The sequence below is a fragment of the Nerophis ophidion genome, linkage group LG20 (genome assembly GCF_033978795.1).
Source record: "Nerophis ophidion isolate RoL-2023_Sa linkage group LG20, RoL_Noph_v1.0, whole genome shotgun sequence".
Taxonomy (NCBI): domain Eukaryota; kingdom Metazoa; phylum Chordata; class Actinopteri; order Syngnathiformes; family Syngnathidae; genus Nerophis; species Nerophis ophidion.
In genome coordinates this window covers 46,411,364-46,483,452 of record NC_084630.1, presented here as the reverse complement: position 1 = coordinate 46,483,452, position 72,089 = coordinate 46,411,364, and the positions used below count along the sequence as shown (strand labels likewise).

The window sequence follows — 72,089 nt, the reverse complement described above, 5'->3', positions numbered from 1 at the left end:
AACACCACCATAACAGATTGACAACCAATTACACAAAGCTACTAGATAAAAGAATCTGGATATTATCTTCAACACAACTCTTTCGTTTCAGTCACATTAGGAGTGTAAAACACCCTTCTTTCATCTCCGTAATCTCGCTGAAATATGTCCCTATTTTGTCCACTAGAGACGCTGAGATCATTATTCATGCGTTATTTACATCTCTCTACATTACTGTTATCTATTTTTTTCAGGCCTCCTTTTGTCTAGCATTAAAATATTAGTTGGTACAAAATGCAGCTGCTATACTTTTAACAAGAAAGTTTGATCATATTACACCTATACTATAGTGTTGTTGCGGTGCATGGTGTAAGAATGATAACGTGGATGAACAAATGAATGACAAAATAAGTAAGATTGTGTGACAGAACAGCGGGAAAAGAAGACTGCAGAGAGACGATGATGTTAGCTGCCAGCGTGTTTATTGACAACTCAGTATGTGAGTGCAGTGTGTGATTACCTTAAAGAGATGGAGTGTGACTATGTGTAAGTATTATCTGAGCGTGGTCACCAGAGGGTGTTGAGTGTGCGTGTTGAGATAGAGGTGGAAGTCCAAAAGGAGAAAAAGGCTTGGACGTCAGAGGGCAGGAGCGAGGTCTTGGTCCAGGGAGGCAAGAGGGAATCCAAAGTGGGTCCAGGTAGACGAAGAGGAAGCTGGAGGACGACACAACACAAAAGACCGTAAACGCGACAGGAAGGGAACAAAGGGAGCGAGAAGGCTGGAGATGTGTTGGCTTACTGTACTGGTAGGAGAAACTACGTTCTGGCACCGGATCTTAAGACGCGCTGGATTATGAAGGCTGGTTGCTCATCACGGGCAGGTGTGTTGATTGCAGATCTCTTGCAGAGGCACACACGCAGCGGAGAGAGAACACCTGTTGATGTGCTCCGCCATGCACTCAGTCCGCACAGCAGGAGGAGAAGCAGGAACGTGACCCATAACACATTGTGTAAGACTTGTGTACTGTTGTAGCGCTGCAGGGTGTAAGAATGAGAAATGAGTCACATGAATGAATACATGGATAACATTAGGTAAGAGTTTTGCATTGCATAGCGGAATAATCCAATTTTGACCTAATCGATATCAAAAACTGAGGAAACAAACACCATGAGGACACAAATTAAATACATATTGACTTTGTATTGTAGATAACCAGACCCCAAAATTGACCTTGTAGATATCAAAAACCATGACACAAATTAAATACATATTTACCATGTATTGTCAATGACAAGACCCCTAAAATTGACCTTGTAGATATCAAAAACCATGGTGACACAAATTAAATACATATTTACCATGTATTGTCGATGACAAGACCCCTAAAATTGACCTTGTAGATATCAAAAACCATGATGACACAAATTAAATACATATTTACCACGTATTGTCAATGACAAGACCCCTAAAATTGACCTTGTAGATATCAAAAACCATGACAAATTAAATACATATTTACCATGTATTGTCGATAAGACCCCTAAAATTGATCTTGTAGATATCAAAAACCATGATGACACAAATACATATTTACCATGTATTCGATGACAAGACCCCTAAAATTGACCTTGTAGATAAAAACCATGACACAAATTAAATACATATTTACCATGTATTGTCGATGACAAGACCCCCAAAATTGACCTTGTAGATATCAAAAACCACGAGGACACAAATTAAATACATATTTACCACGTATTGTCAATGACAAGACCCCTAAAATTGACCTTGTAGGTATCAAAAACCATGACAAATTAAATACATATTTACCATGTATTGTCGATAAGACCCCTAAAATTGATCTTGTAGATAAAAACCATGACACAAATTAAATACATATTTACCATGTATTGTCGATGACAAGACCCCCAAAATTGATCTTGTAGATATCAAAAACCACGAGGACACAAATTAAATACATATTTACCATGTATTGTCAATGACAAGACCCCTAAAATTGACCTTGTAGGTATCAAAAACCACGAGGACACAAATACATATTTACCAGGTATTGTCGATGACGAAACCCTTAAAATTGACCTTGTAGATATCAAAAACCATAAAACAAATTAAATACATATTTACCATGCATTGTTGATGACAAGACCCTTAAAATTGACCTTGTAGATATCAAAAACCATGATGGCACAAATTAAATACATATTTACAATGTATTGTCGATGACGAGACCCATAAAATTGACCTTGTTGGTATCAAAAAACCATGAGGACACAAATACATATTTACCAGGTATTGATGACGAAACCCTTATAATTGACCTTGTAGATATCAAAAACCATGATGGCACAAAATACATATTTACCATGTATTGTTGATGAAGAAACCCTTATAATTGACCTTGTAGATATCAAAAACCATGACACAAATTAAATACATATTTACCATACATTGTTGATGACAAGACCCTTTAAATTGACCTTGTAGATATCAAAAACCATGATGGCACAAAATACATATTTACCATGTATTGTCGATGACGAGACTCCTAAAATTGACCTTGTAGATAACAAAAACCATGACACAAAATACATACTGACCTTGTATTGTAGATAACAAAAACCATTAACAAAAACAATGAAGACACAAATTACATACTAACCTGTATTGTAGATAACCAAACCCCCCAAAATTTCCCCTGTAGTTATTAAAAACCAGGACACAAATATACATATTTACCTTGTATTGTAGAAGACCAGAGTCCTTCAAATTGACCTTGTAGATAACAAAAACCATGACAAAAAGGAAATACATATTGACCTTGTATTGTAGATGATCAAACCCCCAAAATTAAATTGACCTTGAAGATTAAAAACAAATTAAAATACATATTGACCTTGTATTGTAGATGACCAGACCCGCAAAAGTGATCTTTAAGATAAAAAAAGGACACTATTTAAATACAAATCGAACTTTGATTGTAGATGATCAGACCCCCAAAATTGACCTTGTAGTTAATAGAAACCATGACGACACAAAATACATAGACGTAGATATCAAAAACATGAGGAAACAAAAACAAATTAAATACATACTGACCTTTTATTGTATATGACCAAAACCCCCCAAATTGACCTTGTAGACAAAATCAATGGACACTAATACAAATTTACCTTGTATTGTAGACGACCTGACTTCTTAAAATTGACCTAATAAATAACAAAAACCATGACAAATAAAATACATATTAACCTTGTATTGTAGATATCAAAAACCATGAGGAAACAAAACAAAAAAAAGGCCCAAAATACATACCGACCTTGTAGTAACAAAAACCATGAGGACAAATAAAATACACATTTTTACCTTGTATTGTAGATGACCTGACTTTTTTAAACTTGATCTAATAGATAAAAACCATGACAAATGAAATACATATTAACCTTGGATTGTAGATATCAAAAACCATGAGGAAACAAAAAAAAGGCCCAAAATACATACCAACTTTGTAGTAACAAAAACCATGAGAACAAAAAATACAAATTTACCTTGTATTGTAGATGATCAGACTCTTTAAAATTGACCTTGTAGATAACAAAAAACATGACAAATTACATATTGACCTTGTATTGCAGATGACCAAACCCCACATAATTGACCTTGAAGTTAAAAACCATGACAAAAAAAAAAAATACATATTGACCTTGTATTATAGATGACCAGACACCCCCCAAAATTGACGTTGTTAATAGAAACCATGACACAAATAAAATATACATTGACCTTGTATTGTAGATATCAAAAACCATGAGGAAACAAAAACAATGACACAATATACAGACTGACCGTGTAGTTAAAATACAAATTTACCTTGTATTGTTGATGAGACTCCTTAAAATTGACCTTGTAGATAACAATAACCTTGACAAATGAAATACATATTGACCTTGTATTGTAGATATCACAAACCATGAGGAAACAAAAACAGTGACACAGGTTAAATACATACCGACCCTGTATTGTAGATGACTAGACCCCACAAATTCACTTTGAAGATAAAAACCATTACAAAAAAAATACATTTACCTTGTATTGTAGATATCAAAAACCATGAGGAAACAAAAACAATGACATAAAACCCCCACAAATTGACCTTGTAGTTAAAAACTTTGGTCATCTACAATACGAGGTAAATATGTATTTTATTCGTCAAAGTTTTTGTTGACAAGGTTAATTTGTGGGGGGTTTTGTGTCATTGTTTTTGATATCTACAATACAAGGTCAATATGTATTTTATTTGTGTCCCCACGGTTTTTGTTAACTACAAGGTCAATTTTGGGGGGGAAGGGGAGTCTGGTCATCTACAATACAAGGTAAATATGTATTTTATTCGTCAGACTCCCCTTCCCCCCCAAAATTGACCTTGTAGTTGACAAAAACCATGGACACAAAATACATATCGACCTTGTATTGTAGATATCAAAAACCATGAGGAAACAAAAACAGTGACACAAGTTAAATACATACTGACCTTGTAGTTAAAAACCATGACAAATAAAATACAAATTTACCTTGTATTGTAGATGAACAGACTCCTTAAAATTGACCTTGTAGATAACAAAAACCATGACAAATGAAATACATATTGACCTTGTATTGTAGATATCAAAAACCATGAGGAAACAAAAACAGTGACACAAGTTAATTACATACTGACCTTGTAGTTAAAAACCATGACAAAATACAAATTTACCTTGCACTGTAGATGAACAGACTCCTTAAAATTGACCTTGTAGATAACAAAAACCATGACAAATGAAATACATTTTGACGTTGTATTGTAGATGACTGGACCCCCAAAATTGACCTTGAAGATAAAAAAAAAAGATTAAAAAAAAAGAAAATATACATAGACTTTGTATTGTAGACCAGACTCCACAAAATTGACCTTGAAGAAACAAAAAAAAGTTTAGTTATTTTCAATTATTGCACCCACACAAGGAACCATTACATCAGCCTGGGGTGCAGCCTGAGTGGAGAAACAAAAAAAAAAAAACAGGGACACAAAAGGAATTTAGAACAAACATTTAAGACACATGAACACAAATCAAGTCATTTGCGGCAAAGAGGTGAGTTTTAAGCTGTGCTCTAAAAGTGTCCAGAGTGGTGGCGGACTTGACTTTCAGGGGGAGCTTATTCCATAGGCCAGGTACCATCATTGAAAATGCACAGTCTCTCTTTGTCACTAGGTTTGACTGTGGGACCTTCAAGGTCATCTGGTTGTCAGATCTGAGGCAACGACCAAGCCTGGAGCTGATAGGTTGGTCCAGGAGATGTTTGATGTAAGCTGGGGTAAGACCACGGAGCGCTTTGAAGACATACGTAAGGATCTTAAATTTCACTCTGTGCTTCACCAGGAGCCAGTGAAGGGAGGAGAGGATGGGAGAAATGTGTTCCCTCATTTTTGTGCCTGTCACCAGCATTTTGTACCAACTGCATGCTATATATGGTCTTGTTAGTGACCCCAGCATAGAGGGCATTCCATTAGTCCAGTCTGCAGAAGATGAGCATGAACACGACCCTCTAAGTCACTGGGGGAGAGGACATACTTGATCTTGGCTATTGTGCACGGTTGGGAGGTTGGAGTTCCCGAACAGAAGAATTTCACTCTGTCATTGAGCTGCAGGAAATTTTGACATCCACTCTTTTATGTCCTGCAAGCAGTCCTTCAAATGGTCCAGTCCAGAGGGATCGTCTGTCTTGAGTGGAAGATAGATTTAGTATCATCAGTGTAGAAATGAAAGGAAATTTTAAGGCGATGAATGACTTGGCTGAGGGAGAGCATGTAGATGGAGAACAGGATGGAACCCAGTATTGAGCCCTAGGGACCCCACAGGTGAGGTTGGCACAGCGGGAGGAATGTTTGGCTCTGTTCACAGAGAAGGTTCCGTTGTTGAGGGAGGACGTAAACCAGCACAGGGCTATGTTAGTGATGCCAACCTCTTATTTCCCCAGATACACAATACATCTAACATTGGCCGGCCACACACACACACACACACACACAAGCAGCAACTATCACCCCCCCCCCCCGCCTCGGGTGAAGGTAATGTAACTATTGTAAACCAGACTTTCAAACCAAGGATGGCACAACATTTATTTAAACCCCAAAATGTCAAAAGATGAACAAGAAGAAAGCCAGCACCAACATCTCTGCAGATGTTTGGTGATGCATGGAGAGCTAAGAACCTTTTGTAAATACATCTTACATAAAGCATCACAAGTGCAAAAATATTCACAGCGTACTTTTCAGCTTGGAGATCACAACTTTGAAATGTCCCAACACCCAGCTTTTGACAACCATAGTAGGGCCAAATCAGTGAGGGCAGGTGTGTTCACCTGTAGCAAACACTCAGCCCCACCTTCATTCATCCATCCATTTCCTACCACTTATTTCCTTTGGGGTCACGGATACCTATCTCAGCTACAATCAGGCCGGAAGGCGGTGTACACCCTGGACAAGTCACCACCTCATCACAGGACCAACTTAACATCACAAAATGAGAATGCTACGCCCACCCTTCTTTCTTTCTCTAACCCTACTTTGGTCATGTGCATTACGTTTTCATAACATGGTCACTACTGCCTACTTTGTCTTGTTATATTCTTATTTTACTGTTATCTATATATATTTTTTTCCCCCCATTGTTGCTTTTTATTTTCTATTCTTATTTTAATATTTCTCTATTGTGTTTCCATTTAAACCCCCATTATTTACTTTTATTTAAATTGATCTCAACTCTGTACACTGCTGCTGGAATTTTAATTTTCCTGAAGGAATCAATAAAGTACTATCTATCTATGTTGACATTCACAAGATGCCTTCATGAAATGTATCTTTATCTCAGCCTATGTATTGTTAATACTCATTGACATGCTCCACATGTATGTATTGTTAATACTCATTGACAGGCTCCACACGTATGTATTATAAATGCTCATTGACATGCTCCACACATATGTATTATAAATGCTCATTGACAAGCCCCACACGTATGCATGTATGTATCGTTAATGCTCATTGACAGACTCCACATGCATGTATGTGTTGTTAATGCTTATTGACATGCTTGACATGACATACAAACATGTCAAGCCTGTCAATGAGCATCAACAATACATGTCAAGCATGTAAATGAGCATAAACAATACACACATTCATACATGCCGGGGCCTGTAAATGACCATAAACAATACATACATGTCGGGCCTGTAAATGACCATGAATAATACATACATGCCGCGCCTGTAAACGACCATGAATAATACATACATGCCGGGCCTGTATACGAGCATAAATACATACATGTCAGGCCTGTAAAAGAGCATAAAACGCAACATACATAAACATTGGCGTCGCACACGACCAACGCCAAACAGATTAGTCCGCCCTGAGATGGGTAGGTTTGGAGTTCAAACCCCGCCTGAGTCATACCAAAGACTATAAAAATAGGAGCCATTACCTCCCTGCTTGGCACTCAGAATCAAGGCTTGTAATTGGGGGTTTAATCACCCAAATTTATTCCCGAGCTCAGCCACCACTGCTGCTCACTGCTCCCCTCACCTCCCAGGAAGTGATCCAGGGTGATGAGTCAAATGCAGATCATTTTGCCACACCTAGTGTGTGACAATTATTGGTACTTGAACATTGGCCTCACACTACCAACGCCAAACCAACATTAGCCTTGTCGACGACCGTCAGGAACAAGAGTGAAGCGTCTTGCTCAGGACACAACGTACATGACGAGGTCAATAGAAGGTGGGAATTGAACAAGGAATTAAAACTAGGGGAGACAGGACCTTCTCTGTGGTCGGCCCTAAGCTGTGGAACATTGTGGCCCTCCATACTCAAACTGCTCCCGATGTGGAGTGTTTTAAGTCTCGTCTTAAGACCCATTTTTATTCTTTGGCTTTTAACACTACGTGAGTTGTGTGGTCAAAAAATATAATCCTTTAAGTTTACAATTCAGAAAGTTTTATGAAGCATAATTGTAAGCACACTACCACAAAACACAAATTGCTAGCCTCCGATGTTATGAACATTTTTTACAGTTGCATTGTATTGAAAATGAGGACATAGCAAAACATTTATTCCTTTAGTGGGAAAATATATACATAGAATATATATATATATATATATATATATATATATATATATATATATATATATATATATATATATATATATATATATCTCATTGTGAGCGAACTGTGGTGTTGAATTTCCCCCAAGGATCAATAAAGTACATTCTATTCTATGTATATATTTATTATTATTCATTTTTATTTAGTCATTGGTGGAGCTTAAGATAGTATTCGAATGTTTGTAATATTGTTGTGCCGCACTTTGGAAACATTTTGTTTAAATGTGCTATATACGGTAAATAAAGTGGATTGGAAGAATCCACAGGTTGCTGGCACGGTCACTCTACCAACCACGCAGTCCACAAAATAAACCAAAAAAACATTGACTTTGTATAGGACATATACTAATAAATAGGGCTGCGAATCTTTGGGTGTCCCACGATTCGATATCGATTCTTAGGGTCGCAATTCGATTATAATTCGATTCTCAATTCACAACAATATTTTTCCAATTCAGAAGGATTGAGTATTCATTCAACACAGATTTCAGCAGGATCTACCCCAGTCTGCTGACATGCTGGCAGAGTAGTAGATTTTTAAAAAAAGCTGTTATAATTGTAAAGGACAATGTTTTATCAACTGATTGCAATAATGTAAATTTGTTTGAACTGTTAAACGTACCAAAAATATGACTTATTTTATCTTTGTGCAAACATTGGACACAGTGTGTTGTCCAGCTTATGAGATGCCATGTAAGTGTAAGCCACTGTGACACTATTGTTCTTTTTTATTATTTTTATAAATGTCTAATGATAATGTCAATGAGGGATTTTTAATCACTGCTTTGCTGAAATCATAATATTGATACTGTTAATCATTTTTGTTTCACTACTTTTGTTTTGTTCTGTGTGGTGTTTGTGTCTCCTCTCAATTGTTCTGTTTATTGCAGTTCTGAGTGTTGCTGGCTCAGCTTTGCTTTTGGAATTGGATTGCATTGTTATGGTATTGCTGTGTAGTGGTTTGTTGGGTTGATTAATTTAAAAAAAAATGTTTCTTTTTTTAGTAGATTTTTCTTAAAATGAGAATTGATTCTGAATTGCACAATATGAAAATCGTGATTCTAATTCGAATTGATTTTTTTTCGACACCCCTACTAATAAATATCGAAATCTATAAAGCCCACACACACCAAAAAGCAGCAACTATCACACCCCGCCTTGGGTGAAGGTCATGTAAGCATTGTAAACTGGACTTTCAAACCAAGGACGGCAAAACATGCAGTTTAACACTTTAACATTTATTTAAACCCCAAAATGTCAAAGGTGAACAACAACAACAACAACAACAAGAAGAAAGCCAGCACCAACATCTCTGCAGATGTTTGGTGATGCATGGAGAGCTGACAACTTTATGTAAATACACCTTAAACAAAGCATCACAAGTGTAAAAGTATTCACAGCGGACTTTTGAGCTTGGAGATCCCAACTTTGAAATGTCATATACACCCAGCTTTTGACAACCATAGCTGGACCAAATCAGTGAGGGCAGGTGTGTTCACCTGTAGCAAACACTAATCAGTGAGGGCAGGTGTGTTCACCTGTAGCAAACACTAATCAGTGAGGGCAGGTGTGTTCACCTGTAGCAAACACTAATCAGTGAGGGCAGGTGTGTTCACCTGTAGCAAACACTCAGCCACACCTTGACTCTCTTAGCCAGCAGTTGAGAGCCATGGTGACTGACAGCTTGTCAGCAACTAAATGTGTCTTGTTTCTACATGTTGTGTTCCTAACATGTGCATGTTTGTCACTGACTAATAAATGTGTGTTTCTACATGTTGTGTTCCTAACACGTGCATGTTTGTCACTAAATGTGTGTTTCTACATGTTGTGTTCCTAACACATGTGCATGTTTGTCACTAAATGTGTGTTTCTACATGTTGTGTTCCTAACACATGTGCATGTTTGTCACTAAACGTGTGTTTCTACATGTTGTGTTCCTAACACATGTGCATGTGCAGTGCAAATCAAACAATTTAAAAGCAGCAATAAAGCACACAGTAGAAGCATCAAGACAAACAATAGAACGCCAGTGTAAAAGAGCAAACTGTCACAGCAACACAAACAACTTTAAATCAGCAATAAAGCACACGGTAGAAGCATCAAGACCAACAATAGAACGCCAGTGTAAAAGAGCAAAGTATTACTCACTGCGAATAAAACCCGTCCGATCCACATCCGTCAAAAAAGAATAATGATGAAGCAGTGAAGGAGGGACTCAGGTGGAACTAAATACAACTAATTAAACGAGGAACAGGTGTGCAGACACGGAGCCGAGAGTAAAGGTGCCATAAAAGACAGAGAGCAAACAGGAAACAGTGAGAAAATAAGAGCAGCAGGACAGGAAGTGATTTCAAAGACAGGAAAAGCAAACATGAGCAAAGTGTTAGTAGCACTTCTGACACATCTATATATATATTAGACCAGGGTCTCAGACACGTGAGATCTTATTTTGCGGCTCCCATGCTAATATGAAAGTTGAATGTTAGTGAGAGTTTGATATGAATGGTGCTTGACAGCGTTGTGGGCGGAGCTGAAGGAATCCACCAATCACGGTGTGCTATATGGCTCTCCAACAGTGACGTCACTTGTGTGACGCAGGCAGGGACAGGTTTGAAATAAAGTTAAAAACGATGATGCTGTGTTCCAAATTTAAGTTATTTGATTAATCTGAATGAGCCTATGGCTTTGTACTTTGTTTATTATGTATTCATTTCTTTGTATTCTATTTTTGTTATTTTGAATTTACAACGCCCTGGCGCTGTTTGGACTGTTTTTATAATGTTTTGTAATGTTTTATATTGTTGTTGGACTTACTGTTTGTAATTGTGGAAATTTATAAATAAACATAAAAAAAAAAGGTTTGAAATAAAGTTGAAAACGATGACACTGTGTTCCAAATTTAAGTTATTTAATGAATCTGAATGAGCCTATGGCTTAATTAATTTGCACTTGGTTATTATATATATATATATATATTTTTGTATTCTAATTTTGTTACTTTGAATTTACAATCTCCTGGCGCTGTTTGGACTGTTTTTATAATTTTTTGTAATGTTTTATACTGTTTTTGAACTATTTTGATTATTGTTTCTCATCTGTTTGTTATTGTTGAAATTTGTAAATAAACATTTAAAAAACAAGTTTGAAATAAAGTGGTCCTCGTGTAAAACTAGAGCCCGCGTCTTTGTTATTGTAAGCGAGAGTTTATATATGTCGCCTATACTGTATAAAAGTACAAAATAAGAAAGAGGGAGGCTGCAGTTTTACACTTTATTTAGGACCACTTTATTTACTTTCTTTCAAAAACCTCCGCTCCACTCAACCTGTCACCACTTCCGCTCCTCGGGCCTTCAAAATAAGACTCCAAGGCATATACTGTAGAAGAGCTTCTAACAGGAACTTAACATCACAAAGAGGCAAGGCCATAAAAATAGGTTACATACCTCCCCTCCTACAAAAAGAAACGTCCTCGTTTCAACACAAATAACAGGATAAGTGCAAAAACAACACAGGCAGTTAAAACAAAAACATATTAACCTGTCCCCCCCTAAATACGGAGCCTCACAACACACAAAACAACAACAAAAAAATGTAACCGATGGTTTATATATGTCGCCTATACTGTATAAAACCACAAAATAATGCAACCTATTTTATGGGCTTGCCCCTTTGTGATGTTAAGTTCCTGTTGTAAGCTGTAATACAGTATTTGCCTCGCGGTCTTATTTTGAAGTCACTGAGAGCGGAAGTGGTGAGAGGTTGAGTGGAGCGGAGGTTTTTGAAAGAAAGTAAATAAAGTGGTCCTCGTGTAAAACTGGAGCCTCCCTCGGTGTTTGTTATTTTGTACTTTTATACAGTATAGGCGACATATATAAACATCTCCGATCCACTCATCGTGTCACCACTTCCGCTCTTAGGGCCTTCAAAGTAAGAGCTCAAGGCATATAATGTATAACAGCTTTGACCAGGAACTTCAATCATCCATCCATTTCCTACCGCTTATTCCCTTTGGGGTCGCGGGGGTCGCTGGTGCCTATCTCAGCTACAATCGGGCGGAAGGCGGGATACACCCTGGACAAGTGGCCATCTCATCACAGGGCCAACTTAACATCAGAAAATGAAAGAGGCTCCGCCCCCTTCCTTCTTTCTTCCTACTTTGGTCATGTTGACATTGATAAGGTGTCTTCATGAAGTTGATCTTCATCTCAGGACAAAAGTAAAGACTTCAAGTACTGCATCATCTCTTCCTTTACTAGTACTTGACAAAGTCACTTGGAAGTAGGAGTACATCAAAGTACAACACAAGTACCTTGCTGAAAATAACACTCATTATTAAATTGCACTACATTCACCTATTTGTTACCTAATGTTAATGTACAACATGTAAATTAAACGTACATTTAGTAATAACATTCTCTTTTTACTGCATAATATCAACATTTATTCACATTCAGATATTTAATGGTCACACATTCTGTTACTTATTACTTTTATTATTTATTCTCTGAAATGAAGCATTCATTCATGTATTATTCTCAACATGCATATATAAGTATTCCTTTGTTTTTATTGTACACAAACATGTATTTAATATTCATACACTGAACATGTATTTAATATTCATACACTAAACATATATTTAATATTCATACACTGAACATGTATTTAATAATACTATACTAGACATTATTAAATTTAATAATCCTATACCAGACATGGGCTTCACGGTGGAAGAGGGGTTAGTGCGTCTGCCTCACAATACGAAGGTTCTGAGTAGTCCTGGGTTCAATCCCAGGCACGGGATATTTCTGTGTGGAGTTTGCATGTTCTCCCCGTGAATGTGTGGGTTCCCTCCTGGTACTCCGGCTTCCTCCCACCTCCAAAGACATGCACCTGGGGATAGGCCCCTCCCACCTCCAAAGACATGCACCTGGGGATAGGCCCCTCCCACCTCCAAAGACATGCACCTGGGGATAAGCCCCTCCCACCTCCAAAGACATGCACCTGGGGATAGGCCCCTCCCACCTCCAAAGACAAGCACCTGGGGATAGGCCCCTCCCACCTCCAAAGACATGCACCTGGGGATAGGCCCCTCCCACCTCCAAAGACATGCACCTGGGGATAGGTTGATTGGCAACACTAAATGGTCCCTAGTGTGTGAATGTTGTCCGTCTGTGTTGGCCCTGCGATGAGATGGAGACTTGTCCAGGGTGTACCCCACCTTCCGCCCGATTGTAGCTGAGATAGGCGCCAGCGCCCCCCACGACCCCAAAAGGGAATAAGCGGTAGAAAATGGATGGATGTACTAAACATATATTTAATTATATACTAATCTTATATTTAATATTCATACACTAAACATGCATTTAATATTTATACACTAAACATATATTTAGAATTCATACACTGCACATGTATTTAATCATATACTAAAACATATTTAATATTCATATACTAATCATATTTTTTAACATTCTTACAGTAAACATGTATTTATTATTTTCGAAATAAGGCGCTCTCGGAAATAATGTTATTGTGTGCAGTTTTGGCAGAAGTCCACTGGAGGGCGCACATTCCCTCTTCATAAATCTGGTCATTCATACACTAAACATGAATTTGATATTCATCCACCAAACATGTATTAAATAATTACACACTAAACATATATTTAATTTATATGCCAAACATGTATTTAATATTTAAACATGTATTTGATATTCATACACTAAACACAGTCTTTAATATTTATACACTAAACATATTTTTACTATTTGTACACCAAACATATATTTAATAATAATACACTAAACGTTTAATATTCATACTCTAAACATGTATTAAATAATAATACACTAAACATGTATTTAATATTCAAACAGTAAACATGTATTTAATATTAATACACTTAACATGTATTTAGTAATGATACACTAAACATGTATTTAAAATTCCTACACTAAACAAATATTTAATATTTATACACTAAACATGTCTTTCATTTTAATACACTAAACATGTATTTGTTATTTATACACTAAACATGTATTTAATATTTATACACTAAACATGTATTTAACATTTATACACTGAACATGTATCTAATATTTATACACTAAACATGCATTTCATATTTATACACTAAACATGTATTTCATATTCATACACTAAACATGTGTTTAATATTTATACACTAAACATGTATTTAATATTTATACACTAAACATGTATTTAATATTCATGCACTAAATATGTATTTAATATTAATACACTAAACATATTTAATATTTATACACTGAAATATTCGTACACTAAACATGTATTTAATATTCATACACTGAACATGTATTTAATAATCATATACTAAACACATTTAATATTCATATACTAATCATATATTTTAACATTCATACAGTAAATATGTATTTATTATTCTTTAAATAAAGCGCATTAGGAAATAATAAATTTATTTGTGTGCAATTGCGGCAGAAGTCCACTGGAAGGTGAACATTCCCTCTTCATAAATCTGGTCATTCATACACTAAACAGGAATTTGATATTCATCCACCAAACATGTATTAAATATTTATACACTAAACATTATTCTACTATTTGTACACTATACATGTATTATTCATACACTAAACATGTATTTAATATTAATACACTGAAATATTCGTACACTGAACATGTATTTAATAATCATATACTAAACACATATTAAATATTCATATACTAATCATATTGTTTAACATTCATACAGTAATCATGTATTTATTATTCTCTAAATAAGGCACACTCGGAAATAAATAATTTCTTTGTGTGCAGTTGCGGCAGAAGTCCACTGGAGGGCGCACATTCCCGCTTAATAAATCTGGTCATTCATACACTAAACAGGAATTTGATATTCATCCACCAAACATGTATTAAATAATTATACACTAAACATATATTTAATTTATATGCCAAACATATATTTAATATTTATACACCAAAAACGTATTTAATAAATATGTATACATTAACATGTATTTAATATTTATACACTAAACATGTATTTAATATTTATACACTAAAAATGTATTTAATATTCATACACTAAACATGTATTTCATATTTATACACTAAACATGTATTTCATATTCATACACTAAACATGTATTTCATATTTATACACTAAACATGTATTTCATATTTATACACTAAACATGTATTTCATATTTATACACTAAACATGTATTTCATATTTATACACTAAACATGTATTTCATATTTATACACTAAACATGTATTTCATATTCATACACTAAACATGTATTTCATATTCATACACTAAACATGTATTTCATATTCATACACTAAACATGTATTTCATATTTATACACTAAACATGTATTTCATATTCATACACTAAACGTGTTTAATATTCATACACTAAACATGTGTTTAATATTTATACACTAAACATGTATTTAATATTAATACACTAAACATGTATTTAATATTCATACACTGAACATGTATTTAATAATCATATACTAAACACATTTAATATTCATTTACTAATCATATTTTTTAACATTCATACAGTAAAAATGTATTTATTATCCTCTAAATAAGGCACACTTGGAAATAATACATTTGTTTATGTGTTCAATTGCGGCAGAAGTCCACAGGAGGGCGCACATTCCCTCTTCATAAATCTGGTCATTCATACACTAAACATGAATTGGATATTCATAAACCAAAAATGTTACAAATAATTATACATTAAACATACACTTAATTTATATGCCAAACATGTATTTAATATACATGCAGTAAACTGGTATTTAATATTTATGCACTAAACATGTATTTAATATTGATACACTGAACATATATTTAATAATAATATACTAAAAATATATTTAATAATATACTAAACATATATTTAATATTTATATACTAAACATGTATTTAATATTTATAGACTAAACAGGTATTTAATATTTATAAACTAAGCAAGTATTTATTATTATTATATTAAACAGTTGTTTAATAAATATTTATACACTAAACATGTAAAGGACCAATTGGAAGTCCGGGACACTAAATAATATTTTAATTAAGAACGGCGTGGCGCAGTGGAAGAGTGGCCGTGCGCAACCCGATGTCACTGGTTCAAATCCCACCTAATACCAACCTCGTCACGTCCATTGTGTCCTGAGCAAGACACTTCACCCTTGCTCCTGATGGGTGCTGGTTGGCGCCTTGCATGGCAGCTCCCTCCATCAGTGTGTGAATGTGGAAGTAGTGTCAAAGCGCTTTGAGTACCTTGAAGGTAGAAAAGTGCTATACAAGCACAACCCATTTATCGTTTATATATTTATTATTCTCTAAATAAGGCACACTTGGAAATAATGAATTTCTTTATGTGTGCAGTTGCAGCAGAAGTCCACTGTAAACATGTATTTAATATTCATACACTAAACATGTATTTAATATTTATACACCAAGCATGTATTTAATATTTATACACTAAACATGTATTTAATATTCATACACTAAACATGTATTTAATATTCATACACTAAACATGTATTTAATATTTATACACTAAACATTTATTTAATATTTATACACTAAACATTTATTTAATATTCATACACTAAACATGTATTTAATATTTATACACCAAACATGCATTTAATATTTATACACCAAATATGTAAACAACGTCCTCCCACCCCCCATTTATACATACATATATATATATATATATATAAATATATATATATACATATACATATACATTGACATTGACATTATCATTAGACATTTATAAAAATTATCTACCGCCCCCGAGGGCCCTATTTGGACTTTATCAGTGAGTTCTCAGAGTTTGTTGCTGATCTAGTGACGCACGCCGATAATATAATCATAATGGGGGACTTTAATACCCATATGAATACCCCATCGGACCCAGCGTGCGTGGCGCTCCAGACTATAATCGATAGCTGTGGACTTACACAAATAATAAATGGACCGACGCATCACAGCGGTAATACGATATACCTAGTGCTTGTCAGAGGTATCACCGTTTCCAAAGTTATGATACTCCACTAAAGTAATGTCCGATCATTACCTTATAAAATTCGAGGTTCAGACTCATGCTCGGCAAGCTAATAATAATAACTGCTATAGCAGCCGCAACATTAATGCTGCCACGACAACTCTTGCTGGCCCACTGCCCTCGGTAATGGCACCATTCCCAAAGTATGTGGGCTCTATTGATAACCTCCCTAACAACTTTAACCACGCCCTGCGCGAAACCATTGATAGTATAGCACCGCTGAAGTTAAAAAAAGGCTCCAAAAAGGCGTACGCCATGGTTTACAGAAGAAATTAGAGCTCAGAAATTCTTATGTAGAAAGCTGGAACGCAAGTGGCGCACGACTAAACTTGAGGTGCACCATCAAGCATGGAGTGATAGTTTAATAACTTATAAACGCATGCTTACCTTAGCTAAAACTAATTACTCCAATCTCATCCGCCTTAATAAAAACGATCCCAAATTTTTGTTTACTACAGTAGCATCGCTAACCCAACAAGGGACTCCTTCCAGTAGCTCCACCCATTCGGCAGATGACTTTATGAAGTTCTTTAATAAGAAAATTGAACTTATTAGAAAGGAGATTAAAGACAATGCGTCCCAGCTACAACTAGGTTCTATTAACACAGATACGACTATATACGGCGGATACTGCAAATATCCAAAATAGTTTCTCTCGTTTTGATGAAATAACAGAAGAATTGTTACGTGTAAATGGAATAAAACAAACATGTTTATTTGACCCACTTCCTGGGAAACTTTTTAAGGACTTCTTTGTATTATTAGGTCCATCAGTGCTAAATATTATAAACTTATCACTTTCCTCGGGCACTGTTCCCCTAGCATTCAAAAAAGCGGTTATTCATCCTCTCCTTAAAAGACCTAACCTCGATCCTGACCTCATGGTAAACTACCGACCGGTGTCTCACCTTCCCTTTATTTCGAAAATCCTCGAAAAAATTGTTGCAAAGCAGTTAAATGAACACTTAGCGTCTAAAAATCTATGTGAAACCTTTCAATCCAGTTTCAGGGCAAATCACTCTACTAAGACAGCCCTCGCAAAAATGACTAATGATTTATTGCTAACGATAGATTCTGATGCGTCATCTATGTTGCTGCTCCTCGATCTTAGCGCTGCTTTCGATAGTCGATCACAATATTTTATTAGAGCGTATCAAAACACGAATTGGTATGTCAGACTTAGCCCTGTCTTGGTTTAACTCTTATCTTACTGACAGGGTGCAGTGTGTCTCCCACAACAGTGTGACCTCGGACTATGTTAAGGTAACGTGTGGAGTTCCCCAGGGTTCGGTCCTTGGCCCTGCACTCTTCAGCATCTACATGCTGCCGCTAGGTGACGTCATACGTGTTAGCTTTCACTGTTATGATCATGACACCCAACTCTACATGCCCCCAAAGCTGACCAACACGCCGGATTGTAGTCAGCTGGAGGCGTGTTTTAATGAAATTAAACAATGGATGTCAGCTAACGTTTTGCAACTCATCGCTAAGGAAACGAAAATGCTGATTATTGGTCCTGCTGAACAAAGACACTCATTTAATAATACCACTTGTGACAACCAAACATTTATCCACGTATTTAATAAACCACCGTAACATTTGAGAACCAATCAATTACACACCCATTTAATAAACCACCGTAACATTTGAGAACCAATCAATTACACACCCATTTAATAAACCACCGTAACATTTGACAACCAAACAATTACACACCCATTTAATAAACCACCGTAACATGTGACAACCAAACAATTACACACCCATTTAATACAACCATAACATGTGACAACTAGGGGTGTAACGCTACACAAAAATGTTGGTTCGGTACATACCTCGGTTCAGAGGTCAGAGTTCGGTTCATTTTCGGTACAGTAAGAAAACAACAAAATATAAATTTTTTGATTTAACACATTTGATAAATCTTCCACCAAAAATATTTTTCTTTGTGGAATATTTGATGTGAAGTAAATCGGAAACTTGGATAGGTCAATAATTCATAATATTAATTTTTATTCAATATTATGTTTTGAGCAATGACAGTTTGAAAGAAAAAAAAACAGCTTTGTTTTATTAGTCAACATTGCAACTTTTTCTAAATTACATTTAGCCTTTAAGCTTTTTTATTTCACTTTTGTTTATGTTTATTTTAATAGTATTTTTAGAATGTGCCATGGGCCTTTAAAACATTAGCTGTGTTCCGCAAATGGCCTCCGGGGCACACTTTTGACACCCCTGCTATAGATAACAAAAAGTGATAAATGTATGGGTAAAAAGCAGAGCCTGGCGACGCATGCGCGTTTATCATAACTCTCTCACTCTCTGTCTCTGGCCCGCCCTCACCAATGTTAACGCTGCATGCACCACTTTTTTGTTTTTAGCCCCTTTAACCCTGAACGTACATTGAAAATACACGCAACCATAACTTAAAATGCCGGACATTTGAGGCATTTAAGAAACTCCACCTGGACAGCTCCGCAAAGAGGACTTATCCCGTGAAAAGAGGAGGTGTGGTCAGTCTATCTACCAGTCGTTGCTAGCATGCTGTGTGTTGTTTTTTTTTGATCGATTGAAACTTTTATTAGTAGATTGCACAATACAGTACATATTCCATTCATCACCCGAATACGTTTTTCAACTTGTTTAAGTCGGGGTCCACGTAAATGAATTAATGGGGCCTCGGTGTGCATTGTTTACACAACGTGCGATGCGCTACTTATATGTCCGTGTCGTTCAGTTCACCTCCGAACCAAACCGAAATCCCGTACCGAAACGGTTCAATACAAATAGACGTACCGTTACACCCCTAGTGACAACCAAATAATTCCACACCTATTTGATAAGACCACCGCGACATTTGACAACCAAACAATTATCCATATATTTAATACCACCGTAAAATTTGAGAACCAAACAATTCCCCACCCACTTAACACCACTGTAACTTTTGACAAACAATTCCACACCCATTTAATAACACCACCGTAACATTTTGACAACCAAACAATTACACAAAGCTACTCGATAAAGAATCTGGATATTATCTTCAACCCAACTCTCTCGTTTGAGTCACAAATTAAGAGTGTAACCAACACAACTTTCTTTTCAGTCACATTAGGAGTGTAAAACAGCCTTCTTTCATCTCTGTAATCTCGCTGAAATATGTCCTATTTTGTCCACTAGAGACGCTGAGATCATTATTCATGCGTTATTTACATCTCTCTACATTACTGTTATCTATTTTTTTCAGGCCTCCTTTTGTCTAGCATTAAAATATTAGTTGGTACAAAATGCAGCTGCTATACTTTTAACAAGAAAGTTTGATCATATTACACCTATACTATAGTGTTGTTGCGGTGCATGGTGTAAGAATGATAACGTGGATGAACAAATGAATGACAAAATAAGTAAGATTGTGTGACAGAACAGCGGGAAAAGAAGACTGCAGAGAGACGATGACGTTAGCTGCCAGCGTGTTTATTGACAACTCAGTATGTGAGTGCAGTGTGTGATTACCTTAAAGAGATGGAGTGTGACTATGTGTAAGTATTATCTGAGCGTGGTCACCAGAGGGTGTTGAGTGTGCGTGTTGAGATAGAGGTGGAAGTCCAAAAGAAGAAAAAGGCTTGGACGTCAGAAGGCAGGAGCGAGGTCTTGGTCCAGGAAGGCAAGAAGGAATCCAAAAGGGGGTCCAGGTAGACGAAGAGGAAGCTGGAGGACGACACAACACAAAAGACCGTAAACGCGACAGGAAGGGAACACAGGGAGCAAGAAGGCTGGAGATGTGTTGGCTTACTGTACTGGTAGGAGAAACTACGTTCTGGCACCGGATCTCAAGACGCGCTGGATTATGAAGGCTGGTTGCTCATCACGGGCAGGTGTGTTGATTGCAGATCTCTTGCAGAGGCACACCCGCAGCGGAGAGAGAACACCTGTTGATGTGCTCCGCCATGCACTCAACAGTGCGCACAGCAGGAGGAGAAGCAGGAACGTGACCCATAACACATTGTGTAAGACTTGTGTACTGTTGTAGCGCTGCAGGGTGTAAGAATGAGAAATTAGTCACATGAATGAATACATGGATAACATTAGGTAAGAGTGTTGCATTGCATAGTGGAATAAACCAATTTTGACCTTGTAGATATCAAAAACTGAGGAAACAAAACACCATGAGGACACAAATTATATACATATTGAGTTTGTATTGTAGATAACCAGACTCCAAAATTGACCTTGTAGATATCAAAAACCATGATGACACAAATTAAAATACATATTTAACATGTATTGTCGATGACAAGACCCCTAAAATTGACCTTGTAGAAAACAAAAACCATGAGGACACAAATTAAATACATACTGACCTTGTATTGTAGAAGACCAGACTCCTTAAAATTGACCTTGTAGATAACAAAAACCATGACAAAGGAATTACATATTGACCTTGTATTGTATATGACCAGACCCCCAAAATTGACCTTGTAGATAAAAACCACGAGACACAAATAAAATTCATATTGACCTTGTATTAGATAACCAGACCCCCAAAATTGACCTTGTAGATAAATACCATGGCAAAAAATACATATTTACTTTGTATTGTAGATAACCATAGCCCCCCAAAATTGACCTTGTAATTAATAGAAACCATGACAAATGAAATACATAGTGACCTTGTATTGTAGATGACCATACGTGCAAAAGTGACCTTGAAGATAAAAAGGACACAAATTAAATACAAATCGAACTTGGATTGTAGATGACCAGAGCCCCAAAATTGACCTTGTAGTTAATAGAAACCATGACGACAAAATACATAAACTTATTGTAGATATCAAAAACATTAAAACAAAGGCCAAACCCTAACCCTAAAAAAAAAAAGTCCCGAAATACATACCAACCTTGTAGTAACAAAAACCATGACAAATAAAATACAAATTTACCTTGTATTGTAGATTACCAGACTCTTTAAAATTGACCTTGTAGATAACAAAAAACATGACAAATTACATATTGACTTTGTAGTTAAAAACCATGACAAAAAAAATACATATTGACCTTGTATTATAGATGATCAGACACCCCCCAAAATTGACCTTGTTAATAGAAACCATGACACAAATAAAATACATTGACCTTGTATTAGAGGATATCAAAAACCATGAGGAAACAAAAACAATGACAATATACGTACTGACCGTGTAGTTAAAATACAAATTTACCTTGTATTTTTGATGCCCACACTCCTTAAAATTTACCTTGTAGATAACAAAAATCATGACAAATTAAATACATATTGACCTTGTATTGTAGATATCACAAACCATGAGGAAACACAGTGACACAGGTTAAATACATACTGACCATGTAGTTAAAAACCATGACACAAATAAAATAAATTTACCTTGTATTGTAGGTGACCAGATTCTTTAAAATTGACCTTGTAGATAACAAAAAACATGACAAATTACATATTGACTTTGTAGTTAAAAACCATGACAAAAAAAAATACATATTGACCTTGTATTATAGATGATCCCCCACCCCCCAAAATTGACCTCGTTAATAAAAACCATGACAAATGAAATACATATTAACCTTGGATTGTAGATATCAAAAACCATGAGGAAACAAAAACAGTGACACAAGTTAAATACATACTGACCTTGTAGTTAAAAACCATGACACAAATAAAATACAAATTTACCTTGTATTGTAGATGAACAGACTCCTTCAAATTGACCTTGTAGATAACAAAAACCATGACAAATGAAATACATATTAACCTTGTATTGTAGATATCAAAAACCATGAGGAAAAAAAAAAAAGGCCCAAATACATACCGACCTTGTAATAACAAAAACCATGACAAATAAAATACAAATTTAACTTGTATTGTAGAAGACAAGACTCCTTAAAATTGACCTTGTAGACAACTAAATCCATGAACACTAATTAAATACAAATTTACCTTGCATTGTACATGACCAGAGCCCCCCAAACATGTAATTAATAGAAACCATGACAAATGAAATACATATTGACCTTGTATTGTAGATGACCAGACCCGCAAAAGTGACCTTGAGGACGAAAAGGACACAAATTAAATACAAATCGAACTTGGATTGAAAATGACCAGAAGCCAAAATTGACCTTGTAGTTAATAGAAACCATGATGACACAAAATAAACGAATTGTAGATATCAAAAACATGAGGAAACAAAAAACACAAACTAAATACATACTGACCTTTTATTGTATAAGACCAAAACCCCGCAAATTGACCTTGTAGTTAACAAAAACCATGACAAATAAAATATTTACCTTGTATTGTAGATTACCAGACTTCTTAAAAATGACCTGATAACAAAAACCATGACAAATGAAATACATATTAACCTTGTATTGTAGATATCAAAAACCATGAGGAAACAAAAAAAGGCCCAAAATACATACCGACCTTGTAGTAACAAAAACCATGAGGACAAATAAAATACAAATTTACCTTGTATTGTAGAAGACAAGACTCCTTAAAATTGACCTTGTAGACAACAAAATCCATGGACACTAATTAAATACAAAATTTACCTTGTATTATAGATGACCTGACATCTTAAACTTGACCTAATAGATATTAACCTTGGATTGTAGATATCAAAAACCACGAGGAAACAAAACAAAAAAAGCCCAAAATACATACCAACCTTGTAACAAAAACCATGACAAATAAAATACAAATTTACCTTGTATTGTAGATGACCAGATTCTTTAAAATTGACCTTGTAGATAACAAAAAACCTGGCAAATTAAATATTGACTTTGTAGTTAAAAACCATGACAAAAAAAAAGACATATTGACCTTGTATTAGAGATGAGACACCCCCCAAAATAGACCTTGTTAATAGAAACCATGACACAAATAAAATATACATTGACCTTGTATTGTAGATATAAAAAAACATGAGGAAACAAAAACAATGACACAATATACAGACTGACCTTGTAGTTAAAATACAAATTTACCTTGTATTTTTGATACCCACACTCCTTAAAATTTACCTTGTAGATAACAAAAACCTTGACAAATGAAATACATATTGACCTTGTATTGTAGATATCACAAACCATGAGGAAACAAAAACAGTGACACAGGTTAAATACATACTGACCTTGTAGTTAAAAACCATGACACAAATACATACTGACCCTGTATTATAGATGACTAGACCCCACAAAATTGACCTTGAAGATAAAAAACATTAGAAAAAAAAAAACATTTACCTTGTATTGTAGATATCAAAAACCATGAGGAAACAAAAACAATGACAAAAAAAAACCCCCACAAATTGACCTTGTAGTTAACAAACTTTGGTCATCTACAATACAAGGTAAATGTGTATTTTATTTGTGTCCTCATGGTTTTTGTTAACTACAAGGTCAATTTGTGGGGGGAAGGGGAGTCTGGTCATCTACAATACAAGGTCGATATGTATTTTATTCGTCCGACTCCCCTTCCCCCCCAAAATTGACCTTGTAGTTAACAAAAACCATGAGGACACAAGTTGAATACATACTGATCTTGTAGTTAAAAACCATGACAAATAAAATACAAATTGACCTTGCACTGTAGATGAACAGACTCCTTAAAATTGACCTTGTAGATAACAAAAACCATGACAAATGAAATACATTTTGACGTTGTATTGTAGATGACTAGACCCCCAAAATTGACCTTGAAGATAAAAAAAAAAGATTAAAAAAAAAGAAAATATACATAGACTTTGTATTGTAGACCAGACTCCACAAAATTGACCTTGAAGAAACAAAAAAAGTGTAGTTATTTTCAATTATTGCACCCACACAAGCAACCATTACATCAGCCTGGGGTGCAGCCTGAGTGGAGAAACAAAAAAAAAAAAACAGGGACACAAAAGGAATTTAGAACAAACATTTAAGACACACGAACACAAATCAAGTCATTTGCGGCAAAGAGGTGAGTTTTAAGCTGTGCTCTAAAAGTGTCCAGAGTGGTGGCGGACTTGACTTTCAGGGGGAGCTTATTCCATAGGCCAGGTACCATCATTGAAAATGCACAGTCTCTCTTTGTCACTAGGTTTGACTGTGGGACCTTCAAGGTCATCTGGTTGTCAGATCTGAGGCAACGACCAAGCCTGGAGCTGATAGGTTGGTCCAGGAGATGTTTGATGTATGCTGGGGCAAGACCACGGAGCGCTTTGAAGACATAGGTAAGGATCTTAAATTTCACTCTGTGCTTCACCAGGAGCCAGTGAAGGGAGGAGAGGATGGGAGAAATGTGTTCCCTCATTTTTGTGCCTGTCACCAGCATTTTGTACCAACTGCATGCTATTTATGGTCTTGTCAGTGACCCAGCATAGAGGGCATTCCATTAGTCCAGTCTGCAGAAGATGAGCATGAACACTACCCTCTAAGTCACTGGGGAGAGGACATACTTGATCTTGGCTATTGTGCACAGTTGGGGGGTTGGAGTTCCCGAACGGAAGAATTTCACTCTGTCATTGAGCTGCAGGAAATTTTGACATCCACTCTTTTATGTCCTGCAAGCAGTCCTTCAAATGGTCCAGTCCAGAGGGATCGTCTGTCTTGAGTGGAAGATAGATTTAGTATCATCAGTGTAGAAATGAAAGGACATTTTATGGCGATGAATGACTTGGCTGAGGAGAGCATGTAGATGGAGAACAGGATGGAACCCAGTATTGAGCCCTAGGGACCCCACAGGTGAGGTTGGCACAGCGGGAGGAATGTTTGGCTCTGTTCACAGAGAAGGTTCCGTTGTTGAGGGAGGACGTAAACCAGCACAGGGCTATGTTAGTGATGCCAACCTCTTATTTCCCCAGATACACAATACATCCAACATTGGCCAGCCACACACACACACACACACACACACACACACACACACACACACACACACACACACACACAAAAGCAGCAACTATCACCCCCCCCCCCCCCCCCCCCCCCCGCCCCCGCCTCGGGTGAAGGTAATGTAACTATTGTAAACCAGACTTTCAAACCAAGGATGGCACAACATTTATTTAAACCCCAAAATGTCAAAAGGTGAACAACAACAACAAGAAAGCCAGCACCAACATCTCTGCAGATGTTTGGTGATGCATGGAGAGCTAAGAACCTTTTGTAAATACATCTTACATAAAGCATCACAAGTGCAAAAATATTCACAGCGTACTTTTCAGCTTGGAGATCACAACTTTGAAATGTCCCAACACCCAGCTTTTGACAACCATAGTTGGACCAAATCAGTAAGGGCAGGTGTGTTCACCTGTAGCAAACACTCAGACCCACCTTCATTCATCCATCCATCCATTTCCTACCACTTATTTCCTTTGGGTCACGGATACCTATCTCAGCTACAATCAGGCGGAAGGCAGTGTACACCATGGACAAGTCACCACCTCATCACAGGACCAACTTAACATCATAAAAATGAAAATGCTACGCCCACCCTTCTTTCTTTCTTTGTGGACACGCCTACTTTGGTCATGTGCAATACATTTTCATAACATGGTCACTACTGCCTACTTTGTCTTGTTATATTCTTATTTTACTGTCACATATATATATATATTTTTTTTTTCCCCATTGTTGCTTTTTATTTTTTATTCTTATTGTAATTCTCTATTGTGTTTCATTTTTAAACCCCCATTATTTACTTTTATTTAAATTGATCTCAACTCTGTACACTGCTGCTGGAATTTTAATTTTCCTGAAGGAATCAATAAAGTACTATCTATCTATGTTGACATTCACAAGATGACTTCATGTAATTTATCTTTATCTCAGGACAAAAATAAACACTCCAAAACATATACATATGGAGCCTATGTATTGTTAATGCTCATTGACAGGCTCCACACGTATGTATTATAAATGCTCATTGACAAGCCCCACACGTATGAATGTATGTATCGTTAATGCTCATTGACAGACTCCACATGCATGTATGTGTTGTTAATGCTTATTGACATGCTTGACATGACATACAAACATGTCAAGCCTGTCAATGAGCATCAACAATACATGTCAAGCATGTAAATGAGGATAAACAATACACACATTCATACATGTCGGGCCTGTAAATGAACATGAATAATACATACATGTCGGGCCTGTATACGAGCATAAACAATACATATATGTCAGGCCTGTAAAAGAGCATAAAACACTACATACATAAACATTGGCGTCGCACACGACCAACGCCAAACCAATTAGTCCGCCCTGAGATGGGTAGGTTTTGAGTTCAAACCCCGCCTGAGTCATACCAAAGACTATAAAAATAGGAGCCATTACTCCCCTGCTTGGCACTCAGAATCAAGGCTTGTAATTGGGGGTTTAATCACCCAAATTTATTCCCGAGCTCAGCCACCACTGCTGCTCACTGCTCCCCTCACCTCCCAGGAAGTGATCCAGGGTGAGGAGTCAAATGCAGATCATTTTGCCACACCTAGTGTGTGACAATTATTGGTACTTGAACATTGGCCTCAGACTACCAACACCAAACCAACATTAGCCTTGTCGACGACCGTCAGGAACAAGAGTGAAGCGTCTTGCTCAAGGACACAACGTACATGACGAGGTCAATAGAAGGTGGGAATTGAACCAGGAATTAAAACTAGGGGAGACAGGACCTTCTCTGTGGTCGGCCCTAAGCTGTGGAACACTGTGCCCCTCCATACTCAAACTGCTCCCGATGTGGAGTGTTTTAAGTCTCGTCTTAAGACCCATTTTTATTCTTTGGCTTTTAACACTACGTGAGTTGTGTGGTCAGAAAATATAATCCTTTAAGTTTACAATTCAGAAAGTTTTACGAAGCATAATTGTAAGCACACTACCACAAAACACAAATTGCTAGCCTCCGATGTTATGAACATTTTTTACAGCTGCATTGTATTGAAAATGAGGACATAGCAAAACATTTATTCCTTTAGTGGGAAAATATATACATAGAATAGAATGTACTTTATTGATCCTTGGGGGATATTCAACACCACAGTTCACTCACAAACTATGATGATAATAATATTATATATATCATTGTGAGCGAACTGTGGTGTTGAATTTCCCCCAAGGATCAATAAAGTACATTCTATTCTATGTATATATTTATTATTATTAATTTTTATTTTTTGTTTTTATTCAGTCATTGGTGGAGCTTAAGATAGTATTCGAATGTTGTTTGTAATATTGTTGTGCCGCACTTTGGAAACATTTTGTTTAAATGTGCTATATACGGTAAATAAAGTGGATTGGAAGAATCCACAGATTGCTGACACGGTCACTCTACCAACCACGCAGTCCACAAAATAAACCAAAAAAAACATTGACTTTGTATAGGACATATACTAATAAATAGGGCTGCGAATCTTTGGGTTTCCCACGATTCGATATCGATTCTTAGGGTCGCAATTCGATTATAATTCGATTTTTTCTATTCAACGCGATTCTCAATTCACAACAATATTTTCCCAAATCAAAAGGATTGTGTATTCATTCAATACACAGATTTCAGCAGGATCTACCCCAGTCTGCTGACATGCTAGCAGAGTAGTACATTTAAAAAAAAAAAAAAAGCTTTTATAATTGTAAAGGACAATGTTTTATCAACTGATTGCAATAATGTAAATTTGTTTGAACTGTTAAACGTACCAAAAATATGACTTATTTTATCTTTGTGAAAACATTGGACACAGTGTGTTGTCCAGCTTATGAGATGCCATGCAAGTGTAAGCCACTGTGACACTATTGTTCTTTTTTATTATTTTTATAAATGTCTAATAAGGTCAATGAGGGATTTTTAATCACTGCTTTGCTGAAATCATAATATTGATACTGTTAATCATTTTTGTTTCACTACTTTTGGTTTGTTCTGTGTGGTGTTTGTGTCTCCTCTCAATTGTTCTGTTTATTGCAGTTCTGAGTGTTGCTGGCTCAGCTTTGGAATTAGATTGCATTGTTATGGTGTTGCTGTGCAGTGGTTTGTTGGGTTGATTAATTTAAAAAATATACTTTTCTTTTTTTAGTCGATTTTTCTAAAAATGAGAATTGATTCTAAATCGCACTATATGAGAATCGTGATTCTAATTCGAATTGATTTTTTCCCCACACCCCTACTAATAAATATTAAAATCTATAAAGCGCACACACACACCAAAAAGCAGCAACTATCACACCCCGCCTTGGGTGAAGGTCATGTAAGCATTGTAAACTGGACTTTCAAACCAAGGACGGCAAAACATGCAGTTTAACACTTTAACATTTATTTAAACCCCAAAATGTCAAAGGTGAACAACAACAAGAAGAAAGCCAGCACCAACATCTCTGCAGATGTTTGGTGATGCATGGAGAGCTGACAACTTTATGTAAATACACCTTAAACAAAGCATCACAAGTGTAAAAGTATTCACAGCGGACTTTTGAGCTTGGAGATCCCAACTTTGAAATGTCCTTCTAAACACCCAGCTTTTGACAACCATAGTTGGACCAAATCAGTGAGGGCAGGTGTGTTCACCTGTAGCAAACCCTAATCAGTGAGGGCAGGTGTGTTCACCTGTAGCAAACACTAATCAGTGAGGGCAGGTGTGTTCACCTGTAGCAAACCCTAATCAGTGAGGACAGGTGTGTTCACCTGTAGCAAACACTAATCAGTGAGGGCAGGTGTGTTCACCTGTAGCAAACACTTATCAGTGAGGGCAGGTGTGTTCACCTGTAGCAAACACTAATCAGTGAGGGCAGGTGTGTTCACCTGTAGCAAACACTAATCAGTGAGGGCAGGTGTGTTCACCTGTAGCAAACACTAATCAGTGAGGGCAGGTGTGTTCACCTGTAGCAAACACTAATCAGTGAGGGCAGGTGTGTTCACCTGTAGCAAACACTAATCAGTGAGGGCAGGTGTGTTCACCTGTAGCAAACACTAATCAGTGAGGGCAGGTGTGTTCACCTGTAGCAAACACTTATCAGTGAGGGCAGGTGTGTTCACCTGTAGCAAACACTAATCAGTGAGGGCAGGTGTGTTCACCTGTAGCAAACACTAATCAGTGAGGGCAGGTGTGTTCACCTGTAGCAAACACTAATCAGTGAGGGCAGGTGTGTTCACCTGTAGCAAACACTAATCAGTGAGGGCAGGTGTGTTCACCTGTAGCAAACACTAATCAGTGAGGGCAGGTGTGTTCACCTGTAGCAAACACTAATCAGTGAGGGCAGGTGTGTTCACCTGTAGCAAACACTAATCAGTGAGGGCAGGTGTGTTCACCTGTAGCAAACACTAATCAGTGAGGGCAGGTGTGTTCACCTGTAGCAAACACTAATCAGTGAGGGCAGGTGTGTTCACCTGTAGCAAACACTAATCAGTGAGGGCAGGTGTGTTCACCTGTAGCAAACACTCAGCCACACCTTGACTCTCTTAGCCAGCAGTTGAGAGCCATGGTGACTGACAGCTTGTCAGCAACTAAATGTGTCTTGTTTCTACATGTTGTGTTCCTAACACATGTGCATGTTTGTCACTAAATGTGTGTTTCTACATGTTGTGTTCCTAACACATGTGCATGTTTGTCACTAAATGTGTGTTTCTACATGTTGTGTTCCTAACATGTGCATGTTTGTCACTAAATGTGTGTTTCTACATGTTGTGTTCCTAACATGTGCATGTTTGTCACTGACTAATAAATGTGTGTTTCTACATGTTGTGTTCCTAACACATGTGCATGTTTGTCACTAAATGTGTGTTTCTACATATTGTGTTCCTAACACATGTGCATGTTTGTCACTAAATGTGTGTTTCTACATATTGTGTTGCTAACACATGTGCATGTTTGTCACTAAATGTGTGTTTCTACATGTTGTGTTCCTAACACATGTGCATGTTTGTCACTAAATGTGTGTTTCTACATGTTGTGTTCCTAACACATGTGCATGTTTGTCACTAAATGTGTGTTTCTACATGTTGTGTTCCTAACACATGTGCATGTTTGTCACTAAATGTGTGTTTCTACATATTGTGTTCCTAACACATGTGCATGTTTGTCACTAAATGTGTGTTTCTACATGTTGTGTTCCTAACATGTGCATGTTTGTCACTAAATGTGTGTTTCTACATGTTGTGTTCCTAACATGTGCATGTTTGTCACTGACTAATAAATGTGTGTTTCTACATGTTGTGTTCCTAACACATGTGCATGTTTGTCACTAAATGTGTGTTTCTACATATTGTGTTCCTAACACATGTGCATGTTTGTCACTAAATGTGTGTTTCTACATGTTGTGTTCCTAACACATGTGCATGTTTGTCACTAAATGTGTGTTTCTACATATTGTGTTCCTAACACATGTGCATGTTTGTCACTAAATGTGTGTTTCTACATATTGTGTTCCTAACACATGTGCATGTTTGTCACTAAATGTGTGTTTCTACATATTGTGTTCCTAACACATGTGCATGTTTGTCACTAAATGTGTGTTTCTACATGTTGTGTTCCTAACACATGTGCATGTTTGTCACTAAATGTGTGTTTCTACATGTTGTGTTCCTAACACATGTGCATGTGCAGTGCAAATTAAACAATTTAAAAGCAGCAATAAAGCACACGGTAGAAGCATCAAGACAAACAATAGAACGCCAGTGTAAAAGAGCAAACTGTCACAGCAACACAAACACAACTTTAAATCAGCAATAAAGCACACGGTAGAAGCATCAAGACAAACAATAGAACGCCAGTGTAAAAGAGCAAAGTATTACTCACTGCGAATAAAACCCGTCCGATCCACATCCGTCAAAAAAGAATAATGATGAAGCAGTGAAGGAGGGACTCAGGTGGAACTAAATACAACTAATTAAACGAGGAACAGGTGTGCAGACACGGAGCCGAGAGTAAAGGTGCCACAAAAGACAGAGAGCAAACAGGAAACAGTGAGAAAATAAGAGCAGCAGGACAGGAAGTGATTTCAAAGACAGGAAAAGCAAACATGATCAAAGTGTCAGTAGCACTTCTGACACATCTATATATATATTAGACCAGGGTCTCAGACACGTGAGATCTTATTTTGCGGCTCCCATGCTAATATGAAAGTTGAATGTTAGTGAGAGTTTGATATGAATGGTGCTTGACAGCGTTGTGGGCGGAGCTGAAGGAATCCACCAATCACGGTGTGCTATATGGCTCTCCAACAGTGACGTCACTTGTGTGACGCAGGCAGAGAAAGGTTTGAAATAAAGTTAAAAACGATGATGCTGTGTTCCAAATTTAAGATATTTGATGAATCTGAATGAGCCTATGGCTTTGTACTTTGTTTATTATGTATTCATTTCTTTTTATTCTATATTTGTTATTTTGAATTTAAAACCCCCTGGCGCTGTTTGGACTGTTTTTATAATGTTTTGTAATGTTTTATATTGTTGTTGGACTTACTGTTTGTAATTGTGGAAATTTATAAACAAAAAAAAAAAAGGTTTGAAATAAAGTTGAAAACGATGACACTGTGTTCCAAATTGAAGTTATTTAATGAATCTGAATGAGCCTATGGCTTAATTAATTTGCACTTGGTTATTATATATATATATTTTTGTATTCTATTTTTGTTACTTTGAATTTATAACCCCCTGGCGCCGTTTGGACTGTTTTAATATTTTTTTGTAATGTTTTATACTGTTTTTGGACTATTTTGATTATTGTTTCTCATCTGTTTGTTATTGTTGAAATTTGTAAAGAAACATTTAAAAAAAAAAGTTTGAAATAAAGTGGTCCTCGTGTAAAACTAGAGCCTGCGTCTTTGTTTTTGTAAGCGAGAGTTTATATATGTCGCCTATACTGTATAAAAGTACAAAATAAGAAAAAGGGAGGCTGCAGTTTTACACTTTATTTAGGACCACTTTATTTACTTTCTTTCAAAAACCTCCGCTCCACTCAACCTGTCACCACTTCCGCTCCTCGGGCCTTCAAAATAAGACTCCAAGGCATATACTGTAGAAGAGCTTCTAACAGGAACTTAACATCACAAAGAGGCAAGCCCATAAAAATAGGTTACATACCTCCCCTCCTACAAAAAGAAACGTCCTCGTTTCAACACAAATAACAGGATAAGTGCAAAAACAACACAGGCAGTTAAAACAAAAACATATTAACCTGTCCCCCCAAATATACATAGCCTCACAACACACAAAATAACACAAAAAAAATGTAACCTATGGTTTATATATGTCACTTATACTGTATAAAACCACAAAATAATGCAACCTATTTTATGGGCTTGCCTCTTTGTGATGTTAAGTACCTGTTATAAGCTGTTTTACAGTATTTGCCTCAATCTTTTATTTTGAAGGCGCTAAGAGCGGAAGTGGTGAGAGGTTGAGCGGAGCGGAGGTTTTTGAAAGAAAGTAAATAAAGTGGTCCTCGTGTAAAACTGGAGCCTCCCTCGGTGTTTGTTATTTTGTACTTTTATACAGTATAGGCGACATATATAAACATCTCCGCTGCACTCATCGTGTCACCACTTCCGCTCTTAGGGCCTTCAAAGTAAGAGCTCAAGGCATATAATGTATAACAGCTTTTACCAGGAACTTCAATCATCCATCCATTTTCTACCACTCATTCCCTTTGGGGTCGCGTGGGGCGCTGGTGCCTATCTCAGCTACAATCGGGCAGAAGGCGGGATACACCCTGGACAAGTGGCCACCTCATCACTTAACATCAGAAAATGAAAGAGGCTCCGCCCCCTTCCTTGTTTGTTTGTGACCACGCCCACTTTGGTCATGTTGACATTGATAAGGTGTCTTCATGAAGTTGATCTTCATCTCAGGACAAAAGTAAAGACTTCAAGTACTGCATCATCTCTTCCTTTACTAGTACTTGACAAAGTCACTTGGAAGTAGGAGTACATCAAAGTACAACACAAGTACCTTGCTGAAAATAACACTCATTATTAAATTGCACTACATTCACCTATTTGTTACCTAATGTTAATGTACAACATGTAAATTAAACGTACATTCTCTTTTCATTTCATAATATCAACATTTATTTACATTCTGTTTATTACTTTTGTTTTTTATTCTTTGAAACGAAGCATTGATTGATGTATTATTCTCAACATGCATACATAAATATTACATGGCTGTTTAGCTCGGTTGGTAGAGCGGCCGTGCCAGCAACTTGAGGGTTGTGGGTTTGATCCCCGCTTCCACCATCCTAGTCACTACCGTTGTGTCCTTGGGCAAGACACTTGACCCACCTGCTCCCAGTGCCACCCACACTGCTTTCAATGTAAAAATGAGGTATTGGCTTTCACTATGTAAAGCGCTTTGAATCACTAGAGAAAAAGCACTATATAAATATAATTCACTTCACTTTTATTGTACACAGTAGTCATTTTCTAGGGAAAGCAGGTGCCTTGCCCAAAGACACATCGGCAGTGACTCGGATGGCAGAAGCGGGGATGGAACCCCTCGAGTTGCTCCACCACCTGAGCCACACTATGACTTTCCCCATTAGCATAGTATTACTGCTATTATTCCTAGTATTACTATTCAAATGTGTTTTTTCTTCAATCTTCATCTTGGGAGTTCTTGTCCTGCAGTGAAAATGTAAAGAAAAAGCAACAACAAAATTCCATCTTGTTTATTTGTCAACCAAAGCAAATAAAAAAAAGTTATTCTTGTTGGTGTAAGAATAAAAAGAAGACTTTTTAAAACATTTTTTTAAACTAAAAACAGTTCAAAACTTATTTTATTTAGGAGACAAAAGTGCTGACTGGACAACTTTGGTGTTGTTAGAACCATAAAAAAGTAGAAGACTGACATTCTTTACAGCAGGGGTGTCCAAAGTTGCTTAGCGGCCCGCCACACATTCTGGAGATGCTATTTCAAAAATCCCCCAAAAACATTAAAAAAAAAATGGAATGAGGTGAAATCTCACCAGAAAAAGTTGCAATGTTGACACAAAGCTGTCAAGCAGGCTGTTTTTAAAAAAAAATGTTTCTTCCATTGCTCAAACAAAATCAATGTTATAATCTATTATTTTCAAGGCTCCAATTACTTAAAAAACTTTACTTTAAAATGTTTTATGTGCAAACAATATTGCATATATTGTGTGGTTGCCATATAAAAACATCAAAGTTTTATTTATAAAAGAAAATAGTTTCAACGTAAAATTGACAGATATATGTTGACCATTGACTGAAGAACAATAAAAAACTTGAATATCTGAAGGTGATCTCGTAACTTAAGTGTTGAAAGTTCAAAAATATATACAATAAAAATGTATCACTTTATAAGTGGGGCACTTTTTGGATCCCAAAGATATTTAGTGGGATTTTATTTCTCTTTACACTGTGATTACTCCCAAAAAATAATAGTGAATTAAAATCAATGGTGTCCTGCATTATTGATATTTTATGGTTGTAATTACTCAAGTCTTAGAGAAGATTTCTTGTTGTTATGATTGGGTAATACATTCAATGATTGCTAACATTAGCAGCTAAATTTGCTAAAGCGCTACCAAGAAAATAACACTGTATCCCCCTCTGATCCCCACAATTTCCCCCTCTGTCTTCCTTTTTTTCTCTTTCTATCCCTTGCTGCTCCAGCCCGGCTGCACAAAATGATAATATAAATGAATTGAATAAAGTCAAATTTAAATAAGGCAAAAAGAGAAGTATCCTACACCTCTCTTCTGTAAAGTAAATGTGAACAGCTGATATGGGCATCGACATCAACTATGTGATTTGCCTGAGAAGCTGGATAGGACAAAAAAAAAATATATATATAAAATAAAATCAAAAATGAAATAGCACTGCATATAAAGTTTTATTTTTGCTTCGTGCTATGTATAAACAAACTATGATGGATTACGTTTATGAAATCAATGAACGACTGCAGAAAAAATGGAATTACATTTCTGCATGCAACAAAACGTTTTTAACTCCAAAAAAGACGTCAGGTTGAAGGTTAAGTAAAATACTTAATGTCTATTTAAGGCTTCCTTGTAGTAATGAAAAAACACAAGGCCCAACTTAAATGATCTACTGGCAGAGAACCAAAAATGCCGTCCTCTCTCTCTGTGTCGTCATCTTTTTACTGGCGCCGTGCATCAGCTGCCAACCTAGATGATAAAATGTCTATTTCGCTGAACAATTAAAAAATGGGAATATATGCAAAAGTATAGGAAATTCAAATATTTATCATACGTGGTCAATGTGAATTTTGCTCCTGAACCGCAGCGCCCAGCGTCTCCACATAGGGGCAGTATGACGTCACCTTTATCTTCACACAGGATTGTAAACTCATCTGTGAGGCCTGTGCCATCTTTGTTTTTAATAAAGTTCATGTTGGAGAACACCTGCTCACATGCATATGTTTGTTTTTAATAAAGTTCATGTTGGAGAACACCTGCTCACATGCATATGTTTGTTTTTAATAAAGTTCATGTTGGAGAACACCTGCTGACATGCATATGTTTGTTTTTAATAAAGTTCATGTTGGAGAACACCTGCTCACATGCATATGTGGATCCAAAGAAGGACAGAACTCCAAGTGCATACTTTTTCATGTTCACAAAAAATTGAGGGATAGCGTTCCAAGTTTTGAACACAAGTTAGTCTGGCTTGGGGAGGTTTTCAATATCACACTATTTGTGATTCTGAGCAAGAACGGCCTTCTGGCGTGAAACATCTTCAAGGCGTGCTGTCAGGTGCTTTAACTTGGACACCCACATGTCCTACCAGCTGGACACCCACATGTCACCGTCCTGGCGGCCGTGGGCGTGTCCTGAGGTTTGACGAGCTGAGCTGGCCGTGACAAGCTGAGCCGCATCAGAGACATCAAAGAGCCGGCGGTTGGGGACTCCTGGTCTACGAGTTGTTCCTAAAGATCACTTGCAATGTCACATATACGTCTCGCAACTGTGGGACAGCTTTTAATTTTGCTGCGCTTGTCTGGTCAAGCATGACTGACACCATGTTTATTGCAGCAAGAACAATCAGCTGCTCAGCAAATGGGTCTGCTTTTTTTGCATTGAGCAATTCTGTATGCAACTTTATATCAAGCCAATTTATCCATTTTGTGTAATTGTGGTCCACACATTAGCCTGCTAACCATCCGCGCTAAAGAGTGTTCCGCTTGGCCCCGCCCCCATTAGTTACTGTTGCGTCTGTCAAACTTTCGCTTCTACCTGGAAATTTAAAGCCTACAGGAAAAATAAGTAATTTACATTAATTTATGTATCGGATTTCACAGACAGAATCACAAAGTGATTTACAGTTTGTATAGAAAATGGGGTTGTAAAAAAAAAAAAAATCTAAGAATTATTAAAAAAAAAAAAAAGTGAAAGTGAAATTTCCTCGCGCCCCACCTGTCATGTCTCTATTCCCCACCTGTCGTGTCTCTATTCCCCACCAGTGGGGGGCGCCCCACCTGTCGTGTCTCTATTCCCCACCAGTGGGGGGCGCCCCACCTGTCGTGTCTCTATTCCCCACCCGTCGTGTCTCTATTCCCCACCAGTGGGGGGCGCCCCACCTGTCGTGTCTCTATTCCCCACCCGTCGTGTCTCTATTCCCCACCCGTCGTGTCTCTATTCCCCACCCGTCGTGTCTCTATTCCCCACCTGTCATGTCTCTATTCCCCACCTGTCATGTCTCTATTCCCCACCTGTCATGTCTCTATTCCCCACCTGTCATGTCTCTATTCCCCACCTGTCATGTCTCTATTCCCCACCTGTCATGTCTCTATTCCCCACCACACTTTGAGAAACACTGCCTTATTGGATGGTCACTCACCTGGGGACACGGACATTTCCGGTGCGGAGAATGCCCTGGATGTCCTCGTACTCCAGTGACCTGAAAAAACACCAAAACAATACCACAATACTTACCTTTATCACATGGTCACTGACCTGGTGACACGGACGTTTCCGGCGCAGGGAGTGCCCCGGATGTCCTTGTACTCCAACCACCTGAATAAATACCAAGAAAATACCAAAATATTAAAAATCTCCTAAAAAAAATCAAAAAACCTAAAAAAAAAAAAACAACAAAAAAATATATAAAAACTTTGAAAAAATACCCAAAAACTTTTTGGACTTGTTCGAACTCCATTCGGAGTCACATGTACCTTTTTTCTCGGCTTAGTTTATTGTGCAATTAATAGTGAATTTTCTCAATTTTTTTTTATTATTTTTGCATGTTTATTTGTATTTTATTTATTTATTCTCTATAATAATAAAATTCAACATATACCTGGTTAAAGCTGTCATTGGGGGCCATCTATTGCTGGAGTGGTGATTCTAGCTGAGCAGTTTGGATTTCTAAAAACTTTTGTGTTAATAATTTTCGCCAGCTAGACTCCACCTTACTCCCAGCAGCCAATCAGCCTCATTCGACAGCCAAACACCGAACAAGCAACATCGCTTCGAATGCCCACTAGCCGACTTTTTCATTTTACATTTTCCATTCAGTCAAGTCTTCGCCTGAAGAAGGTACATTCGTACCGAAATGTTGCAACATATAAGACTTGCAATTTATTAGTTTTTTACCTTTTTACTTCCTTCTCTACCCTTCCTCCTTTCTGTTTTTTGCCGTGCGGAACTTCTCCCACGAGGCGGAAAGTCCGTCGACGATTCGCTCATTTACGTTCAGTTTATACGCCTTAATTATTTAATTTCATTTATTTAACTCCTTACCTTGGAGTCTTTTATCGTTCTTCACAGAACCGCCCTTAGTTGTTTATTTTCTTTATATTCTTTTTTTCTTCGAAGAAGCCTGTCTTCTTCTTCTGTGGTTTTTTTTTCGAGACATCCGGTTTGGGCGGATGTGACGTCACCCATGACCGAAGCGCGCCGGTGTCTTTCCATTTTATTTCTTTCCTATCAATTTATTTTTTCTTTCTACCCACTTACCTGCATTCCTACTTTATTTTTACACAAAATCCTTATTTTATATTCAATTACACTGCCGGTTGTCGCAAAATGGCGGCGTGGGAAGACGAGGAATGGGTCCTTGTGCGTCCTCGCGGACGTAAACAACAATCGCGGCGCGAGATGACCCCGCCCCCTCGTCCTCCACCACAAAACGGCCGCTATGATGACCAAAATACCCATTTTGCGGACCGTTTTCAACAACCTCCCCGCAGGAGCTACGCGGAGGTGCTGCGTGGCTATCCTGCTGAGGAGGACGACGAGCGGGTGCGCCTCCGCCGCGACACACGTCGCCATGACAACCAAACGCATGAGAGACGTGACGCACATCGCCATGACTACCCCACACGTGACGCACGTCGCCGTGACTATCCCACACGTGACGCACGTCGCCAGGGCAACGTCTCACGTGACAGGAGTGATAGCGGCCGGCGTGTCAGACCTTACGGTGCCCCACGGTGGCGAAATCCCCGCAGTACACACCAAAATCAAAATAATAAAAACATTTTTTTCAGAGGCTCTAAACCTCAATATTTTCAGCATCCTGCACAACATCAGCCCCCCAAAAAACAGGGTAAATTTCCAACCCGCCTACCATGAGCCTCCCAATCCCAGGAGGACGTATAGGGCTGACAAACCTGGATTTAGACAGGGTCATCGCCCCAACATTACCCGGATTGTCAACACAAACCGTCCCAACATTACCCGGAATGTCAACACAAACCGCCCCAACATTACCAGGAATGTCAACACAAACCGCCCCAACATTACTCGGAATGTCAACACAAACCGCCCCAACATTACCAGGAATGTCAACACAAACCGCCCCAACATTACCAGGAATGTCGACACAAACCGCCCCAACATTACCAGGAATGTCAACACAAACCGCTCCAACATTACCAGGAATGTCAACACAAACCGCCCCTCCATGGAAATTCCTCCTGAAAATCAGGATGTTGATTTTAGCCTTAAAGCTAAAATTATTTACAATATTATTAAAATTATACACCACCAAAACAATGTGAGTAGAGACATCCAACCACAAACAATAACAAACATGGAACTTACCTTAACGACCGGAATCAGGCCAGCGGTCACCAACCCGGACACAGAATCCCTAATTAAAGATAATGCACATAATTGGGCACAAAAAACAGTGCAAATTCTTAGGGAACATTATAAAAAAGCACTCCAAACTGAAGTGAATAAATTGAGTGCTTTTAGTGGCCAAAACTGGAAAGACCCATTCCAGGTGGCCTCGGCGTGGGCCAAGGCACACCTGGGACGCAGATTGACCACCGAGACACTGTGGCTGGCCGAGGGTCTGGTGATCGCGATCTGTGTGAACGTTTGTGTTGTAGACGAGGTGGGGAGTCCTGCGCGATCCCAGCAGACGGGGTCACTGGGCGACTCGGACTTGACCGACACCCGGGTTGTGATGGAGGTGGTACACCCCTCGCTGCCCCTGCAGGTTCCGACCCTGCACGCTCCTACGCGCACCACGGTATCCACCATGACCGACCCTGTGGTCAGAGATTGGTCCCCTGTAGTGGAACGGGTTCCGGGTCCTAGGGGACAGGTCACCCCGGTCCCCTTCCCGGTTTTGTCGCCTTCCTCTCTGGCTGCGGCACCATCTAGGCCCCAGAGAGCGACATGACCCCAGGAGCCATGTAGCAGTCCTCCCAACTACTCCATTGTTGAGGCTCCCCTGGTCCCGCCACCCAGGCCGCCTTTGCGTGTCGAGACCGAGGTCGGGGTCCCTCCTGCGGTCTCCGAGGCGCCACCGCTACCTGGGGAACAAAACACATCAGTTCTAGTCCATGTGGCGGACAATGTACAGGGGACTCCTGGCCAGCCAGACACTTCCCACTACTTACCTGAGCAGCCGGCATCATCCCCTGAGAGGCCTCCAGGGTGATCCCAACTGCCCCCTGACACGCCGCCTAGTTGGTCCCAACTTGGTTCTGGCCAACCGGGACCACCCTCGCCGACATCCTCTCTCCTGGACGCGCTCCTCCCGGACGCGCCTCTTCCGGACGTACCCCTCGTGGACACTCCTCCTCCACGCACGCCGGTTCCGGAAGCGGGTCCCAATTTTTTGCCGGAATCCGGAAAGGGCCTAGAACTGTCACTTTGGCCTCTCAGCCGATAAAGGACACCGACACAACACATTTAACCACACCAATGAGTCCGCGCAGGGGACCTACCAGGCACATTAGCACGACTCGCAAGTTGGTGGATTGGCACCTGTCTGTCGACAAGAAGGTCCTGGTGATTGGTGATTAACATCAGTCGCCTGCCATCCGTCCGTCTCCAGGACCTTCAGATGGACAGCTACCCAGGGGCCAACTTTCGGCATGCAGAGGCCATCTTGGAAAAAACTAAAATTAGTGTTGAGGTGGAAATGGTTGTTTTATCTTTCGGCATCAATAATAAGGAACTAAACCCTAAGGCCACCACTTTCAAGCAGATCCAAAGGGCCCTCAAGGTGGCCAAAACGGTCTTCCCTAACGCCGAAATTTCCATCCCCCTCATCAATTTCTCGGAAGCCCTGCCCGAGGAACACAAAAACAACCTCCACAAAATAAACACGTACATTCAGAAAAATTACCACTTCATCCCGGCACTCGCAAGTGATGAGTTCGCTACGGGGAGGGACAACCTTCACCGAGGAGACTGCCAAGAACATGCTGAAGCACTGGCTTCAGCATTTAAACTTGGCATCCCCAAAAACCCGACCTGTCGGGGGGAGAAACAAACACAAACAACAACAATACCACAAACAACAACATTGTAAATTTATCTAAACACTTCATACTCACCTCCTCGCAGCGCTCCCTCCTCGACAAAGGCCTCAGTCCCAATTGGGACCACCAGGTCAAATTGGACCTGCAGGAATACCTTCGGAGTGTCAAAATAGCAGTGTTTTATGAAAAACAAGGGTCCCTCGGACCGAGACCTTTCACTCCCAGGTCCGAATGGGAGCCATCACCGGGCCTGCTACATCCGGAGGTCCACATGTTGGTCCTGGCTGATGAGCACCCATCGCTCCTATTGGGTGTCGCCCTTGCGGTCGCACCCAACCTCACGCGGGACGAGACTGAGGCGCTCCGTAGCCTTCAAAACAACAAAAACATAGTTATCAAGCCGGCGGACAAGGGCAGCGCGGTTGTGATTTTGGACAGGTCCCAATACATCTGGGAGGGCAATAAACAACTCAATGACACCACATACTATTCCCCGTTGGCCGCACGCATCTACCTGGACACTATCCCGATGGTAGAAAAAATCGTTAATTTATTAAATAAAAGATTTATCAACCACAAACAACATACTTACCTCCTGGGGGAATCGGATCCCCGTCCTCGTAGATTCTATCTGCTCCCCAAGATCCACAAAGAGCCACACAAGTGGAGCCAGCCCCATTTAATACCTCCGGGCAGGCCCATTGTGTCCGACTGGGGGAGCGAAACCTATAGGACGGCGGAATACATAGACTATTATTTAACCCCTCTCTCCATTAAACATCCTAGTTACCTTAAAGACACCTACGATTTCATAGACAAAATAAAAACAGTCATTCCCCAGGATTCGATTTTCTTTACCATTGATATTGATAGTTTGTACACTAACAGACATATACCAGGGCATCCAAGCCGTTAAGAATATTTTTTATAAATACCGGGATGTTAGCAGGCCAGAGAAGGAACTCCTGCAACTCCTCGAGATCAATCTCAAAAGGAACGATTTTGAGTTTAACGGCAAGTTTTATTTGCAAATCAAGGGCACGGCCATGGGGAAGAAATTTGCCCCAGCGTATGCAAATATCTTCATGGCAGAGTGGGAGACCTCTGCCCTGGCTTCCTGCCCAATCCAGCCCCTATACTACTTCCGATATCTTGATGATATCTGGGGGGTGTGGTCTCACTCCATGGAGGAATTCCAGGTGTTCCTCCACACCCATAACCCTAGCATTACCGTTAAGTCCACCACCAGTCCCACGCCGGTAGATTTCCTGGACACCACCACCTTCGAAGGTCCGGATTTCGCCTCCACACATCACCTGGACATAAAAGTGTTTTATAAACAGACCGACACCCATGCCCTCCTCCACAAAACCAGCTTCCACCCCCGACACACCTATGCGGGGTTGGTTAAGTCCCAACTCCTGAGGTTCCCCCGGATCTGCACCAGGCGGGAGGACTTTGTGAGGGCTGTGGGAGTCATGTTCGCTGCCCTGAGGAGGAGGGGATACTCGAGGACCTTCCTCAGGGAGCAATACAGGTGCTTCGTGGAACCAAAAGGAACCTGCCCCTGGCGAGTCCATGATCCCCCTCATTACAACCTATTCACCTGCAGCGGTGCAGATTGCCAGCAGAGTGAAAGAGAATTTTAGGACGTTTGTGGAGAAGAGCGGCAGACTACAAAAATATTACTTTGTGTCAGCGTACCGGAAGAACCCCAGCCTAGGCGACTTGCTGATCAGGGCTCGGCTGCCCTCTCTCAGAGAGCCGCCCCCGACCCGGAGCAGCGCTCCCTTGCGGCACATCCCGTGGCTGCTCAACCGCCAGAACGGCAGAGTCTTCCGGCCGTTGCGCAGAGGCGACATACACACAAAAAATTGTGTCTATGTCATCCAATGCCAGCGATACCTATATGTTGGTGAAACGGGAAACTCCATCGCCACCCGTTTTCACCAACATAAACACAATATCGTCCGGCAGAAGAACACCACCACCTACCTCGTGCAGCATTTCATCCGGCACGGGTGCGCTTCTGTCCGGGCGTGCGTGGTGCACACAGACTCCAAATGGAGCGTAGGCCAACGGCGGCACGCCGAACGCCTCTGGATAACCAAGCTGGGTACCAGACATCCGGGGGGCCTAAATGAGGCGTGAGTGCCAGCCCGCTCGGCCATAGACGGACCGTGCACACCCTTCTTATTTTCTTTTTCTACTCTTTTATCGCCCTTCCCCAACCCCTTATCCTAATCCTAACCGACTCTCTTTTTCATACCTAAACCTACCGTCTCTCTTTTCTTTATACCTAAAACCTACCCGTCTCTCTTTCTCTTTAAATCTAACCCTAACTCCTAACCCCAACCCCAAACCTAACCCGAAGAAGCCTCTCCCTGGTCAATCTATGATCCCTCTTATAACCACCTTCTCACCTGCGGCGGTACAGGTTGCCAGAAGGGTTAAAGAGAACTTCAAGACATTTGTCTAGAAGAATGGTAGACCTAAAGACCACTACCTGGTATCTGCGTACTGCAAAAATCCCAGCCTAGGTGATCTGCTGGTCAGAGCTCGGGTTCCCTCACTGAGAGAGCCGCCCCTGGCTTGCAGCAGCGCTCCCTTGCGGCACATCCCGTGGCTAATTAACCGCCACAGCGGGAAGGTGTTCCGGCCGCTGTGCAGAGGTGACGGGCACACCAGAAATTGTGTATATGTCATCCTCTGCCAGCGATGCCAGACCACGGGCAACACCATCGCCACCCATTTTCACCAGCATAAGCATAATATCGTCCGGCAGAAGAACACCACCACCCACCTTGTGCAGCACTTCATCCGGCACGGGTGGGCTTCTGTCCGGACGTGTGTGGTCCAGAGCAACTCCAAATGGAGTGTCGCCCAACGGAGGCGGGCGGAACGCCTCTGGATAGCAAAACTGGGGACTAGACATGCGGGGGGCCTCAATGAGGCGTAAGTGCGAGCCCGCTGGGCCATAGACGGACCGTGCACACCCTTCTTATTTTCTTTTTTTTTCCCCCCACTCTTTTATTGCCCTTCCCCAACCCCTTACCCAAACAAACTCTCCTTATTCACTCCTAAAACCTACCCGTCTCTCTTTTCTTTATACCTAAAACCTACCCGTCTCTCCTTCTCTTTAAACCTAACCCTAACTCCTAACCCTAACCCCAACCCCAACCCCAACCCTTACCCTATTCCGACACACGCCGCCATTTTGATGACGCACAACATGAGCAACTCCACACCGCCCCCGAGCGAAACTTTTGGAGAAGTGCACGTCCAGCTCATCAAAATAGACAATTTGTGCCTCCACAATATTATTATGACCAGGAATATTATGGAAATAGATGGCCACAAAGGCGTCCCCGCAATCCTCCCAAACCTAAAAATAAAAACAAAAAGAAACCTAAGAGGCGCCAAGACGCTCCTAGGGAAAAGATGCCCCCTCAGAAGACCAACACCAGCATTGAACTTGATCCTAAAGCTCAATGTTTTTACAACATCATAAAAGTGACTCACCATTCCAACAATGTCACTAAAGAGGAGATCCCACGGTCCATTGCCAACATGGAGCTGACACTCGCAGCTATGATTAGACCAGCTGTCAACAACCCAGACACGCAGGCTCTCATCGTGGAGAACGCCAAAAGGTGGGCATCTACAACTGTCCGAATCCTCAGAGACCATTACAACAAAATTCTGGAACTTGAATTGGACAAATTAAAAGACTTTATTAGTCAAAATTGGAGAGCCGCCTTCCATACGGCCTCCACATCGGCCAAAAAACATTTGGGGCGCAGACTTTTGGAGGATACTATCCGGCTGGCCGAGGCTCAGATCATCTCGGCCTTCACCGACTTCCATGAGGTGGGGCTTCCTGCCCAACCTCTGCCGCCACCACCACAACAGCCCGCCGTCTTGTTATCAGCGTCCACCAACACGGACCCCGTCGGCCGGGACCGGGCCCCTCATGTGGCACCGACAGGAAATCCTCCTGCAGGAGGTGGTCACCCGGGTCTCGGTGGCCACCAGCACCGACACCACCCGCCCAGATTGGTCTCCTGTGGCACAACGGGAAGCGGGCCCTCCAACACAGGTGACCCCTATCAGCTTCCCCCGCCTGTCACCCGCTCCTGCAGTTGTTCAACTATCCAAGGAGCAGAGAGTGGCACGACACATCGCTCCGTGCAGCAGACCTGCGGACGACACCATCCAGGAGGACCCGCTCAGCCAGCCTCCCCCTGCACGCCGCACACCGCCCCCGCCGAGGACTCCTCCTAGACAGGACACTGTGGTGACCGTGCACAGAGAGGATCAACGACAGGATACCCCTAGCTGGACCGAGGACGTCTTAAACTCACCACAGGAGTCCACCACATCCCTTGAGGCCCTCCTCATCGACCTCCAGGATGAGGAACAGACACGTGTCTCACAGCCCCTGCTTCTGCCCTCATCAAGTCCGGCCACGCCCCCCCGCTGGTCCCAGGTCACCTGGTACACGGATGGGGACACATCACCATACCAGGAAGTACAGCAGCAGTCACCACGGGAGTCCACTTCTGCTGGGGCCCCGCTGGTGGACTACCCAGACTCACCTTCACAGGAGGAGGAGTCGCCCAGACAACGTCATCCAACTCCGCCCTCTCCTCCTCCTCCCCCCCCCCCCCCCCTCCCCCTCCCACGCCTGCTGATTGGTCCCGTCTCTTCACCGGACTACCAAAAAAGGTCACAGGTCAGGGGCCTTCGGTCCCAGGTACTCCAACTGTTGCATCTATGTCAGATGGTGTTCCACAGGGAGAGGTTAGTAACCGCACACATTCTTTTAAACCCACTAGACACGCTAACACTATCAGAAAGATGGTGGATTGGGGTCTGTCGGTCAACAAGAGGATCTTGGTGATCGGCGACTCCAATCTCGCCCATCTGCCACCTTTTGACACACCAGACCTCCAAATCGGTAGCTATCCGGGGGCCAATTCCCGCCACGCGGAGGCCATCCTGCTTAAGGCTAAAGTTGCCGTCCAGGTTGATGTGTTGGTGCTTGCGTTTGGGATCAATAATCGTGAGCAAAAAGTTAAGGAGACTACTATTAAGCAGCTCCAAGGTGCACTCAGGGCAGCCGCGGCTAGATTGCCACATGCCCGAGTCATAATCCCCCTGGTGAATTATTCAGCATTATTGCACGTTGATCACAAAAAGAACCTCGAGCAGCTGAATAAGTACATCTGGAACAATCTTGCTCACATCCCGGCCCTCGACAGCCGGGAGTTTGATACCCAAGGGGACCTCATCCATTGGACTGAGGACACGGCTAAGCGTATGCTTCAGCATTGGCTTCGTCATTTAAACTTAAGGTCCCCATAATCCCGACCGCTCGGGGGGGTAATAAGAACGTAGTGAATTTGGCCCAAAACTTTACGCCCACCCCCTCACAGGTCTCCCTCCTTAACAAGGGCCTCAATTTCATCCCTTCTACTAACATCAGTGGTGACTGGCATCATCAAATTAAACTTGACCTCCAGCACTACCATAGACGTGTCAAACTTGCAGTGTACTATGAGAAACAGGACACTCTCAAGCCCAGACCTTTTACAGCCCGCTCCGACTGGGAGCCCTCACCTGGACTTTTGCCTCTGGAGTTCCAGGCTCTGGTCCAGGCTGATGAGCGTCCATTGCTCGGTTCGGGCTGCGCACCTGCGGTCTCCTGCAATTTGACACGTGATGAAGTTGAAGCCCTTGATAGTCTGAAAAACAACAAACATATTGTGATCAAACCAGCGGATAAGGGGAGTGCTGTTGTCATTTTTGACAGATCACAATATATATGGGAGGGCTCTTGACAGTTGAGTGACACCACTTACTATTCACCACTGTCAGAACCAATTTATCCCCATACCATCCCCATGGTAGAAAAGATTGTTCAGAATCTTCTACTCAAAAAGTTTATTAATGCTAAACAACAACAGTATCTCCTGGGGGAACTGGATCCACGCCCCCGCAGATTTTACATGCTCCCTAAAATCCACAAGGAGCCAGGCAAGTGGAGCAAGCCCCACGAGATCCCTCCGGGCCGGCCCATTGTGTCTGACAGCGGGAGCGAAACGTACAGAACGGCAGAGTTCATCGATCACTATTTAACGCCACTCTCCGTTCTCCACAACAGCTACCTCAGGGATACTTATGATTTTATAGACAAAATTAAGAGTGTGCACATTCCCCCAGATTCAATCTTGTTTACTATTGACATTGACAGCCTGTATACGAACATAGATATTGATGAGGGTATTCAGGCTGTCAAAAACATCTTTTACAAGTACCGGGACGTCAGCAGGCCTGAAAAGGAGCTCCTGCAGCTCCTTGACATTAATTTGAGGAGAAACGATTTTGAGTTCGATGGTCGTTTCTACCTCCAAATTAAGGGCACTGCTATGGGCAAGAAATTTGCTCCGGCGTATGCCAATATATTTATGGCAGAGTGGGAGGCCTCTGCCTTGGCTATCTGCCCAAAACGTCTGCTCCACTATTTTCGGTACCTTGATGACATCTGGGGCGTCTGGACACACTCTAGGGAGGAGTTTGACGTGTTTTTGAACACGCTCAATACTCATAACAAAAACATTACCATTAAGTCGACCATGAGTGACACATCCGTCGACTTTTTGGACACCACAACATTCAAGGGTCCTGACTTTTTAAACAGTCACAATTTGGACATTAGGGTGTTCTTCAAAGAGACCGACACCCATGCTCTACTTTATAAAAGCAGCTTCGACCCCAAGCACACGTTTGCTGGGTTGGTGAAATCCCAACTTTTAAGGTTTCATCGGATTTGCACCAGGCGGGAGGACTTCCTGGTGGCCTCGAGGACTCTCTGTGCTGCTCTGAAGGGGAGGGGCTATTCCAGGTCCTTCCTCAGACGACAGTTGAGGGTCTTCTTGGATCCGGGGAGACCTCCCCCTGGGACAAGCATGATCCCTTTTATCACCACCTACTCTCCCTCGGCCATTCGGATCGCCAGGAATGTCACAGACAATTTCCGCACTTTTGTGGAGAGTAGTGGGAGGCTGCCTGAGCATTATGTGGTGCCGGCTTATCGCAAGAACCCTAACTTGAGTGATATGCTGGTGAGGGCCAGGGTCAGCTCATTGAGACCCGCCCTCCGCTCGGAGGGACGGCCTTGTCCGCCACTCACAGTGGTTGGTGAACCAACCACTGTGCCGTGGCGGCCGTCACACTAAAAATAGTGTGTACGTCATTAAATGTCAACGATGTGGCGAGATGTATGTGGGCGAGACGGGCAATACCTTGGCTGGGAGATTCGCCCAACATAAGCACAACATCGTTCGACACAAAAACACCGACACTCACCTGGTTCGGCATTTTATCTTACATGGATGGTCCTCTGTCCGAGTAACGGTCGTGCAGATGGATCCTAGATGGAGCCTCGCCCAACGCCAGAGGGAAGAACTCCTCTGGATCAACAGACTGTGCACCAGATATTCGGGTGGCCTAAATGAGGTATGAGTTTGAGACCGTTGGATTGTGATGGACAGTGCACATACCCCTTTCAATTCCCTTCTTTATTTTTTTCTACCCCCACCCATCTCTTTTTTCTATTCCTAAAACCTACCCACAAACCTAACCCTAAACCCTAACCCAAGATTCATAAGGAGCCACACAAGTGGAGACGACCCCATTAAATACCCCCTGACAGGCCCATTGTGTCCGACTGCGGCAGTGAAACCTATAGGACGGCAGAATATATAGATTATTATTTGACCCCACTTTCAATTAGGCATAACAGTCACCCCAAAGACACATACGATTTTATCGATAAAATTAAAAACAGTCATTCCCCAGGAGTCCATTTTATTTACAATTGACATTGATAGTCTATACACCAACATTGATATTGACGAGGGCATCCAAGCCGTCAATTTTTTTTTTACAAATTCCGAGATGTTAGTAGACCAGACAAGGAACTCCTGCAACTTCTTGATATTAACCTTAGGATGACTTTGAGTTCAATGGGAAGTTTTATCTACAAATTAAGGGGACGGCCATGGGGAAGAAATTCGCCCCAGCGTATGCTAATATTTTTATGGCAGAATGGGAGACATCTGCCCTCACTGCCTGCCCAATACAGCCCTTACACTATTATCGCTATTTGGGGTGTGTGAACCCACTCCATGGAGGATTTCGAGGTGTTCCTCCATACCCTCAACACCCACAACCCCAGTATTACCATTAAGTCCACCACCAGCCCTACGTCGGTGGATTTTCTGGACACTACCACTTTTAAAAGGCCCCGACTTCGCCTCCACACACCACCTGGACAGAGTTTTTTTTTAAACAGACGGAAACCCATGCCCTTCTACACAAGACTAGCTTCCACCCCCGACACACCTATGCGGGGTTGGTCAAGTCGCAACTCTTGCGATTCAACCGGATCTGCACCAGGCGGGATGACTGTGGCGGCCATGGGAGTCCTGTTCGCTGCCCTGAGGAGGGGGGGATACTCGAGGTCCTTCCTCAGGGAACAGTGCAGGTGCTTCCTGGACCCAAAGAAGCCTCCCCCTGGCAAGTCTATGATCCCCCTTATAACCACCTTTTCACCTGCGGCGGTACAGGTGGCAAGAAGGGTTAAATACAATTTTAGGGACTTTGTGGAAAAAAGTGGCAGACTCACAGAACACTACCTGGTGTCAGCCTTCCGAAAAAACCCCAGTCTGGATGATTTGCTGGTCAGGGCCCGGGTTTGTTCCCCCGGAGATCCACCTCCAACGAGGAGCAGCGCTCCCTTGCGGCACATCCCCTGGCTGGTCAACCGCCAGAACGGCAAGGTCTTCCGGACGCTGTGCAGAGGTGACGCACACACCAAGAACTGTGTCTATGTCATCCTCTGCCAGCGATGCCAGATGTTATATGTTGGGGAAACGGGCAATACGATCGCCACTCGTTTCTACCAACACATATATAACATCACCCGGCAGAAAAACACCACCACCCACCTAGTGCGACATTTTATCCAGCACGGGTGGACTTCTGTGCGGGCGTGTGTGGTGCAGACAGACTCCCGTTGGAGTGTCAGCCAACGGAGGTGGGCCGAACGCCAGTGGATTGCGAAATTGGGGACCGAGCATCCGGGGGGCCTCAATGAGGCGTGAGTGCGAGCCCGCTGGACCACAGACGGACCGTGCACACCCTTCTTATTTTCTTTTTTTCTACTCTTTTATCGCCCTTCCCCCACCCCTTATCCTAACCCTAACCGACTCTTTTTCTTTACGCCTAAACCTACCTGTCTCTCTCTTTTTTCATTTATACCTAAAACCTACCCGTCTCTCTTCTTTCAATCTAACCCTAACCCAAACTGGCCAGTGCCTCCAGTCCTTACCAGACTCTGGCTCTACCTCTCGAGGCCTCCGTCACCTTCCACTGTGTACAATACACAGAAAAACAACACATAACCCTATTCACCTTAGGAAGGGATGGCATATTTACATATATATAATACACATATATATGTATATTTACACACACGGATCTATATATACATTCATATATATCCCATAACCCTATTATACTTACCTCATTATGGTATCACACATATATATATATATATATATATATATATATATATACACACACACACACAGATATGTACACATATATACTCACAACAATCCAAACAATTCATTATACTCACCTGAGAGGGTATTATCATGGTGTGACAATACACACACACACACACATACATACTATATATATATATACTTAGATTATACATCCACAACTATATAATAATTCATTTATACTCACCTAGGATGGGGTGACATACATATTATATTATGAACACTGCAACCAATTCATCATACTCACCTTAGGAAGGGATGACATCATACATCCACATATATATACTTATACCTGTACAGCCTGCTATAAAAAGGGTGACAACAATGTACATCCCCTTCTTCCTTCCTCTCTGTCCAACATTGAAACCCTGGGACACAAGACAGAGTTGTTTTGTATTGTTCATCATTGTATATATTTACTATGTCTATATGTGATATTATATAATTCATATCATATTATATGTACAGCATACAATGTATAATGATGTTTGTCATTTCATTTTGCTGTCATTTTATATATATCCTATTGCAATATTATTTCATATGTATATCATATTATATTGCATACTTCCTAGAACGATGTTTATTATTACATGTTTAGTATTCACTGTATATAAGCAGTAATACCTGTGCAATAGCCTCTTGGGATTTTATATGAGCACTGTATTTATTTTCCACTTGCACCTTTATTATGCCTGAAAAGTATTTCTAGGGCCAATTTTTGTGCATTACGGTGACTCCACCCTTTCATTTGAATGTTTATGGCTATTGGCACACATTTGCCGCATCAATTAAGCTTTGTATCGTCCAATCAGATTTTTGATGCATTATCTTCACTTGCTACGAGTTTCGCCTGAAGAAGGTCTATGACCGAAACGTTGCTACTTCAAACTCGTAAATATTTCTCTTTTTTTACTGTTTATTCTTACATCGTTCTATATTTCTAGTTTTGTATATTGTTTATTTGCCTGCAGAGTTCAGTTTTTCTGTTCCGACTTGTTTTGGTAAATAAACCGTTCTATTTTATTATAATTCCTCTACAGTGGTATTATTAATTTGCGTGAAAAACTGCATATTTTTGGCAAAATAAGTCATTTTTTCAACTTCACGCACCAACTGAAGACCGGAAGTGCTCCCGCCCCTTAGTATCCGGATCTTCCACGTTTTGGCAAATTAAACGGTTGAATACCACTAAAAACTTTTTTTCAAAAAGCGAACATACCTTTTGTTTGCTGACTCGTGCTACCGCGACACATTCCAGCGACAACAGTCCATATTTCGCTCGGAAATGGCGGAGTACGACAACGAGGGGTGGATTCCAGTGAGATCCCGGAAGCAGCGCCTCCAACACCGGCAAAACATGTCCGGAGATCGACGCAGAAGACCGGAATACCGTTCTTTTGAACGCGAGGATTATCGTGAGGATTATTATCCACAAAGACACCAGAGATCCTATGCTGAGGTGGTGCGAGGACGCAGGGATCTTCACTTTGAGAGACCTGGTCCTCGCTCTCAGACATGCCCCCGCCCTCAAACACGCCCCTTCTGGCATGATGGACAGCAGCAACAGCGCAACAGTGCACCTCGCAGGTACTTTTGCGGTAAGACACGCCCCCCTCGCAATAACAGAGACTTTGGCCAGCAAAATTGTTATCCCCAAAATGATTATACGCCTCAGTATTCATCCCCAAGGCATCCCCGCAATCCTCCTCGTCCTAAGAAGGCACGCAAACAGCGTCAGGACCCCCCGAGGAGGAATGCACCTCTAAACAACTCTTCAAAAATGTCATAGAGGACAATTTAATGGCCAAAAGCTGCTACAACATTATCAAAGTCACACATCACTTAAATAATGTTAAAAAAAGACACCTAACCGCAGTCCATCATTAAAATGCGAGAGACATTGGCCACAATGATCCAGCCAGCGGTCTCAAACCCGGACACGGAGTGCGAGATCAGGGGCAACGCTACACAGTGGGCACACCAGACCATCCTCACACTTAGACAACACTACAGAAAAACACTGGAATTGGAATTAACAAAATTGACTGCTTTTATTGAGGAAGACTGGAGACCCGCGTTCCACCTGGCCAAAGAGTGGACAAGGAAGCACTTGGGACGCAGATTGTTAGGGGACACTCTCCAGGAGGCCGAGGCACTCGTCATTAGTGCCTTCGAACACCTGCTTCTCAACACCGATATGGTGCCCCTCACCCGTCCCTCACCACTCCATCCCACCACTCGGACATCGGTGGCCACAGCCACGGACCCTGTCGGCTCCGACAGGACCCCTGCTGCGACACGAGCTCCACGCAGTCCTCCAGCACTGACGGTGACCTACGTGTCGACCGCCACCAGCACCGACGGTGACCTACGTGTCGACCGCCACCAGCACCGACGGTGACCTACGTGTCGACCGCCACCAGCACCGACGGTGACCTACGTGTCGACCGCCACCAGCACCGACGGTGACCTACGTGTCCACCGCCACCAGCACCGACGGTGACCTACGTGTCCACCGCCACCAGCACCGACGGTGACCTACGTGTCCACCGCCACCAGCACCGACGGTGACCTACGTGTCCACCGCCACCAGCACCGACGGTGACCTACGTGTCCACCGCCACCAGCACCGACGGTGACCTACGTGTCCACCGCCACCAGCACAGACGGTGACCTACGTGTCCACCGCCACCAGCACCGACGGTGACCTACGTGTCCACCGCCACCAGCACCGACGGTGACCTACGTGTCCACCGCCACCAGCACCGACGGTGACCTACGTGTCCACCGCCACCAGCACCGACGGTGACCTACGTGTCCACCGCCACCAGCACCGACGGTGACCTACGTGTCCACCGCCACCAGCACCGACGGTGACCTACGTGTCCACCGCCACCAGCACCGACTGTGACCTACGTGTCCACCGCCACCAGCACCGACGGTGACCTACGTGTCCACCGCCACCAGCACCGACGGTGACCTACGTGTCCACCGCCACCAGCACCGACGGTGACCTACGTGTCCACCGCCACCAGCACCGACGGTGACCTACGTGTCCACCGCCACCAGCACCGACTGTGACCTACGTGTCCACCGCCACCAGCACCGACGCCATTGGCCCGGATTGGTCTCCTCAGCCGGATCCACCAGCAGACCCTCCAGTTCGGGTGGCCCCGATTTTCCTTCCCTGCTGGCTGCCCCCTCCTGCAGCCACACCACCTCCCATGGAGCAGAGGAGGACACCGCGCCGCACTCCATGCATCGCACCTGTCGACGACGCCATTCAGGAGTACCCCACCACCCAGCCTTCTCCACGCCGCAGGACCCCTCCTCAGAGACCACCTGCAAGACAGGATTCAACCATCATGGTCCACAGGGCGGACCACGCGACACAGGACACCTCCGTGCAAACAGAGGACGACGAGAACTCACCACCAAGGTCCGCAGTCCCCGAGGCCCTTCTCCTCGACCTCCGGGACCAGGAGCAGGACAACCTGGACCCCTCTTCCCTGATATCCCCCCTTAACGTCTCCACGTCCACCGACGAGTCCCAACTCAGCCGGGACATGGAAGACGACACGTCAGAGGGGGAATCTTCGTCACCTAAGCCCACACATTTCGGGGCACCACTTGTGGATTACCCAAACTCACCTCTGCAGGAACAAGACAGTGGAGAGATGGTTGTCACTTCTCCCTCCAACCCTCCTTGCTCACCTCCAGACTGGGTCCCCACTTTTGGCAACAAGACACGCAGGTAATATCTGTCCCAGGTACTTCACCACACCTACCCCATACACTTAGGGAACCATTAGTTACAGATTCACCACCACTGCTCAACACACCTAGGGAACCCTCGGTTCCAGACACACCTCACTTACCTGATAGGGTACCTTCTGTACCAGACACTCCACCACACCTGTCTGACACAGAAGAGGAAGAAGCACAGGAAGTTTTCAGACACGCAAACACCAACAGGAAAATGCTCGATTGGAGATTGCTGGCCACCAGAAGAATTTTGGTGATCAGCGACTCCAATTTGAGTCACATACCCCCCTTCACTGTGCCTGACCTTCAGATCGACAGTTACCCGGGGGCAAATTTTCGCCACGCGGAAGCCATCCTGGCCAAGACCAGAGCCACGGTACAGGTTGACGTATTAGTCCTAGCCTTCGGTATCAATAACCGTGAGCAGAAGGTTAAGGAGACCACCCTTAAACAGCTCCAAGGGGCACTCCGGGCAGCCAGGAAAACCTTCCCACATGCCCGATTGCTTATCCCCCTGATTAACTTTTCAGCTTCTCTGCCCGTTGAGCAACAAAATAACCTCGAGATGCTGAATGAGTAGATCAGGAACCATTACGCTCACATCCAAGCCCTTGACAGCCAGGAATTTGATACCCGTGGTGACCTGATCCATTGGACTCGGGACACAGCCGTGCGTATGTTGGAGCACTGGCTTGAATGTTTAAACTAGGCACCCCCAAAATCCCGAAAAATCGGGGGGGTAATAAGAACGTGATAAATTTGGCCCGTAGTTTCACGCCAACCCCCTCACAGGTTTCCCTGCTCAACAAGGGCCTCAACTTTATCCCTTCGTCCAATCTGAGTAGTGACTGGCACCACCAGTTGAGATTCGACCTCCAGCACTACCACAGACGTGTCAAATTAGCACTATACTATGAGAAACAAGACCATCTTAAACCCAGACCCTTTACAGCCCGCTCCCACTGGGAGCCCTCACCTGGACTTTTGCCTCCGGAGTTCCAGGCCTTGGTCCAGGCTGACGGGCTCACATTGCTCGGTTCGGGCTGTGCGCCTGCGGTTTTCCACAACTTGACACGCGAAGAGGTTGAGGCCCTTGATAGTCTAAAATGCAATAAGCATATTGTGATCAAGCCTGCCGACAAAGGCAGTGCTGTTGTCATTTTTGACAGATCACAATACATATGGGAGGGCTCTCGGCAGTTGAGTGACACTACATATTATAAACCGCTGCCTGAACCTATTTACCCACAAACTATCCCCATGGTAGAAAAGATTATTCGTAATCTGCTACTCAAAAAGTTTATCAATTTGAAACAACAAAAGTACCTCCTTGGTGAGCCGGATCCCCGCCCCCACAGATTTTACATGCTCCCTAAGATCCACAAGGAGCCAGAGTGATGGAGCAAGCCCCATGAGATTCCACCGGGCCGCCCCATTGTATCTGACTGCGGGAGCGAGACGTATAGAACGGCAGAGTACATCGACCATTATTTAACGCCACTCTCCCTTCTACACGGCAGCTACATCAAGGACACTTACCATTTCATTGATAAAATCAAAAATGTGCACATTCCCCCAGATGCCATCTTATTTACGATTGATATTGACAGCCTGTATACCAACATTGATATCGAGGAGGGTATCCGGGCTGTCAAAAATGTCTTCCACAGGTATCGTGACGTCAGCAGGCCTGAGAAGGAGCTCTTGGAGCTCCTTGATATTAATTTGAGGAGAAACGATTTTGAGTTCGATGGTCGTTTCTACCTCCAAATTAAGGGCACTGCTATGGGCAAGAAATTTGCACCTGCGTATGCCAACATTTTTATGGCAGAGTGGGAGACATCTGCTTTGGCCTCTTGCCCAAAACGTCCCGAACATTATTTTCGGTACCTGGATGACATCTGGGGCGTTTGGACTCACTCTAGGGAGGAGTTCAGCGTGTTTTTAAACACGCTCAACACGCACAATAAAAATATCCCCATTAAGTCGACCACGAGTAACACATCCGTCGACTTTTTGGACACCACGACATTCAAGGGTCCGAATTTTGCCAAAACGCAACTTTTGGACATAAGTGTTCTTCAAGGAGACGGACACCCATGCGCTCCTCTACAAAAGCAGCTTCCACCCCAAGCACACCTTTGCGGGGCTGGTGAAATCCCAATTTCAGGAGTTTCATCGGATTTGTACTAGGCAGGAGGATTTCCTGGTGGCCTCGAAGGCCCTCTTTACTGCTCTGAAGGGGAGGGGCTATTCTAGGTCCTTCCTCAGACGACAGTTGAGGGTCTTCCTGGACCCGAAGGGACCTCCCCCTGGTACTGACATGATTCCTTTTATCACCACCTACTCTCCTTAGGCTGTCAAAGTCGTGAGAAAAGTAAAAAACAAGTATCGTACCTTCTCGGAGAGTAGCGGGAGGCTGCTGGGGCACTATGTGGTACCAGCCTACCGGAAGAACCCCAACTTGAATGATATGTTGGTCAGGGCCAGGGTCAGCTCATTGGGGGACCCACCCTCCAACCGGAGGGACGCCCTTGTCCGCCACTCACCATGGTTTGTGAACCCCCAGAACCGCCAGGTTTTCCAGCCGTTGTGTCGTACACCCAAAATGGTGTATATGTAATCCGGTGTCAACGATGTGGCGATATGTTCTTCAATGAGACGGACACCCATGCGCTCCTCTACAAAAGCAGCTTCCACCCCAAGCACACATTTGCGGGGCTGGTGAAATCCCAACTTGAGGAGGTTTCATCGGATTTGTACTAGGCAGGAGGATTTCCTGGTGGCCTCGAAGGCCCTCTTTACTGCTCTGAAGGGGAGGGGCTATTCCAGGTCCCTCCTCAGACAACAGTTGAGGGTCTTCCTGGACCCGAAGGGACCTCCCCCTGGTACTGACATGATTCCTTTTATCACCACCTACTCTCCTTCGGCTGTCAGAGTCGTGAGAAAAGTAAAAACCAAGTTCCGTACCTTCTCGAGGAGTAGCGGGAGGCTGCTGGGGCACTATGTGGTACCGGCCTACCGGAAGAACCGCAACTTGAATGATATGTTGGTCAGGGCCAGGGTCAGCTCATTGGGGGACCCACCCTCCAACCGGAGGGACGCCCTTGTCCGCCACTCACCATGGTTTGTGAACCCCCAGAACCGCCAGGTTTTCCAGCCATTGTGTCATACACCCAAAATTGTGTATATGTAATCCGGTGTCAACGATGTGGCGATATGTACGTCGGTGAGACGGGCAATACCTTAGCCAGGAGATTCGCCCAACACGGGTGGTCCTCCGTCCGGGCAACTGTCGTTGAGACGAACCCTAGATGGAGCCTCGCCAAACGCCGTAGGGCGGAGCTCATCTGGATCGCTAACTTGGGCACCAGACATCCGGGGGGCCTTAAAGAGTCATGAGAGAGAGCCATTAGGACTGTAGACGGACAGAGCACATTCCCGTTTTTTTTACTTCCCTTTTTATTTTCCTTATATATCCCCCCCCCCCCCCCCCTTCCTTCCTAACCCTATCCATTTTCTTTTTATGGTTCTAACCATAACCCTAACCCCAACCCCAACATATTTTAGATACTACCAAATTTCATAGAGTATTTTATGTCCTTTCTTTCTATTCCAATTCCGAAGGTCTCATTACATGTTATTTTATTCCCCCACCCTGCGGACTTACCCCTAGAATCCGGGAAGATCTTTTAATCACGATTGTTTTGATGGTTCATGTACCGCATGGCTACCACACTAGCGGTCGTAGAATAAACAGGAAGTGACGTCATCTGACATTTCTGGGTCAATCTCCGTTCCATAGGAGAACCCATCATAATAAACACTGCAGTTTATCCTTCGCTTTTTTTTTTACCATTAAACACAAATCATAAAGGCAATTCCACTCAATTTGAATTACATAATCTCAATTTTACTTGCTTTTATTTTTTATTTATTGTCTATTTATCTTTTTATTAAACCCTTGTGATGGAGGTCTATGGATGAAGACATTTTTATTTTTTATGTATTCTTCCCTTTTATATATGTTATTTATTTCAACTCAAGCACTCCCCTCCCCCCAAAAAATTATTTTGGCATGACTTTTTATTTTTTTACAGCATGATGTTTCCAACTAGCCCCAGTTGTATGGGGGATAGCACTTCCTTTTTTCGGCCAGTAGAGGTCCTCCACGTACAAATTCCTGTGGACAACAAACAGCACTTTATATGTATTTCTATTTCATGGTGTGATGTAATATATGCTTGTTTTAACTTTCCCTTTTCTTCATCCATAGACTCATCAATTCCAAGGTCTTTTAGTGAATTTTAACTACCACTGCAGTTGGAAACGCCTATTTTAATGATCTACGGTATGGGGGTGGGATCTGCAAGGATTTTAGATATTTTACATCCCAGGGAAGGGTACATATACATATTTTACTTTTATTTTCCCTCCCTTCACCCCCTGCCCCCCCCTTTCCCCCCCTTCCTCCACACTACCATATTCTCGTTTTCGCACCATATTACATCATTACAATCATAACCATAACTTTTTCTCTCAATTCAACTATACTTCCCTATATGCCTAAACGTAACCACAATTCCTTTTTCATACAAACAATAACTACAGATACCTCACAAACACCCCCCCCCCCCCGTTCTTTTATGGGAGGAGGAGACCACCTGAGCCCCTGCACACCCTCTGAGTGTCGGGAGTATTTTTATTTTTTAACCTTACCTAACCTGCCAGTGCCTGGTGGCTTAGAAATCCCCCCCAGTTGGTTTTAAACTATGTTTTTTTTTTTAATCTGTGTTGGGGTGCGGGCACACCTACTGTGTCTTTAGGAGACAACCTGGATGGATGATTGAAGGGTGGAGAGAAGGTCACAGGTTCAAAATACCCTGTGTGGCCAATAGGAACATGACACCTGGGATTACATGACCACACCCACACACTTTCTCTCCCCTCATCAACTCCCAGTGCACCACACATCCCCTGAGGAAGCCTATTGGCGAAACGTCGGGATTCTCTTTGTTCTTTTACCCAATTTTACTTTTTAAAAAGGGAATAATCTAATTCCCCCTTTTTAGAATTGTATCATGTTTTTACTGCCTTTTGGGTAAACTCGGACCTACAGTGTCTCTCACTACTGGGACCTTCTCACCAACTGGGCTACAACCTTCACAAGGACCCGGAAAAGGAGACTGATTGTGAGTATGGATTAAAAGCAAACAGATCTCAGAACAAGGTACGAACCATACAAAAAGTGTGCACACTGAAGACAAACAATTGTTGGAAGTCATACTCACCTGGTGGATTCCATACTCCAACTTCTCCAGGTTGGACAGAGCTGGGAACTTCTTTGGTATTTGTCAAAAAGGAAAAAGGACCTTTAATACCAGAGGAATACTCCCCAGATATCTTTTAAATCTAAACCCCAGTACCTACTACAACCTGCCCAGTTGGTTGAGAGAACTACAATTCCCCTTTTAGTGTAAGTGTTACATAGAACCCTTCTTTGTGTATCTCCTATACTATTATATTTTATGCAGTATTCATGGTGATCATTCTAATGTTTTATTGTACCCTTCCCTTATTTTATGGTGCTCTTACTGTATAGTTTTTATTTACCTCACACTGTTTTATCTCCGGTCTTTTTTTAGTAGGGGGCTTTGATTGATTGAAACTTTTATTAGTAGATTGCACAGTTCAGTACATATTCCGTACAATTGACCACTAAATGGTAACACCCCAATAAGTTTTTCAACTTGTTTAAGTCGGGGTCCACGTTAATCAATTCATGGTACAAATATATACTATCAACATAATACAGTCATCACACAAGTTAATCATCATAGTATATACATTGAATTATTTACAATCCAGGGGGTGGGATGAGGAACTTTGGTTGATATCAGTACTTCAGTCATCAACACTTGCATCAACAGAGAAATGTGGACATTGAAACAGTGTAGGTGTGACTTAGTAGGATATGTACAGCCAGCAGAGAACATAGTGAGTTCACATAGCATAAGAACAAGTATATACATTAGAAGTACATTCGAGTTGTTTATAATCCGGGGAGATGGGATGTGAATGGAGGAGGGTATTAGTAAAGTGTTGAAGTTGCCTGGAGGTGTTTTAGAGCGCTTTTGAAGGAGGATAGAGATGCACTTTTATACCTGTTGGAAGTGCATTCCACATTGATGTGGCATAGAAAGAGAATGAGTTAAGACCTTTGTTAGATCGGAATCTGGGTTTAACGTGGTTTGTGGAGCTCCCCCTGGTGTTGTGGTTATGGCGGTCATTTACGTTAAGGAAGTAGTTTGACATGTACTTCGGTATCAAGGAGGTGTAGCGGATTTTATAGACTAGGCTCAGTGCAAGTTGTTTTACTCTGTCCTCCACCCTGAGCCAGCCCACTTTAGAGAAGTGGGTGGGACTGAGGTGTGATCTGGGGTGGAGGTCTAAAAGTAACCGGACTAGCTTATTCTGGGATGTTTGGAGTCTAGATTTGAGGGTTTTGGAGGTGCAAGCGTAATCGAAGAAGGGTTGAAAGAGTTCCCGCTAGAATCTTCAAGGTGCTTTTGTTGACCAGAGAGGAGATTCTGTAGAGGAATCTTGTTCTTTGGTTGACCTTTTTGATGACCTTGATTGCCATTTTATCACATGAAAGATAAGCCTCTAGAATGGAAGCTAGGTAGGTGATCTCATCCTTCCTGGTGATAATGTCACCCACTTTTACGGTGAAGTCACTGACCTTCTTAAGTTTGATATGGGACCCAAATAGGATGGATTTTGTTTTACCTAAGTGTATGGATAGCTTGTTGTCAGCGAGCCAGGTGCAAATATTAAGGAGTTCAGCACTTAGGATTTGTTCCACCTGTGACTTGTCCTTGCCGGATACCAGCAGGGCCGAGTCATCCGCAAACAGGAACAATTCACAGTGGCATGCTGATGGCATGTCATTCACGTATATTAGGAACAGTAAATGTCCTAGTATACTGCCTTGGGGGACTCCACAGCTTACTGAGAGGGGAGGGGACATGGTGCTGTTCACCTCTACCACCTGTTTCCTCCCCTCCAAGTAAGATTGCATCCAGCTCCATGAAGTTTCATCAAATCCGATTGCTCCGAGCTTATCCAACAGTATAGCGTGGTTAACTGTGTCAAAGGCCTTCTGAATTACCAGCATGACCATGCCGCAGTATTTATAATGTCCAGCATGACCATGCCGCAGTATTTATAACGTCCAGCATGACCATGCCGCAGTATTTATAATGTCCAGCAGTATTTATCATGTCCAGCATGACCATGCCGCAGTATTTATAATGTCCAGCATGTCCAGCAGTATTTATAATGTCCAACATGTCCAGCAGTATTTATAATGTCCAGCATGACCAGCAGTATTTATAATGTCCAGCATGACCAGCAGTATTTATAATGTCCAGCATGACCATGCCTCAGTATTTATAACGTCCAGCATGACCATGCCGCAGTATTTATAATGTCCAGCATGACCATGCCGCAGTATTTATAATGTCCAGCATGACCATGCCGCAGTATTTATAACGTCCAGCATGACCATGCCGCAGTATTTATAACGTCCAGCATGACCATGCTGCAGTATTTATAACGTCCAGCATGACCATGCCGCAGTATTTATAACGTCCAGCATGACCATGCCGCAGTATTTATAATGTCCAGCATGACCATGCCGCAGTATTTATAATGTCCAGCATGACCATGCCGCAGTATTTATAATGTCCAGCATGACCATGCCGCAGTATTTATAATGTCCAGCATGACCATGCCGCAGTATTTATAATGTCCAGCATGACCATGCCGCAGTATTTATAACGTCCAGCATGACCATGCCGCAGTATTTATAATGTCCAGCATGACCATGCCTCAGTATTTATAACGTCCAGCATGACCATGCCGCAGTATTTATAATGTCCAGCATGGTCATGCCGCAGTATTTATAATGTCCAGCATGACCATGCCGCAGTATTTATAATGTCCAGCATGACCATGCCGCAGTATTTATAATGTCCAGCATGACCATGCCGCAGTATTTATAATGTCCAGCATGACCATGCCGCAGTATTTATAACGTCCAGCATGACCATGCCGCAGTATTTATAACGTCCAGCATGACCATGCCGCAGTATTTATAATGTCCAGCATGACCATGCCGCAGTATTTATAATGTCCAGAAGTATTTGCCGGTGTCCACCTCATGTTTGATGTGGTTGGTCAGATAGAGAAGACATGTGTCAGTGGAGTGCTTAGTGCTGAAGCCGGATTGGAATTTATACATTAGTTTATTAGTAGCAAGGTATCTATCAACCTGTTCATAAACTATTTTCTCCATTACTTTGGAATTGGAAGTGAGAATAGAAACAGGTCGGTAGTTACCAGGTTCTAATTTGCTTCCTTTTTCTATAAAGGGGGGTTACTCTTGCTAACTTGAAATCTTTGGGGACTTGGCCTTGTTTGATTGAGAGGTTTATTATGTGTGTGATTATTGGGGGAATGGTGGTTTATTATGTGTGTGATTATTGGGGCGATGGTGGTTTATTATGTGTGTGATTATTGGGGCAATGGTGGTTTATTATGTGTGTGATTATTGGGGCAATGGTGGTTTATTATGTGTGTGATTATTGGGGCAATGGTGGTTTATTATGTGTGTGATTATTGGGGCAATGGTGGTTTATTATGTGTGTGATTATTGGGGCAATGGTGGTTTATTATGTGTGTGATTATTGGGGCAATGGTGGTTTATTATGTGTGTGATTATTGGGGCAATGGTGGTTTATTATGTGTGTGATTATTGGGGCAATGGTGGTTTATTATGTGTGTGATTATTGGGGCAATGGTGGTTTATTATGTGTGTGATTATTGGGGCAATGGTGGTTTATTATGTGTGTGATTATTGGGGCAATGGTGGTTTATTATGTGTGTGATTATTGGGGCAATGGTGGTTTATTATGTGTGTGATTATTGGGGCAATGGTGGTTTATTATGTGTGTGATTATTGGGGCAATGGTGGTGGCAGAGTCCATGAGGAATCTGGAGGGGATATTGTCAAGGCCGGTGGTCTTGTTTGGGTGGAGCACGCTCAATTTAGTAAGCACCTCGTTAGCTGAGACCATTTTTTTAATTTGAAATTGTTGTTGACTACTCCTAGCTTTCTGTAGAAGGCTTTAATGTGTTCTGCACCAAAGCGACCAGAATGTTGGGATAGCTTGTTTACGAGAGTTGTGGCTATGTTGGTGAAAAAGGTGTTAAGTCTGCTTGCTACCTCCATTTTCTCTGTAATGAGGGCTTCACCCTCCTTGATGTTGATGTTGGTGAGTCTGGTTTTAAGTTTCTGGCTGCATCCAGGAAGCTGGTTGTTGAGAATTTTCCAGCGCTCACGTGGCTTATTTGTGTTTTCCTCTATTTTGTCATTGATATAATTGTTTTTTAAGGATTTAGTCAGGTTGTTTGTCTTATTTCTTAATTTATTGCATTGCTTTTTGAGCGTTGAAAGGAGTGATTTGAGGTTATTATTATTGGGTTGTTTATTTACTTCGGTTTTACACTTTTGGTATTCGAAATATTTTCTGTCCCTGTCTTTTATGGCAGCTAATAGGTCTGGATTGATCTTCAACCTTGTCTCCCCACCATGGATATGGGGCTAGAAACAACAGGGTAAGTAAACAAAATGTCAGACCTAACAGTCAGCAACCCGGTAACCCCATTGATGTGACTTTAACAAAGTCCTATTTCAAAATTTTACAAGCCATACACCATCTGAGATCCTCAATACCAACCATCCAGCCCCACAAGGGATGATGAACAAAGTCCACAAACTGACAGTCTTCATCAAACGCTCCTCACCCAATCCAGTCACCTTGGAAAAAGTAAAACAGAACACAATGACTTGGTTAGCACAAAATGTGACCATCCTAAAAATATGTTATGATGAAGTCATTGCCAAGGGTCTGGAGCAGATTAATGTATGGGATGAAGGAGCTTTTAATAAAGCAGTGGGTTGGGGCAAGGCTAGGTATGGCAAGAAGCTAACATTAAGCTCTGTGGAAACTTTAAAAACCATGTTCCACAAGGAGCAACACAAAATGCCCAATGTCTCCCTCCAGTGGACAGAACAGGACTTTCCACCCCTGTATAAACCTTCCACAAATGGTACAGGCTCTCCCAGACCACTCCTGTTTTCAGAAGTGGTCAAAACTCACACCCCATCCAGGGAGATGCGGGCACATACCCAGAGGGATTATTTAACCCCATCTGGGTGTGAGTTTACAAAGAATAAACCTGCCCCACAACCACACCATCTTAGAACTGTGGAAGTAGAGATGGAATATATTCATGCATGTCTACCAAAAATGTATTTCTCCCTGACATGAGATAACCAGAAAGGGTTATCCTGGCATTAGGACTCAATAATTGTTTAAGGGAACAAAATAGCACCACCACGTGGAAACAACTGCAACAGTTATTGAAAACATGCGAGGAAGTATTTCCCAAAGCACAGGTCCTTGTACCTCTCATAAAATACTCTGAGAGACTCAGAGTGCGACAGGACCGCCTAGTAACATTGAATAAGACCATTCAAGAGAGATGTCTATACTTACTTGATATTAATAAATTGCTTTTTAAAACAGAGAAACATGACCCAATACACTGGACCAGGGAGATTTTACCCGGCAAGGGTGGGCTTCTGTCCGAGCATGTGTCATCCAGGCAAACTCCAGATGGAGTGCCGGCCAACGGAGGCACGTCAAACGCCTTTGGATTACCAGACTGGGGACCCTACATCTGGGGGGCCTCAATGAGGCGTGAGTGTGAGCCCGCTGGACCATAGACGGACCATGCACACCCTTCTTACTTTCTTTTTCTACTCTTTTATCGCCCTTCCCCAACCCTCTTACCCTAACCAACTCTTTCATGCCTAAACCTACCCGTCTCTCTTTTCTTTATACCTAAAACCTACCTGTCTCCCTCTCTTTAAATCTAACCCCAACTCCTAACCCTAACCCCAACCCTTTGTTTTTGATTAATACTTACCTTGTACATATGTGTGTGATTTGCAGTGAAACTATACTTACCTTTTGCATGGAATTAAAACCCAGTGAGTGATGACTACTAATGGATTTTTCCACTCTTTGCATGAGATTGTGTGCAGCTGGTTACTTTGGCGACCTTAACTTGAGCAAACTACTAAAACGGCTGCAGGTGTGATCGTGGGACCACGCCCCCTGCAGAGCTCCATAAATCCTCTGAATTTGTATTGTCTCAGTTTGACTCAGGTTGTCGATCCGGGCACATCGCACCTTAGAGTATAATGAAGTGAGACAATTTGAATTGTAATTGAAAGAATTACAAAGTTGCATTAGCACATTACATGCCTGATGAGGCCAGGAAAGGCCGAAACGCATCATGTGTTGATAACGTGCTTAATTAAAAATGTTTGGTCCCGCGTTCGAGCAGGGTCCTTTCAGGGCCCCTGGGGGTGTGGCTTTGGATGGGTATGTCACTGGGGGGCTGTTGATGGACAGGGCAACCCCCCACCTCCCCCTCACCCTAACCATAACACCTAACCCTAACACATTAGTACTCTGCCAGCGATGCCATATGATGTATGTTTGTGAAACGGGCAATACCATCACCACCCGCTTTCACCAACACCAACACAACATTGTCCGGCAGAAAAATACCACCACCCACCTGGTGCAACATTTCATCCAGCACGAGGGGCTTCTGTCCGGGCATGTGTGGTCCAGGCCGACTCCAGATGGAGCGTCAGCCAACGGAGGTGGGCCGAAGGCCGCTGGATCACCAAATTGTGGACCGAGCATCCGGGGGGCCTCAATGAGGCATGAGTGCAAGCCCGCTGGGCCATAGACTGACCGTGCACACCCTTCTTTTTTTCTTTTTCTACTTTTTTATCGCCCCCCCAACCCTTTGCCCTAACCGACTTTTTTCATGCCTAAACCTACCTGTCTCTCTTTTCTTTATACGTACAACCTACCCGTCTCTCTCTTTAAATCCAACCCTAACTTGAAACCCTAACCCCAACCCCAACTCTAAGACCCGATTCAATTTCTTCCAGGGTCCTTGGGGGGGTCCTGCGTTTGGCGTGGGCGTTGCCTGGACAAGTTGTAGACAGTGCAAACCCTCTTCCCCTAACCCTATCCCTAACCTCAACCCTAAACCTCTTCTGGTTGTTCCAGTTTGGCGCAGGCCGTCGATGTGGCTACATCACGCCTTGGAGCATAATGAACATGGAACAATTATTGCAGCTTAAAAATGTGTAAAGGCTGCTTGAAACACCTCATGCCTGTTGAGTTCGGAAAGACCGAAACGCGTAGCATGATAAGAATTGCATGAGAATTGAATAAAAATGTGTGTGTTTGACACCGCTTTTGGCGGTGTCCGTTCGGAGTCCTTGGGGGGTGTGCTTTGGGTGGGGGTGTCACTGGCGGACTGTCGATGGAAAGTGCCTACAGCCTTCCCCCAACCCTTTCCCCCAACCCTAACATTGTTCCAACAAAAACAATACAAGATATAACCAAACCAAACACCCTGGATTAACTATGATGTTCAGTCCAATCTACATGCCAGCTCCACTGCATTTCTCTCAGGCAACGCTGAGGACTACAAAAAGGCCAGGTATGACCTGCGTAAATCCATCGACAAGGCCAAGGGACAATGCAGACTAAAGCTGGAGGGATTCTACTCCACCACAGATTCCCGGCGCATGTGGCAAGGGCTGCAACACTTCACATAGAGTACTACACGCAGGGGAGCAGGTGGGTCACAGCCAATGCTCATTGCCAGATGAGCTAAATGAGTTCTACGCCCGCTTCGAGGTCCTCAACACTAACCAACAGAGAGGGGTTCTGACCACAGAGCGCACGCAGGATTCACCGCTCACTGTAAAAACAGCAGAGGTACGTACAGTTCTGAGGAGAACAAACCCACGGAAGGCAGCCAGCCCAGACAACATCCCTGGCCAAGCCCTCAGGGTCTGTTCAGAGCTGGCTGACATGCTTTATAGATATAAGCTATTGTGCCCACCTGCTTCAAGACCACCACCATCGTGCCTCTGCCAAAGAAAAACACTGACCTGTCTGTTACACTCACCCCAATAGTGATGAAGTGCTTCAAGAGGATAGTCATGTCACACATCAAGAAGACCAACCCAAACACACTGGACCCTCTACAGCTGGCCTACCGGCAGTACCGGTCCACTTAGGATGCAGTCAACACCGCCATCCACACCACCCTCACCCACTTGGAGGGCAAGGACACAAATGCCAGGCTATTATTCATCAACTACAGCTCTGCTTTTAACTTAACACAGTCATCCCACAAAAACTCACTGCTAAACTCCTCACTGTTGGTCTGACACTGGCTCCCTGTGACTGAGTCCTGAACTTTCTCACAAACAGGCCCCAGTCAGACAAAATCGGCAACCAGACAAGCAAAGGTTCTAAGCACAGGGACCCCTCAAGGCTGCGTGCTGAGCCCCCTACTGTACACCCTCTTCACACACCACTATGTGGCCTCTCAGAAGACCACCAGTATCATCAAGTATGCGGATGATAATACGGTCGGACTTATCCCCGGGGGAGCTGAGGCAGTGTACAAAAGGGAGGCAGCAGAACTGGTGGCCTGGTGTCAGGATAATAATCTCTTCTTGAACACAAACAAGACCAAGGAGATGATTATTGACCCACGGAGAAGGAGTGCACAGTACACACCTCTGTACATAGGGGTGTAACAGTACGTGTATTCGTATTGAACCGTTTCGCTGCGGGGATTTCGGTTCGGAGGCGTACCGAATGAGTTCCACACGGACATATTAAGTAGCGCACTGCACGTTGTGTAAACAATGCACACCGAGGATCCATGAATTGATTTACGTGGACACAGACTTAACTTGAAAAACTTATTCGGGTGTTATCGTTTAGTGCAGGGGTTTCAAACACGCGGCCCGCAAGACGTTATGCGGCCTGCAATTTGATATGACAATTTAATGTTGGTGCGGCCCGCGAGTTTAATATGAACAGCGCTTGATAGGTCATGCTTGCCAACGTCCCCAATTTTCTCGGGAGACCCCTGAATTTCAGGGCACCAATTTTCTCGAAGCCCCTGTCAAGTTTTACCAGATTAACAATATTCAGGAAGTGCCATAATGCCACTGCCTTTAGCGCCCCCTACATCCTGAATTGACAGTTTGCAAGCCCAGTTGTATGTTGCATCTGGCCACGTGAGACGCACGTGTGTTATTGCAAGATATATTTGATCAACAGCTACACACGTCACACTAAGGGTGGCCGTAAAAAATGTTTAAACACTGTTACAAATATGTGCCAGACTGTGAACCCACACCAAACAATAATGACAAACACATTTCGGGAGAACATCCGCATCGTGACACAACATGAACACATCAGAACAATTACCCAGAATCCCATGCAGACCTAACTCTTCCGGAATACAATATACACACCCCTACTACCACCCACCAACCCACCCCCCTACTTGCGTTGGTTGAGGTGTTGGATATTGTAGCCTTGCAAGGTGTTCAGGGTATTTCTTCTCGTGTTTAAGTTGTGTTAGGGTGCGGAAATTCTCCCAAAAAGGGTGTGTCATTATTGTTTGGTGTGGGTTCACAGTGTGGCATATATTTGTAGCAGTGTTAAAGTTGTTTATACGGCACCCTCAGTGTGACCTGTATGGCTGCTGAACAAGTACGTCTTGCAGCCCCTGACGTTATGCACAAGTCTCACACAACATGATACAGAGCCGGCACATTGCTTGTTTGATATAAAAGCGTGCGCGATGACATGTAGTGGAGCAGTAGTCTTCTTTTGGGGCTACGCGGACCCCTGGAGGTACTTGAAGGTATGCCAAATGATTTATTTTCATTCTAAAAAACAGCAGCTATCCATAAATCCTTTATACATACTCTATGTTTATTGAATAATACTTCAGCGAAGTATGAATGTAAGTTCATAAACTGTGGAAAAATAATACAACAATCCAACATTCAGTGTTGACAGCTAGACTTTTTGTGGACATGTTCCATAAATACTGATGTTAAAGATTTATTTTTTTGTGAAGAAATTTTTAGAAGTAAGTTGATGAATCCAGATGGATCTCTATTACAATCCCCAAAGAGGGCACTTTAAGTTGATGATTACTTCTATGTGCAGAAATCTGCATTTATCATTGAATCACTTGTTTATTTTTCAACAAGTTTTGTAATTATTTTTATATATTTTTTTCCAAATAGTTCAAGAAAAACTGCAAATGAGCATTTTACACTGTTCTACAATTTAATAAATCAGAAAGTGATGACATAGTGCTGCATTTTACTGCTTTATCTCTTTTTTTTTTTTTACTAAAAATGCTTTGCTGTGATTAGGGGGTACTTGAATTAAGAACATGTTCACATCACTGAAAAAAATGTTGAGAACCACTGTTGTAGAGGACGTTAAAGGCAGTGCAGTCACGGCAGCCCTTAAGAATGTCGGCCGGGTGAAAACTAGGACACATTCAGCAGAATGGTTGCACCGGTAGATTGTCGGGAGGTGCACTGAAATTCAGGCGTCTCCTGGAAAACTGGTGAGAATTTATTATCCATATGTAGCCTAAATATGTTAGTCTAGTAAAGCACTGTACAAGTACTAAGTAAACAGTGAATGATATGACTGGGTTAGATCAGAAGAAACTAAATTCAGCTCTAGGAATGGAGAGAAATGAAGACTGAACACAGGATTTAAAGGCCTTCTAAAATGAGATTTTCTTATACAAGCGGGGATAGCAGGTCCATTCTGTGTGTCATACTTCATCATTTCTCGATATTGTAATATTTTTGCTGAAAGGATTTAGTAGAGAACATCCACGATAAAGTTTGCAACTTTTGGTGGCTAATTAAAAAGCCTTGCCTGTACCGGAAGTAGCAGACGATGTGCGCGTGACGTCACAGGTTGTGGAGCTCCTCACATCTGAACATTGTTTACAATCATGGCCACCAGCAGCGAGAGCGATTCGGACCGAGAAAGCGACGACTTCCCCATTAATCTTAGCGAGGATGAAAGATTTGTGGATGAGGATAGTGAGTGAAGGACTAGGGAAAAAAAGGAAAAAAAAAAGAGGGCAGTGGGAGCGAGTCAGACACATTTACGAGGATAAATCTGGAAAATCCCTCATCTGTTTATTGTGTTACTAGTGTTGTAGTGAGATTATACTGTCGTACCTAAAAGTCGAAGGGGTGTGACCACGGGTGTGGTGACCGCCAGTGTCTGAGGGAAGCCACGCAGCTGCAGGAGGATGCAAGCTCCGCTCATGTCGACGGTAAGAGCTGATTTAATAGCACAAATTTCTCACTGAAACCTGCCGGTTGACATTTGGTAGAGAACCCAGTTCGCTTGACCGCTCTGTTCCATAGTAAAGCTTCACCTTCGGGAATGTAAACAAGGAAACATCGGCTGTGTTTGTGTTGCTAAAGGCAGCTGCAATCCACCGCTTCCCACCATCTTTCTTCTTTGACTTCTCCATTATTAAGTGAACAAATTGCAAAATATTCAGTAACACAGTTGTCCAGAATACTGTGGAATTATGCGATGAAAAGGAGCCGACTTTTAGCCGTGAGCCGAGC

General features: G+C 42.0%; 3 long non-coding RNA genes across 4 annotated transcripts; all 3 read right to left on the bottom strand.

Annotated features, from left to right (window-relative positions):
• Positions 1-5,038: 5,038 nt before the first annotated feature.
• LOC133539236 (uncharacterized) lies at positions 5,039-10,462 on the bottom strand. 2 transcript variants are annotated; one of them, XR_009803214.1, is made up of 2 exons: positions 10,351-10,462; positions 5,039-5,757 (listed from the first exon to the last, which is right to left on the bottom strand). It is a non-coding gene; the product is annotated as an uncharacterized LOC133539236 (long non-coding RNA). The 2 variants fall into 2 exon arrangements; XR_009803213.1 differs by having other exon boundaries at positions 5,039-5,927; positions 10,351-10,449.
• Positions 10,463-20,775: 10,313 nt separating this feature from the next.
• LOC133539238 (uncharacterized) lies at positions 20,776-32,228 on the bottom strand. The gene is made up of 3 exons (XR_009803216.1): positions 32,113-32,228; positions 21,111-21,349; positions 20,776-21,025 (listed from the first exon to the last, which is right to left on the bottom strand). It is a non-coding gene; the product is annotated as an uncharacterized LOC133539238 (long non-coding RNA).
• A 3,959-nt stretch (positions 32,229-36,187) lies between these two features.
• Positions 36,188-39,178, bottom strand: LOC133539237 (uncharacterized). The gene is made up of 3 exons (XR_009803215.1): positions 39,040-39,178; positions 38,138-38,313; positions 36,188-37,226 (listed from the first exon to the last, which is right to left on the bottom strand). It is a non-coding gene; the product is annotated as an uncharacterized LOC133539237 (long non-coding RNA).
• Between the last annotated feature and the right edge of the window lie 32,911 nt (positions 39,179-72,089).